Below are 60656 nucleotides of genomic sequence, written 5' to 3'. Positions count from 1 at the left end.
CATGTTAACCCCACACATGGCGAATACAACACATGTTAACCCTACACATGGCGATTACAACACATGTTAACCCCACACATGGCTAATACAACCCCACGTCTACGCCGATGTTAGCAAAACCTACGCCAGGTCAACCCTGAAATCTCGCGAGGCGAGCGTAGGTTTCACCATCGCGATCTCAGGCCGAGCTCAAGTTCGCCCTGAAGGCAAGCGAGGCTCGTGTAGGTGAAGCCCGCACTACCACTGGCAGCTTCTCTCTCTCTCTGCATAATTGGGAGTCGATTCACGTTTGCGGTGGAGAGTGTCGTGCGGTTTATGTTTGAGGGGGGCGGATGGGGTGGGGGGCTAGAAGTGATCGAGGTAAGTGGGTAGGCAGGGTGGGGGGGGGTTGAGAGTGGTGGGTGGAGGTGGTGGTGGGGGCTCTCATCACCATCAATGATTGATCGTCGTTCAAGAGAGTGCGGCACGCGGTCACCGTGCCCGACACGTCACAAAGATGAGTGAGGGGGCGGGGGGGGGCGTGGGGGGGGGGGCACGGCGCGTTCCGCTGCTACGGACAGACGCATGGGGTTGGTGCTTGCGGCTGAGCGGCGGTGGTGGTGGTTGGGAGGTGGTTGTAGTAGTGGTGGTGGTGGTGGCTGGGAGGTGGTTGTAGTAGTGGTGGTGGTGGCTGGGAGGTGGTTGTAGTAGTAGTGGTGGTGGTGGTGGTCGCTGGGAGGTGGTTGTAGTAGTAGTGGTGATGGTTAGTGTGATTGTGGTGATGGTTAGTATGGTGGTGGTGATGGTTAGTATGATGGAGGTGATGGCTAGTATGGTGGTGGTGATGGGTAGTATGGTGGTGATGGTTAGTATGATGGTGGTGATGGTTAGTATGATGGTGGTGGTGGTTAGTATAATGGTGGTGGTTAGTATGATGGTGGTGGTTAGTATTGTGGTGATGATGGTTAGTATTGTGGTGGTGATGGTTAGTATGATGGTGGTGATGGTTAGTATTGTGGTGGTGATGGTTAGTATTGTGGTGGTGATGGTTAGTATGATGGTGGTGATGGTTAGTGTGATGGTGGTGATGGTTAGTATGATGGTGGTGATGGTTAGTATGATGATGGTTGGTGATGGTTAGTATGATAGTGGTGGTGGTCGTGTGACCTCCTGCCAGCGAGCCTCTGACACTTCACGTGGCCTCGGAGTGCACTTCGCCTGGCACAAGCGCCGCGGTGATGTCAACCGCCAATTAGCGGCGAATGGCGTCTGTTGTTGTTGGGTCTTGTGTGCTGAGCGGGTGATGGCGGTTCTCCTATACCGCCTTCATTCTCTCTGTGGAACTCTCTACCCCCTGCTCCCCCCCCCCCCCCCTTGTAGTCCACACTCAATGCCTTACCCCGTTCCTCTGCCCCGCGTGATACGACCGGCTGCGATTTTTCCCGGTAGAAGACACTAAAACGTTGCGTCTTGAGACGTGGCCGCGTTTGGATGCTTACGCAAATCCGCGTTCTGTTCTACCCTTGCGTAATTATGTCACGAGCTGTCTGTCGTTGTTGTTGCTGTTGCTGTTTATTGTTCGCGAGCTGAATGCCAATGTCGAGGTCTGCTGCTCGCCACGACGGGAGGGCTTCAGCAGAGGAAGTTCGCGGCGTTGACGGAGCGCGTGATTACAGGAGTTTATCCATGTGCTCCATAGTTCGGGTTGCATGGCCACAGTCGAACAGTGGCTTGTATTTAATGCATCTCCATGAGTCTCTATGTATCTCTGTGAGTATCTATGCATCTCCATGAGTCTCTATGTATCTCTTTGTGCTTCTGTGGGTCTCGATGAGCTGTGTGCTGTGTGCCTGGCAGATGCACAAGCATACAGCCATGGGTAGATACTGTGTGATCTGCCAGTCACACAGCACACAGTCAGTCAACTCATGGCACCTGCAGGTTCTGTCCCGTGACCTCCTGCCTGCCAGAGGGCATTAGACGCGTTTCGTGGCCTTAAAGTGCACCTGGCCTGGCACGGGCGCCGTGGTGGAGTCACCGTCACTCGGTGGCGAATGGCGGGGATTGTCATCGGTCATCTCTATGGGTATCTATGCATCTCTGTGGGTCTCCACGTATCTCTTTGGGTATCTATGCATCTCTGTGGGTCTCCACGTGTCTCAGTGGGTATCTATGCATCTCTGTGGGTCTCCACGTGTCTCAGTGGGTATCTATGCATCTCTGTGGGTCTCCACGTGTCTCAGTGGGTATCTATGCATCTCTGTGGGTCTCCACGTGTCTCAGTGGGTATCTATGCATCTCTGTGGGTCTCCACGTGTCTCAGTGGGTATCTATGCATCTCTGTGGGTCTCCACGTATCTCAGTGGGTATCTATGCATCTCTGTGGGTCTCCACGTGTCTCAGTGGGTATCTATGCATCTCTGTGGGTCTCCACGTGTCTCAGTGGGTATCTATGCATCTCTGTGGGTCTCCACGTATCTCAGTGGGTATCTATGCATCTCTGTGGGTCTCCACGTATCTCAGTGGGTATCTATGCATCTCTGTGGGTCTCCACGTGTCTCAGTGGGTATCTATGCATCTCTGTGGGTCTCCACGTGTCTCTATGGGTATCTATGCATCTCTGTGGGTCTCCACGTATCTCTTTGGGTATCTATGCATCTCTGTGGGTCTCCACGTGTCTCAGTGGGTATCTATGCATCTCTGGGTCTCCACGTGTCTCAGTGGGTATCTATGCATCTCTGTGGGTCTCCACGTGTCTCAGTGGGTATCTATGCATCTCTGTGGGTCTCCACGTGTCTCAGTGGGTATATATGCATCTCTGTGGGTCTCCACGTGTCTCAGTGGGTATCTATGCATCTCTGTGGGTCTCCACGTATCTCAGTGGGTATCTATGCATCTCTGTGGGTCTCCACGTGTCTCAGTGGGTATCTATGCATCTCTGTGGGTCTCCACGTGTCTCAGTGGGTATCTATGCATCTCTGTGGGTCTCCACGTATCTCAGTGGGTATCTATGCATCTCTGTGGGTCTCCACGTATCTCAGTGGGTATCTATGCATCTCTGTGGGTCTCCACGTGTCTCAGTGGGTATCTATGCATCTCTGTGGGTCTCCACGTGTCTCAGTGGGTATCTATGCATCTCTGTGGGTCTCCACGTGTCTCAGTGGGTATCTATGCATCTCTGTGGGTCTCCACGTATCTCAGTGGGTATCTATGCATCTCTGTGGGTCTCCACGTGTCTCTATGGGTATCTATGCATCTCTGTGGGTCTCCACGTATCTCAGTGGGTATCTATGCATCTCTGTGGGTCTCCACGTGTCTCAGTGGGTATCTATGCATCTCTGTGGGTCTCCACGTGTCTCAGTGGGTATCTATGCATCTCTGTGGGTCTCAACGTATCTCAGTGGGTATCTATGCATCTCTGTGGGTCTCCACGTATCTCAGTGGGTATCTATGCATCTCTGTGGGTCTCCACGTGTCTCAGTGGGTATCTATGCATCTCTGTGGGTCTCCACGTGTCTCAGTGGGTATCTATGCATCTCTGTGGGTCTCCACGTGTCTCAGTGGGTATCTATGCATCTCTGTGGGTCTCCACGTGTCTCAGTGGGTATCTATGCATCTCTGTGGGTCTCCACGTATCTCAGTGGGTATCTATGCATCTCTGTGGGTCTCCACGTGTCTCAGTGGGTATCTATGCATCTCTGTGGGTCTCCACGTGTCTCAGTTGGTATCTATGCATCTCTGTGGGTCTCCACGTATCTCAGTGGGTATCTATGCATCTCTGTGGGTCTCCACGTATCTCAGTGGGTATCTATGCATCTCTGTGGGTCTCCACGTGTCTCAGTGGGTATCTATGCATCTCTGTGGGTCTCCACGTGTCTCTATGGGTATCTATGCATCTCTGTGGGTCTCCACGTATCTCTTTGGGTATCTATGCATCTCTGTGGGTCTCCACGTGTCTCAGTGGGTATCTATGCATCTCTGTGGGTCTCCACGTGTCTCAGTGGGTATCTATGCATCTCTGTGGGTCTCCACGTGTCTCAGTGGGTATCTATGCATCTCTGTGGGTCTCCACGTGTCTCAGTGGGTATCTATGCATCTCTGTGGGTCTCCACGTGTCTCAGTGGGTATCTATGCATCTCTGTGGGTCTCCACGTATCTCAGTGGGTATCTATGCATCTCTGTGGGTCTCCACGTGTCTCAGTGGGTATCTATGCATCTCTGTGGGTCTCCACGTGTCTCAGTGGGTATCTATGCATCTCTGTGGGTCTCCACGTATCTCAGTGGGTATCTATGCATCTCTGTGGGTCTCCACGTATCTCAGTGGGTATCTATGCATCTCTGTGGGTCTCCACGTGTCTCAGTGGGTATCTATGCATCTCTGTGGGTCTCCACGTGTCTCAGTGGGTATCTATGCATCTCTGTGGGTCTCCACGTGTCTCAGTGGGTATCTATGCATCTCTGTGGGTCTCCACGTGTCTCAGTGGGTATCTATGCATCTCTGTGGGTCTCCACGTGTCTCAGTGGGTATCTATGCATCTCTGTGGGTCTCAACGTATCTCAGTGGGTATCTATGCATCTCTGTGGGTCTCCACGTGTCTCAGTGGGTATCTATGCATCTCTGTGGGTCTCAACGTATCTCAGTGGGTATCTATGCATCTCTGTGGGTCTCCACGTGTCTCAGTGGGTATCTATGCATCTCCGTGGGTCTCCACGTATCTCAGTGGGTATCTATGCATCTCCGTGGGTCTCCACGTATCTCTATGGGTATCTATGCATCTCCGTGGGTCTCCACGTGTCTCAGTGGGTATCTATGCATCTCTGTAGGTCTCCACGTGTCTCTATGGGTATTTATGCATCTCTGTGGGTCTCCACGTGTCTCTATGGGTATCTATACATCTCTGTAGGTCTCCACGTGTCTCAGTGGGTATCTATGCATCTCCGTGGGTCTCCACGTGTCTCAGTGGGTATCTATGCATCTCCGTGGGTCTCCACGTATCTCTTTGGGTATCTATGCATCTCTGTGGGTTTCCACGTGTCTCAGTGGGTATCTATGCATCTCTGTGGGTCTCCACGTATCTCAGTGGGTATCTATGCATCTCTGTGGGTCTCCACGTATCTCAGTGGGTATCTATGCATCTCTGTGGGTCTCCACGTATCTCAGTGGGTATCTATGCATCTCTGTGGGTCTCCACGTATCTCAGTGGGTATCTATGCATCTCTGTGGGTCTCCACGTATCTCAGTGGGTATCTATGCATCTTTGTGGGTCTCCACGTGTCTCAGTGGGTATCTATGCATCTCTGTGGGTCTCCACGTATCTCTGTGGGTATCTATGCATCTCTGTGGGTCTCCACGTGTCTCAGTGGGTATCTATGCATTTCTGTGGGTCTCCACGTGTCTCAGTGGGTGTCTATGCATCTCTGTGGGTCTCCACGTATCTCAGTGGGTATCTATGCATCCCCGTGTGTCTCTATGGGTTTACGACGTGTTCTATGGGTGTGTTTGCATTGCCGCGGCCGCACTCACGTGGCTTGTTTGTCTATTTATAAAGGTCGATGCGGTACAACATCGGCCCGTTGTTGACGTTCTCATGCGGTTGATCGCACGTCTGTAATGGCACGCAGAGTCAGTCGTAGTTATGGTGGTGGTGGGGATGGTGACTGATGATTGGCTGTGCTGCTGATGATGATGACGACGGTGGTGATAACGACGCTTGTGATGCTGCGAATGACGATGATGACACCTTGCCACCACCAGCTGACGATAACGATGCGACTGCTGCCGATGCTACTGATGACGATGATGCCAATATTACGTCAGCCTGTCGGGGTAAGTTGCTGCTAGCGACGCAAAGACAAAGGTCCCCCGTATAGCTTGTCACAAACTGTTGGGGCAAGTGCTGTTGGTCTGCCCAGAAGCAGCCCCGACCGCCGTCGTGGCCACGTTTGCACGCCGCACGCCGCGCCAGGGTTCCGCAACCGTTTAAAGTCCGAGTCGACCTAGGGGGGGGAAGGTCGCGGACCGGTTGGGACATCGCAGCGCAGTGACTGCGCTGACCGCTGCGCCACCGCTCCCCCCCCTCCCCCCACTGCATTATTACGTGAACGCCACAGCGCGCACGCGCACCAAAGATAAAGATCCCCCGTGTAGCCTTAACAGACTGTAGGGGCAAGTGCTGTTAGCGAGCACCCTTGAAGGCCGGAACGGCACACGAGGGGGTGGGTGGCCCAACACCACGCCCGGCCGCCTTTGTCTCCCCAGTGGCAACGTTTACACATCGCACCGGGTACTCATTTGAGGCTGAGTCGACCTAGGGGAGGCCCCAAGACCGGTTCAGAAACATCGTCAACGGGGTATTGGCCGTGATTGGGAATCGAACTCGGGTGGCCGGGTTGGTAGCGCAGCGTAGCGCTAACCGCCACACCACCGCTCCCCACACACTCAGACGCGCGCACGCGCGGACGTGGTGACACGCCGCGTGTGTCTGCGGCGCGCGCTTGGCACACGCCTCGACACCAACCCCGTTGCGTAACTCGCCCTGGTTTCATTTGTTTTGTGCTCGCCCGCCTCTTGGCAGAGGTAACGGAACGGGGGAATTTTGCCAAGCGGCTTGGATGGGTAGCGGGGGACGGCGGCGGGGGGGGGTGATTGGGGGGGGGGGGGTAAGGGGGATGGGGAGGGGTCATTCCTACCGCTGGAAGCTGAGTACCCCAAGCGTGTGTTTTATGTCTGTGTGTGTGTCACTCTGTGTGTGTGTCACTCTGTAGTCCGGCAAAACAACCTCCTACCTCCTCGCGGTGCCGGACGGGCAACACTGTCGTGGGCAGTGCTGTGGGGGGAGGGCCAATGCCCATTGGCCTCTCCCCTCATGGCGTCTGTGACCACCACAGTGGCTAAACGGGGGCTCTGGACGGGTGCGAGGGGCTGGTAACCCCTCCACCTTCAATTAACCACCACTAAACTACGATTTAAACATAAACCTGTAATTAATAAGCTTGTGCCGGAGGCCCCGGGGGGTCAGGCTTTTATGACGTCTCCTGGCCAAACCCCATTTGGCGGAGCCAGGAGATTGAATTTTAACCCTCGGGGCTCCTCCAGTAACAACGAAAAACCATTGCGGATGGCCACGTGGAATGTTCGAACGCTCACTGCGGAGGAGAGGCTGCCACTCCTCTGTCGGGAGCTGGACCGGTACCGCCTGGATCTCTGTGGCATTCAGGAGGTCCGGTGGACCGGTTCTGGCTCCTGCCACCATGAGGGGTGGACAGTCCTCTACTCGGGGCAGGAGACTGCCAAACAACAGGGTGTGGCTCTTCTTCTGAACAAAAGAATGAAGGGGGCGTGGGAGCGTGGCGGTGAGGTGTGGGAAGCTGTAAGCCCCAGGATACTTTGGGCTCGCCTTCCCATCAACCAGAGGCGAGGAGTGGTGGTCGTGGTTACTTACGCCCCCACCGAAGACGAACATCCGTGGAGGGATGCAGGCAAAGCCGATGAGTCAGACGCTTTCTATGACCTACTGTCACAGGTGCTGGCTAAAGTGGCCACTCGGGACAGAGTCATCTTGTTGGGTGACTTCAATGCCCGAGTTGGTCATGATGCTGGCACCTGGTCTGGAGTGATTGGAAGGCATGGGCCAGATCAGCTCAATAACAACGGTAGGAGGCTGCTAGATTTCTGTGCAGCCCATGGGCTTGTAATTACCAACACGCTCTTCCGGCATCGGCGCATCCACACAACATCATGGATGCATGCCGGGTCCAAGCAAGAACATCTGCTGGACTACGTAGTGACGGACCAGCGGATGCGAGCCCATGTCCTTGACACCAGGACCTACCGTGGAGCTGATCTGCCCTCTGACCATCGACTAGTCATCTGTAAGATGCGCCTGCCATTCTTCCACTCCGGTGGTGGGTGTACACCCAGGATCCCATTCCAACCAAAAGTGGCCTGGTCTAAGTTAGCTGATGAAAGTTGCAAGCGAGAATTTCATCATCGCTTGCAGCTGGGGTTGGCATCGTCCCCCACTCCACCTGATGTCGAGGGTAAATGGGCGAGGTTTAAGACTGTGACTCATGCAGCTGCAATGGCTGCTTTGGGTACGCGGTCCAGACCTCCCCGGGAACCCTGGCTGACGGAGGAGGTGTTCAGGTTAATTGAGAAAAAGCGACAGGCCCACTCTCATCGCCTACAGCATCCCACGTCAGAGAATGAGGAGGTTTACCGCAGCCTTCGCTCGGAGGTTCGGAGAGCCGTAAGGCGCTGTAAGGATGGGTGGTGGTCGCGGGTTGCTGAGGAGATGGAGTCTGCCTCAGTGGCCCGCGATCACAAATCACTATTTAACTCCATCAAAAAAGTAACCTGCAGCGCCACACCTATTACCATCATTAGAGGAAAAAACGGTGATCCAATCTCCGACCCCCAGGAACAGGTTTGCAGATTTGCTGAGCATTTCTGTGAGGTCCTGGGGGAGGGAAAATCTCTCAGCCAGGAAAACATCATGGTACAAAGTGGGGATAACCCTGCTGAGGCTGCGGTGCCTCAAATATTGGAAGAGGTCACCCCCTGTGAGTGGCTGGCTGAGGTACCGGCTGTTGAGGAAGTACTGAGGGCGATCCGGAGTCTGAGACCAGGGAAGGCACCGGGCAGAGATGATCTCCCAGGCGAAATGCTGAGGGAGGGTGGCGTTTGTGCACAGACTGCCCTATATGACATCATAACAACAGTCTGGACCACTGGACGGGTTCCGCAGGACTGGAAGGATGCCCTGGTGGTCCCCCTCTTTAAGAAGGGGGACCGCACAGACTGTAACAACTACAGGGGCATCTCACTCCTCAGTGTGCCGGGTAAGGTCCTGGCAAGGATTATTCAACATCGCCTTGCTAGGCATGCTGAGGAGAGGCTTGCGGAGCCCCAATGTGGTTTCAGGAAAGGGCGGTCCTGCACAGATGCCATATTTTCTGTCCGTCTGCTACAGCAGAGGTGTAGGGAATTCCAAAAAGACCTACATCTCTGCTTTATTGACCTGGTCAAGGCCTATGATACCATCAGTAGGACTGGGCTCTGGGTTGTTCTTCGTGCTTTCGGAGTCCCTGACCCTCTGCTCACGATCATTAAGGACCTTCATGATGGTGAGCGGGCCCGGGTAAAACTACGTGGCCGGGAGTCGGAGCCTTTCCCTGTACACCTTGGGGTGCGACAGGGATGTCCTCTGGCTCCCACATTATTTAACATCTATTTCGACTGCGTAGTTCGTGAAGCCTTCAATAGCTGTACCGGGGGAATTACCATTTGGTACAGATATAATGGGAGGCTGATCGACGCCCGGGTGCGATCAAGGGATGGCTCCCTATTGGTCAACCACGTTATGTATGCCGATGATTTGGTAATAGCTGCTCATTCAGAAGAGGAGTTGGAGACGCTGCTGCTGAGGCTGGAGTGTGCCACTAAGAGGTGGGGCCTTACCATCAGCCCCACCAAAACTAAGCACCTGCCTGGGTATTTTGTACCATCGGGCACTCCGCCCCCACAACTCCCAATCGGTGATGGGGCAGTTGTGGAGAGAGTAGAGAGTTTCCCATACCTGGGCAGTGTGCTCATGACCAGCTCCAGTTTATCAGCAGAGGTCTCACTCCGAATCAGTCGAGCGGCAATATCTTTTCATCGGTTGCGTAACGCTGTGTGGAAGCTACCTGGTCTGTCGCTCCGCACGAAGCTTCAGGTCTTCTCGGCCACGGTCATTCCCTCCCTTCTCTACGCTTGCGAAACGTGGACCCCCCTAGTGGAGCATCTTCGCCGGTTGGAAACATTTAGGCTGGCCTGCCTACGATCCATCCTGGGTTTGACCAGGCTGGATTGTGTGAGGAGCTCACAAGTCCTTGAAAGATCTGGGCAAAGTCCCATCAGTGAGCTCCTCCGGCAGGCAAGGCTGCGTTGGCTGGGTCATGTAGCCCGCATGCCCAGCCACCGCATGCCTAAACAGCTTTTGTTCGGCCGGATCGAGGGGGCTAAACGGGCGCGGCACGGGCTAGAGAAGAGATGGAGTGATGTGGTACAGGAGGACGTGGAGCTGAGTGGACTTGCCGATGACTGGTACCAGCGGTGTCAAGATCGGCCTCAGTGGAGGAGGCTCGTGAAGGACGCTACTGGGCAGTTGGAGGCAGTCGCCCTCCAACAACAACGGAGGGCGGAGGAGCGACGCTCACAACAACGAGCGGAGCGCCGGGTGGCTAAAGCACAGCAAGTTGGCACAGTAGGGGGCACAGGTGGTGCATCAGCCAGTCATCTCGGTCATCTCGGTCAGTCGACCCGTGGCACCTGGGTCTGCCCCGTGACCTCCTGCCAGCGGGCGTTCGACACTTCACGTGGCCTCAAGGTGCACATGGCCTGGCACAAGCGTCGTGGTGACGTCACCGCCACTTAGTGGCGAATGGCGGTTGTTGTTGTTGTGTCACTCTGTGTGTGTGTCACTCTGTGTGTGTTATGGGGAGCGGTAGTGTGGCGGTTAGCGCGCTGCGCTATGAACCTGGCGACCTGGGTTTGATTCCCGCTCACGGCTAACACCAGTGACGATTATCTGAACCGGTCCTGGGCCTCCCCTAGGTCGACTCAGCCTTAAATGAGTACCTGGTGCGGTGTATAAACATCGCCACTGGGGAGACAAAGGCGGTTGGGCGTGGTGCTGGCCACCCACCCCCTCGTTCGTGTACCGTTCCGGCCTTCATAGGTGCTCGCTAACAGCACTTGCCCCTACAGTCTGTTAAGGCTAAATGTGGGGTCTTTGTCTTTGTTGGCACAGTAGGGGGCACAGGTGGTGCATCGGCCAGTCATCTCAGTCAGTCGATCCACCTGGGTCTACCCGGTGACCTCCTGCCAGCGAGCCTTCGACACTTCACGTGCCCTCAAAGAGCACAGAGCCTGGCACAACCGCCGCGGTGATGGCATCGCCATTTAAACTAAAACATTACAAAAAAATATAATGAGACCAGGTAAGGCCCACTGAGCTATGTAGATTTATCTCAGAAGCGACCTGCCCACAAAAGATCGCCCAATAAAGTGGCTTATCACATGGAAACGCATAGAGAGAGTGAACATGCAAACTCCACATATACAGCAGGCGTCAGGGTTGGGATTGAACCCACGACCTCCTGTAGACCAGGCGAGGTAGTCAACATCTCACCACCGTGGCGCACTTAGTGGCGGACGGCGGCTGTACTCACGTATTGGTAGATGCGGGGTTTCACTTCTCACTGAATATTTTCTGGGTCTCTGGTTGGCTGCAGTAGGTGGCACGTGTTCTGTAGCCTGAGCGAGAATGTGTACTGGATGTGGTGTGCCGGGTGAGGAGTGGGGAGGCATGAATATCGTCCAAATCGCCGACCCGGACAGACCCAGCTGAAATGAATCCCTGACGATGATGTTCTGATTTGTATACGTCAGTGTGCACGTAGATATGTGTGGGTCGTTGTATGTAAACAGTCTGTTGTTCTCCTACAACGCGGTAGTTGTGGAAGAATCTCGTATAATCAACAATATATAAAGCAGGGGCAAAGCACAGTCCGCGCTAACACGCGAGATGCGCACGCAGGCTGAACAAAGCCTCAGGCGCGTGGGTAGCGTCTAGAAGCATCCAGCAGCATCCCACTGCCTTGTGCGATGCTACGCAGAGGCAGCCGTACCGCCGCTTATTGCTACTCGCGCGGCGTAGTTCTGTTCACACTCAATCGCGTTTTATCCAATTCGCATATATATTAAAAAAAAGTGTTCCCTAATACATCTGTAGTAACGCTTATGACTCGTTCACACCGGAGTTGGAGGCACACTTGTTTATTTAACACCACACGTTGTGACATACACACTGAGGGGGTATCGGCCCCCTCACCCGTCTATCTGAGGACACACCTCTAGGCTAACCCTAGCCTGCCTCTGAGTCCTCCTCTAATGGGCTAGGGGAGGCTATCTTGGCCCGACACTGGTCAGTCGGGCCCGGTACCCAGAGTCCAGACCAGCACTGGCTCTGGCTCTGGTACCACGCCACTGGCTCGAGCCTGCGCGGTCCTGATAAGGACGGCGTGCCAGGGGGAGACCAGGGCTCTATCTAGGACGTCTTCCGTCTTCTCTTCTTAGCTAACACAACACTCCCGAGCCCTTCGATACATTCCCCTTTTATACCCAACCCCTCCCTGAGGGGTGGGGCCCCGGGGGATCATAATGACCGAATCGACCCCCCAGGGTGTCTGGCGCGGACGTCGCAGAGGGCACCTGCTCGTGCACACATGTAGCCCCGCCTACTGTGTTTGTTTACCATAGGCTGCCATGCATAACGGGCTCTCTCTCTAACACCCCTACATCACTCCCCCCCGCATAGCATGCAGCCGTCCCGGCTGCCAACATACAAAAATTTGACAATAAAGGTGCCTTCACCCCCTGACCGCGCGTGTGCCTCACTATTTTTGAACAATAACAGGAACCAGAACAAGAACGCAACAGCAAGATGAGAAAACAACCCGTCGCACCCCCCCCGAATAAATACGAATTCCGTAAAAAAAACAGCCTATATACAATCAGCAGGGAACCCACCACGCACACACAACACACGGTGAAGCCAACATATGTACATCCGAGGAGTGGGGAACACACCACCCACACAACATCCAATGAACACAACAGCTATGTACACATTTTCCGGCCTCACAACAGTTTGCGCATTTTAGCGCGCGTCCTTGCAGCGGGCCCCTCACACGGGGTAACCGCGTGTGGCGGACCATCAGGTGGCAATTGTCCGTCTTGGGGTGAGCATTCATCCGACTCCGCGTGACCCTCGGTATCCGCAGGAGGGGTGATTGGGCGTGAGCCCGTCACTCCTGATGCACCTGAAGGTGGCACAGCCGGCAAGGCATTAGGTGAGAGCGACGGAGACGGACCCAGCGAGTCGGCCGACCCCCCACATGCTTGGCCACGCGCGTGTGAAGTGTGATTGTGTACCGCAGAGAAGGGTTTTAACCTAGAGGGGTGCACGAACCATCGCCGCTTCCCCCATTTGATGCGCACGCACTGCGGTCGTAACACCTCCACCACTTCCACAGGGCCCCGCCACGGCCGCACCAGTTTAGAGGAGGTTGCCAGTGGCACCTGGGGGCAGTGCAGCCATGCCTTGTCCCCCGGCTTCCACTGCAGCATGTGCGCTCGACTCAATCTGAGGCGCTCATTCGCCTTCTGACGGAGGTCAGAGTTTTGCATTGCAGCATCCCGTGCCTCGGTCAATTTGTCCAGATTAAATTTAACGTGGTCAGCCAGATTAGTTTTTCCCTGCGGCACGGGGATCTGCAACTGGGCACGAACAGGCGGGTCTGGTTCTCGGCCGTACATGAGGTAAAAGGGAGAAAACCCCGTAGCTGCATGGGGTGCCATCCGGTACGCCGCCAAGACCCCCTGAATTTGTAGGTCCCAATCCGTTTGCGAGTCCGAAACTTGTTGTGATAACATGGACGTGATGGTGCGATGCAACCGTTCGACCATCCCGTCAGTTTGTGGGTGATATGGGGAGGTCCGAATTTTCTTTGTGCCCAGGAGATCACAGACTTGTCTGAGTAGTTTACCGGAAAAATTTCTGCCCTGGTCGGTCAGCAGCCTCTCCGGAGCACCTTTGTCCAGGACATAACCCTGAACAAAGGCCTCCACGATGGCTGCTGCCGACTGGTTGGCCAGAGGCCAGGCCATAGGCCAGCGTGTAAAATACTCGACACCAGTCAACAAATATCTATTCCCCCTGGGGGTGGCGGGGAATGGTCCCAAAATGTCCAGAGCGACCAGCTCGTTTATCCTGGACACTTTGATCGATTGCAAGGGCGGGTTAGACTCCCGTGCCGGCGGTTTGCGTTGTGCACATCGAGGGCATGATCCCAACAAATCCCCAACATCCCTCGTCATGCCAGGCCAATAAAAATCAAGTTGCAGCAAGGCGAGAGTCTTTTGGGTCCCCAGGTGTAGGAGGCGCTCATGAGCGGCCCATACCACCCTGCCCCGCAACCCAGTAGGGACCACCAGCCGATGTCGACGCGACTTCCCGTCCCAATGCATCAGCAGGCCTTGGCACATTTCCCATGCGTCGGAACCACCTCTTTTTCCCCCCGCCGCACCGCCAACGCGACGTCGCCACCCGAGGAGGGACACATCCTCCATCTGGAGGCGCCCCCAGTCAATGACGGGCAACCCCAACAGGGAATCTTTGCCCTGTTGTTCGATCGAATTAGTAACTACTGTATCGTCGTCGTTGGCGGCCGCCAAGACAGGAACCGATGTGTCCCCTGGAGGTCTGCAACGTCCAGACCCCAGGAGGCATGCACACTCGGAGGTGGTTGGCAAGCGCGACAGAGCGTCCGCGTTGGTGTGGCGAACGCCCTTACGGTATGTGGTTTGGAAATCGTAATCCTGGAGGACCTCCAACCATCGGGACAATTGTCCCGATGGCTGTTGAACCCTCAGGGCGTACTGCAGTGCCGCATGATCTGTGCGGACGGTGAAATGCCGACCGTACAGATATGGGCGATACTGTTGGATGAAATGGACAATTGCCAACAGTTCCCTACGGGTGACACAATATCGTTGCTCCGCTGGAGACAACACCCGACTGCCGTACGCAACCACACGTTCCACGCCGTCAACCACCTGGGAGAGCACGCCCCCAATACCCGTGTTGCTCGCATCGGTGTCGAGCAAGAATGGTTTTGAAAAATCAGGGTAAATCAGGGGAGGAGCGTTTACCAAAGCGTCCCGAAGGGAGCAAAAAGCAGCTTCCTCCTCCTGACCCCAGCAGAACCGAACCCCTTTTGATGTTAAAGCGTGTAGGGGTTTTGCTATAGTCGCAAAATTAGCGACGAAGCGTCTATAATACGACGCAAACCCAATAAAACTCCTAACCTCTCCCACTGAGGTGGGAGTCGGCCAAGAGCTTACACACTGCGTTTTGGCGGGATCGGTAGAAATACCTGAGCGTCCCACGATGTGCCCCAAATAACGCACCGACTCGCGTAACAAATGGCATTTTTGGGGCTTAAATTTCAAATTAGCAGCCCGCATCTTTAGGAAAACCGCCCGCAACCTCTGGAGATGTTCATCAAAAGTTTTGCCAAAGACAATAACGTCATCCAAATAAATCAGGCACGACTCCCATTGCAATCCAGCCAAAACCAATTCCATCAACCGCTGGAAAGTTGCCGGCGCTGAGTGTAAGCCCATCGGCAACCGGTTGAATTGAAACAGGCCGTGCGGAGTACGGAAAGCAGTTTTAGGCTTTGAATCATCGTCCAGAGGAAGCTGCCAGAATCCCGAAAGTAAGTCCAATGTGGAGAAGAATCGCGCTCCCGCCAAGGCGTCAAGCGATTCGTCCATCCGTGGGAGCGGGTATGCGTCGGCAACCGTAATTTTGTTAAGGCGCCGAAAGTCAACGCAAAACCGCAACGAACCGTCCTGCTTCTTAACCAGGACGATCGGCGCTCCCCAAGGGCTGTTGGAGGGAGAAATGATGTCGGCGGCTAGCATGTCATCAACAGCCGATTTGACATGGTCCTTTTCGGCGGGACTCAACCGAAAAGGATTCTGGCGTATTGGCGCGCTGTCACCCGTATCAATATGGTGACGCAGCAGATTAGTGCAGCCCAAATCGTATTTATCCCGACTGAAAACGTCGGAAAATTCCCTTAGTAGTGTCTTAAGACGTTGACGCTCTAAATTTGACAGGTCCGTCGATCCCGCACAAAGCGCCTCGAGCCACCCTTCATCGCTGTCCGAATGTGGTCGCGGTGCAGGGACAGCGCCGACATGACTCGCGACGGGTTCCTCACAGGGCACCGGCGTTGCGTGAGCAAGCACGGTCCCCTGTGGGACCACCACCGTCTGCGAGCCCACATTGAGGACCGCGATGAAGGGTTCTCCTTCTCCTCTCACTATGGTCTGGGCCGGGAGTAAATCAGGTCCACTGACCCCGGCCCTAGACGGTCCCAACAGAACCCCTTGAGCCCCAATGCCCTTAGCGAAGGGCCGCCGAAGTTTCAAAGGAATCAACATTTGCGCCCCCGGAGGAACGCGCACCGTTCTATCTACGAACGCCGGCACCGTCGCGAACGCCGTCCGGCTCGTAGCAGGGGATGGCAGAAACGCCATGCGTCGGCCCGATGGGAGCTCAATGCATCCCTGGTCGATTAATATCCTAATCGGCATTTTGGCCAGGAAGTCCGACCCCAGCAGGCACGGAACCGCCAGCGAGGAGGAAACAAAAATCGGCCCAGACAATTTAATATCCCCGACACAAATTTGGGCACGAATTTGTCCGATGATGCCAAGTGAACCCCCGTTAGCAGCAAAGAATGGCACGTTAACAGGCATCAAAGGACGGCTTTGGGCAGGGAGAATGTTATAAAACAACTCCGAAATAATGGTCGCCGATGCTCCTGTATCGACCAGGATGCGCACCTCGACCCCATCGATGTGGCCCACAACGGCCGACGACCCTGACGACGCGGCTACAACCCTATGGGCCAACACGGACCACTGGCTGGGTTCAATCTGAGTACCCAGAGCGGTGCGTGTTGGTGCCATGGTACGCGATATTGGCCCCCCCTTCGCTGCGGTGTTTGAGTGTGTGACGGGCGTGTGCGTGGGCCAAGCATGAGGGGTGCCGCGACTCGCCGGATTATGATGGTGGAGCTTGTGACGAGGGCCGGCGTCCCGTTGAGGTGTCGTCCTGCGCTGCCCAGGAGAGCGGCACCCCGAGGCGACGTGGCCCCGGATGCCGCAGTTGTAACAGCGTGGAAGCGCTGGTGACGACGATGGATGTTGTAGACGGCTTGAACCGGCCCGGTCCTCCCGTACTCCCGCTCCATGCTGCCGTTGATGGTCGATGGCGCAAACCTCTTCCGCCGGGAGGGTGGCTGCAGCGACGGCACGCCCGCTCGCCGCCTTGCTGGCCTTCCGTCGTTGAGAGGACAGGTTTGCGTGGAGAAGACGGGCCGCTTGGAGGGAGCACATCTCTGCATCGTCCTGTGCGACAATGACGATGTCTAAGTCGTCCGCCAGCAAAAGTATCTTCTCTGTCACCATGGCGTCGACACCCTCGTCATCCATTCGTGGAAAGGCCTCCTTCGCCAGTGCCAGGAGGCTTGTGCGGTACGCCAGGGGCGACTCCTTCGTCCCCCGCTGGCGATCGTAAAAGAGTTGGCGACAGTCCGATGGTGGACCATATACCGCCGACAGCACCTGCATCGCCTTCCGCAGCGTGGAGCGCCTCTCCTTCGAAGCCGATGTTAGAGTGGCGAGGGCGTCGCTGTCGAGAAGTGCTGGCAGCGCGCGGAGAGCCTCGGCGTCTGTCCACTGTGCCATCTCCTGGTGAGCGAGGAAGCGCCGCTGGAAGCCGCCCCAGTCGCCATCCTCGCCCACAAATTCCTTGAGTGGAGGTAGCCGCTGATGTAAGGCAGCGGCTGCAGAGGAAGAACGCACTCCCTCGTCCGCCTCACTCAAGTCAGCGTCGGCACGAACCAGCGATGGCATCGCCGGTCGCACCCGTGGTGACGTTCCGCCCGTTGGTGGTGACGCGGCAGGTACTGTACTCCCGCCGTTGGACGCGATGCTTAGAGCGGCCACGCCCTCAACAGCAGCTGCGGCGATGGCGGGAGTTTCAAAATGTTGCTCCGTGGAAATGGCGGGAAGGCGCTGTGATCGTCGGCTGCCGTTGCCCCGTGGCGGTCCCGCAGCCCCCAGCTGCGTGATGGTGTCGAGCATGGCGGCTGCGGCGTACAGCAGCTCGGTCAGCTTCGCGTGCGCCTCCCTCAGCCCCTCCATCGACGGCTCCCCTTCCTCCAGCTGCTGTGGCGTGGATGCGCCCAGCCCCGGCTGGTCGATGGCATCTTCAGCCGTCTCGGGCCCTCCGACTGCAGTGGTGTCTTCTGCCTCTGGTACCCCGACTCGAGTCGTCCGGCGTGTATCCATGTTCGTACTTTGTTTCACTTCTGACGCCAGATGTAGTAACGCTTATGACTCGTTCACACCGGAGTTGGAGGCACACTTGTTTATTTAACACCACACGTTGTGACATACACACTGAGGGGGTATCGGCCCCCTCACCCGTCTATCTGAGGACACACCTCTAGGCTAACCCTAGCCTGCCTCTGAGTCCTCCTCTAATGGGCTAGGGGAGGCTATCTTGGCCCGACACTGGTCAGTCGGGCCCGGTACCCAGAGTCCAGACCAGCACTGGCTCTGGCTCTGGTACCACGCCACTGGCTCGAGCCTGCGCGGTCCTGATAAGGACGGCGTGCCAGGGGGAGACCAGGGCTCTATCTAGGACGTCTTCCGTCTTCTCTTCTTAGCTAACACAACACTCCCGAGCCCTTCGATACATTCCCCTTTTATACCCAACCCCTCCCTGAGGGGTGGGGCCCCGGGGGATCATAATGACCGAATCGACCCCCCAGGGTGTCTGGCGCGGACGTCGCAGAGGGCACCTGCTCGTGCACACATGTAGCCCCGCCTACTGTGTTTGTTTACCATAGGCTGCCATGCATAACGGGCTCTCTCTCTAACACCCCTACACATCCATCGCGTTATATCCAATTCGCGTGTCAGTGCGTGTCGTCATCATCATCAGCAGCAGCCGTGCTGCGTGAAGGCCTCCTCCACACTCCGTCCGCCTCCTCTCACGGTCCCGCGACGCCTCCTCGATCCGTCTCGCTCCTGCACGCGAGCCGATCCCCTCTCTCCTTCATCCCTGCGGCGGCGGTGGTGGCCGTACACTCGGGCGCGTTCCGTCCACCCGGTGTCGACGATCAGGACGTCGTCCATGCCAGCCACGTGTCCCCAACCGAGCTCCCCGCTTACTTTTCCCCGTGACTCTTAAATTGGTAATCTGATCCGTGCATTTCTCTTTCCGTCTCTGTGTGTAGTTCCAAGCAAGCGCCCTACCTCACCGCGCTGGTCAGCGCGAATTGGCTAATTGCTGCTATTACTTGATTAAAAACTAAACAATTGTTTGAATTTTATTTCACCAGGTAAAGCCACACGGAGCTCTACAGCTCTTTCTCAGAAGCGACCAGGCTATCACGAATGATAGCCCAATGAAGTGGCTCATCACGTGGACATTTATAGCAGCGAAACGCTCTAAACGCACGTTGATTCCCCCCGATTCAAGCGCCGAATGGCTCAAAGGGCTATACCAAATAGATAGATAAATAAATGGAATTATTTTCAATGTGGAGGGGAAAACCGGAGCACCCGGAGAAAAATCCACGCGACCACGGACAGAGAAATAGACAGACACCCAAACTCCAAATATACAGCAGGCGTCAGGGTCGGGATCGAACCCACCACGACTTCCCGCATACCAGGGGAGGTAGTTAACATCTCGCCACCGCTGCCCCACACGTGTTAACCCGTCCGTGTTCGCCGTGGCGTGGAATCGAACTCGGGTGGTCGGGCTCGTCGTTCAGAGAGGGGCTAGCGTTGAAGCCCAGGCTGCAGATGTTCAGCGTAAAGGGGCCGTCCATAAATTACGTCACGCACCTAGGGGGGGGGGGGGGTCAAACATTTGTGACGATGTATGACGAGGAGGGGGGGGGTTTGAAAAATGTGACGTCACATCAAAATGCGCAACTTTAAATAAATATAGACAACACGTTCTACTTAATTAAATAAACATTTTAATAAATGTTTTCTCCTGCAACATCAGAGTGCAGCGCCACATTAAATACGCACTACAATGGCAATAGTTTAAAGCGATTTGAAGCATGTTATATATTTGGGGGGGGGCAGAGCTTTGTGACGTCATATTTGAGGGGGGTCTGACTTTTTGTAACGCCGTGTGACGAGGAGGGGGTCAAAAATCGTCCAAAATCGCGTGACGTCATTTATGGACGACTCCAAAGGCAAAGGTGCAGGAGCCCTGGCAGCGGTTGAGTCGGGGGGCCTCTTGCCACGTGGGGGCGCTGTGGGTTCTGGGAAGAGGGCGCGAGGCGGATTCACTGAACGTGCAAAGGTCCCGGGGGTTTGCGTCCCGGCTGTGGTGACGGTGCTCTTCGAAACCCGTCACACATTTGCAATGTGTACTCATCATCATCATCAGCAGCAGCAGCGATGTTCTATTCACCGCTGGATGGAATCCTTCCCAACATCGCAGCCATCTCTGGACATCTGTGAAAAAGAGCTTCACAGCTCATCGGATTCCTCCATTCGAAGTTAAGATTCTGATTCTGATCTCCCGTGGTCCTGCAATGTCACAATTCCATGTTGCTGCTGCGTGTGAGCTGCATTACTCGCTCCATCTCCACGGCGGGTGACCTCTCAGACGCGCGTTCTCTCACTTGGCTGCCACTCGGTCATCATCACGGTGGCTAGGAGATGTTAACTACCTCGCCTGGTATGCAAGAGGTCGTGGGTTCGATCCCTACCCTGACGCCTGCTATATATTTGGAGTTTGGATGTCTCTCTCTCTCATCATCATCACGGTGGCTAGGAGATGTTGACTACCTCGCCTGGTATGCAAGAGGTCGTGGGTTCGATCCCTACCCTGACGCCTGCTATATATTTGGAGTTTGGATGTCTCTCTCTCATCATCATCACGGTGGCTAGGAGATGTTGACTACCTCGCCTGGTATGCAAGAGGTCGTGGGTTCGATCCCTACCCTGACGCCTGCTATATATTGGGAGTTTGGATGTCTCTCTCTCATCATCATGACGGTGGCTAGGAGATGTTAACTACCTCGCCTGGTATGCAAGAGGTCCTGGGTTCAATCCCTACCCTGATGCCTGCTGCTGTATATTTGTAGTTTGCGTGTCTCTCTCTCATCATCATCACGGTGGCTAGGAGATGTTAATTACCTCGCCTGGTATGCAAGAGGTCGTGGGTTCAATCCTGACCCAGACGCCTGCTGTATATTTGGAGTTTGGATGTCTCTCTCTCTCATCATCATGACGGTGGCTAGGAGATGTTAACTACCTCGCCTGGTACGCAGGAGGTCGTGGGTTCGATCCTGACCCTGACGCCTGTCGTATATTTGGAGTTTGCGGTGTCTCTCTCCCCGTGATCGCGTGGATTTTTCTCCGGGTGCTCCGGTTTTCCCCTCCACATTTAGAATCAACATGCGCTTAGAGTATCCGGCTGCTAGACATTTACACGCGACAAGCCGCTTCATTGCGCGCTCGTTTGCGATAACCGAGTTCGTTTCTGGCAGAGAGTTGCATAACTCTGTGAGCCTTAAAAGTAGTTTAGTTGATAGTTTGAGACCATGGGCAATCATCGCCCCCTCCTCTCCATGACGGGCCCCCTGCCCGAACCCCACCATGCACTTCCCTCCAGTGTCGATGCCTCTGCGTTGCGTTTGTTTTCCGTTCCACGGGTTCCTACTTGTAATTCCGAGCATGTAAATGAGACTTTAAAACGCGGCGTGTGTGTCTGTGTGCATGGGTGGAGCTGTTGGCGCGCTGCGCTATGAACCCGGCGACCCGAGTTCGATTCCCGCTCACGGCCCAACGCCAGTGACCTCCCCTAGGTCGACTCAGCCTTAAATTAGTACCTGGTGGCGGTGTGTAAACATGTCACTGCGAAGACAAAGGCGGTCGGGCGTGGTGCTGGCCACCCACCGCCTCGTGTGCCGTGCCGATCTTCAGAGGTGCTGCTCGCTAACAGTACTTGCCCCTACAGTCTGTTAAGGCTACACGGGGGATCTTTGTCTTTGTTGTTCGTGTGTGTATCAGTTAGAGCGCTGCACTACGAACACGGCGACTCGAATTCGATTCCTGCTCACGGCCACCACCAGGAACGATTATCCGAACCGGTCCTGGGCCTCCCTGTAGGTCGACTCAGCCTCAAACAAGTACAGATTACATGGCGCGGTGCGCAAAAACATCAGAATTGGGAAGACAAAGGCGGCTGTGGGAATTGGTGTTGCTCGCCACATCACCCCATCGCTTGCTCTGTTGGCTTTCGCGGGATACTCGCTGGCAGCACTTGGCCCCAACAGTGTGCAGGTGAGCTCCGTGTGTGCGGGGTTGTGTTGTCGTTTCATTATTATGGTCATGCGGCTATTTCTATTCAGGAGAAGTCGCGTGTTTGCCTCGTGTCAGGCTTAGGAGCCAGGGGGTAAAGAGAGGGAGAGGCAGGAGAGAGAGGCAGGAGAGAGAGAGAGAGAGCGATGGAGAGAGAGGGGGGCCGAGAGGAGAGAGATTGGGAGAAAATCTAATTATATAGAAAACAGGGGGAACATAGACATAGAGTAGGGAGAGAGGGGGGTAGAGAGAGAGGGGGGTAGAGAGAGAGGGAAGGGGTAAGAAGGAGGAGAGCAGAGCGTGAAATCTTCGTGAAATATTTCATTTAAAAGGGGGGGGGGCACATAAAGCAAAACATTGAAAAAACGAAAAAAAAACCGAAATGATGAACGAAGCAAAGTTCCGACTACACCGAGCATCTTCTTGTTTCCTCTGATCGTACGAAAAAAGAAGAAAAAAAAGAGGGGCGAGAGAGAGGGAACGATGGCGATGGAGAGAGAGAGAGACGAGGGAGAGATAAAATGATAGAGTGAGAGATTGCGGAGAGAGAGAGATGGCGGGAAAGAGAGATGGCGGGAAAGAGAGATGTAAAGTGAAGGACAAATAGAGGAGAAACGGAGGGAGGGAGGGAAATCGATGATGGAGGAGGAAAGATGAGAGAGATGAGAGTGTGGACTTGTGGCGAGTGGTGATGGAGAGGGGGGGGGGTCGTTAGAGAGATGAGACACGCGGATACAAAGAGCGAGAGAGACAAAGACGGACGCTGTTTGGAGTCCACAGAGAAGCGGAGCTCAGCTGAACGCTCGGAGCGACAGCCCCTTGCCTGCGTGGGACGGTGGGGAGGTGGTGGGGGCGCGGGGGGGGTAGGGCTAGGAGGAAGCCGGCAGTGGGTGGCTCATCGAGTGCGCAGGCGGTGCAACTACGCCCGGTTCACGGGCACAGCGGAGGGGGCTACGAAAAGGGGCGCGGGGGGATGGGGGGAGGGGAAGGTGAATTAGATTGCCCCCCCCCCCACCAATGTAACATCTTACACTGGAGCCCCTGCACACCACCACCACCCACCCCACAGCCCCTACACATCACCACCACCACAGTCCCTACACACCACCACCACCACACCAGAGCCCCTACACCACCACCAGAGCCCCTACACCACCACCACCCACACCACCACCACAGCCCCTACACACCACCACCACCACACCAGACCCCCTACACCACCACTACCAGAGTCCCTACACACCATCACCACCACAGCCCCTACACACCACCACAGCCCCTACACCACCACCACCAGAGCCCCTACACCACCACCACCACCACCCTCAGACCTGCACAGAGCGAGTTGTGATGAAACTCTCCCTCCCGAACGTGCAAGCGGCGAGACTGGGCTGATGGCGATGGTGCTCACGATGTGTGCCCGAACACCGGAGCGGGACCCTGGGCGTGATGAGCGATGTCGTCGCCACTGAATCGTCGCGACCACAAAACTCATTCCTGACACGCGAGTCACTCCTCGGCAGGGGGGGGGGATCAGAGGGCGCTGGGTTCGGACCGCCCAGGGCTGTTCCATACACACACACGTGGTGTGTCGTGTGTTGTGGTGTGTCGTGTGTTGTCGTGTGTAATGTGTTGTGGTGTACCCTCACACGTGTTGTGGCTGGGCGTGTACCATCACACGTGGTGTGTTGTGGCTTGGCGTGTACCATCACACGTGGTGTGTCGTGGTGTGTTGTGGCTGGGCGTGTACCATCACACGTGGTGTGTCGTGGTGTGTTGTGGCTGGGCGTGTACCATCACACGTGGTGTGTCGTGGTGTGTTGTGGCTGGGCGTGTACCATCAAACGTGGTCTGTCGTGGTCTGTTGTGGCTGGGCGTGTACCATCACACGTGGTGTGTTGTGGCTTGGCGTGTACCATCACACGTGGTGTGTCGTGGTTGTGTTGTGGCGGGGCGTATACCATCACACGTGGTGTGCTTCGGGTGTAGCGGCGATCCGTGAGAGAGGGGGAGGGGTGGAGGAATGAATGAACAGCGAGAGAAAGGGGAACGGAGGCGGCGGGCAGGGAGAGCGCGGATGGAGGAGGAATGGAATGAGGGGAATCGCGAGGGATGCGGCAGAGAGGGGGGAGGGGCTGGGGAGAGGGGGGAGGGGCTGGGGAGAGGGGGGGGCTGGGTAGAGGGAGGAGGAGATGAGGAGGAGGAAGTGAGGGAAACGAGCACGCTCGGCAGAGATGGAGGGAGGCGGTGCGGGCTGGGGTGATGGTGGCGGGGCGGCTACGGGGAGTGACGGCTGGAGGTGATGCGTGAGCCTGAGAGGGATGGAGGAAAGAGAGGAGGGCGAGAGGGAGGCAGTGGGGGAGGGCGAGGGGGAGGGATGAGGGGAGGGGCCGGGTATCTGCTCTGTTACGTCGGGCACGCCGCCTCGTGCGTCCGCACTTGTGCGGAAATCGTCCTCGCTCGCGGGGAGAGCGCGCGTGCCATCACAGCAGACACACAGCAGACACAGAGACACACAGAGACACAGCAGACACACAGCAGACACAGCCACACAGACACACAGCAGACACACAGCAGACACAGAGACACACAGACACACACAGCAGACACACAGAGACACAGACACACAAAGACACACAGACACACAGCAGACACACACAGACACAGAGACACACAGACACACACAGCAGACACACAGAGACACAGACACACAAAGACACACAGACACACAGCAGACACACACAGACACAGAGACACACATAGACACACACAGCAGACACACAGCAGACACACAGAGACACAGCCACACAGACACACAGCAGACACACAGCAGACACACACAGACACAGAGACACACAGACACACACAGCAGACACACAGCAGACACACAGAGACACAGACACACAGCAGACACACAGAGACACAGCCACACAGACACACAGCAGACACACAGCAAACACACACAGACACAGAGACACACAGACACACACAGCAGACACACAGCAGACACACAGAGACACAGACACACAAAGACACACAGACACACAGCAGACACACACAGACACACAGAGAGACACAGAGACACACATAGACACACAGACACACAGCAGACACAGAGACACACACAGACACAGACACACAGACACACAGCAGACACACAGCAGACACAGACACAGACACACAGCAGACACAGAGACACACAGACACACACAGCAGACACACAGCAGACACACAGAGACACAGACACACAAAGACACACAGACACACAGACACACAGCAGAAACACAGCAGACACACAGCAGACACACAGAGACACAGACACACAAAGACACACAGACACACAGCAGACACAGAGACACACAGACACACACAGCAGACACAGACACACAAAGACACAAAGACACAGACACACAGAAACACACAGACACAGAGATACACAGACACACACAGACACACAGACACACAGCAGACACAGACACACAGACACAGCAGACACAGAGACACACAGACACAGCAGACACGCGTAGAGACTTTGACACGTAGACAGACACAAGGAGACACAGACACACGGCACATACTACACGCATAATACCTCTTCTGTCATCTCTGCGTCCCAGTTTTACGGAAACGGCAGTCACGTAAACGCGTGCGTGCAGTGTGAGCTTCGATATAGACTGCTTACATCCGTGTAGCCTTCAGCGGACTGTTGAGGCGGAAGGGCAAGTGTTGCTAGCGAACACGCAGTGCACACACTCCGACACACACACACTCATAGACACGATCACAGACACACACTCAGACACACTCTCACAGACAGACACACACTCAGACACACTCACAGACACACACTGACAGACAGACACACACTCTCGCGCACGTGTGTGACACACGCGCTCGCCGGTACACGTGGAGGAAGTCCAGCGCTGCTGCATCTGCCCGGCTGACTTGGCGAGCATGTCTTGGGGTTACGGGAAGGATAATGGTGAGTGAGACTCTGTGTGTGTGTGTAAGATTGTGTGTGTGTATGAGACTATGTGTGTGTGTATGCGACTCTGTGTGTGTGTGTAAGATTGTGTGTGTGTGTATTCGACTCTGTGTGTGTGTGTGTGTAAGATTGTGTGTGTGTGTATGAGACTATGTGTGTGTGTATTCGACTATGTGTGTATGAGACTATGTGTGTGTGTATGCGACTTTGTGTGTGTATGAGACTCTATATGTGTGTGAGCGAGTACCTTAATAGGTGCCCGCTAACAGCATTTGCCCCAACAGTCGGTTAAGGTTATGCGGGGGGTCTTTGTCTTTGTGTGTATGGGACTGATTGTGTGTATAAGACTCTGTATGTGTGTGTATAACACTCTGTATGTGTATGACACTGTGTGTGTATGAGACTATGTGTGTGTGAGACTGTGTATGTATGAGACTGTGTGTGTTTAAGACTCTGTATGTGTATGAGACTGTGTGTATGAGACTGTGTGTATGAGACTCTGTGTGTGTGTGAGACTGTGTATGAGACTGTGTGTATGAGACTGTGTGTATGAGACTCTGTATGTGTGTGAGACTGTGTATGAGACTGTGTGTATGAGACTGTGTGTGTGAGACTCTGTGTGCATAAATGAGTACCCGGTGCGTTGCGTAAGCATCGGCACTGGGGAGACAAAGGCGGCCGGGCGTGGTGCTGGCCACCCAACCCCTCGTGTATCGTGCCGGCCTTCATAGGTACTCGCTAACAACAGCCCTTTTCCCAAACGTTTGCTAAGGCTATACGGGGGATCTTTGTCTTTGTGTGGTTAGCGCGCTACGCCATAAACCCGATGACCCGAGTTCGGTTTCACGGCCAACACCAGCGACGAACATCCGAACAACGGGTTCTGCGTCTCCCCTAGGTCGACTCAGCCTCAACTGAGTACCTGGTGCGGTGTGTAGTAAACATCGTCACTGGGGAGACACCGGCGCCCCGGGGTGGGGTGGTGATGGTCACACCACGTGCGCGTGTGTCAGTACGTGTTAGAAGAATGTGTGCGGATGCGTGTGTGTTTGTGCGCGCACGTGCGAATGTGTACAACATCGTCACTGGGGAGACAAAGGCGGCCGGGGGTGGGGTGGCCACCCACCTCCCCATGCGTACCGTGCCGGCCTTCATAGGTGCTCGGTAACAGCACTTGCTCCAACAGTCTATTACAGGCTATACGGGGGATCTTTGTCCTTGTGTTTTTTTTTGCGTGTGAAAAAGAAAGTGTCAATGTGGGTGTGAGTACAGCGATTACCTTGTGGTTGACACACCTTCAGCCCCACGAGTTCGATTCCCAGCCACGAGTGAAATCGGATCCTGTCCTTGCACTTCCCCTAGGTTGACTCAGCCTTGAATGAGTACCTGGTGCGGTGTATATGCATAAGCAATGGGGAGACAAAGGCGGCCGGTCGTGGTGCTGTTAACACCCCCCCCACACGTGCGCCTCCTCTGCCTTCATAGATGCTCGCTAACAGCACTTGGCCCAAACGTCTGTTGAGGCTATACGGGGTTCTGTGTCTTTGTACCTCTGTGTATGCACGTATGTATGTCTGTGTGTATGTTGGTGCATCTGCCAGTCATCTGTCAGTTAACCCATGGCACCAGGGTCTGTCCCTCCTGCCAGCCAGCCAGCCTTAATTCACGTCACCGCAAAGTGCACCTAGCCTGGCACAAGCGCCGTGGTCACGCCTTGATGTGTGTGATGGGGAGCGGTAGTGTAGCGGTTAGCGCGCTGCGCTACGAACCCGGCAAACCCGAGTTCGATTCCCGCTCACGGCCAACACCAAGTGACGATTATCCGAACCGGTTCCTGGGCCTCCCCTCCTAGGATCGCCTCAAATGAGTAGCTACTCGGGAGACAAAGGCGGTCGGGCGTGGTGCTGGCCACCCACCCCCATGCGTGCCGTGCCGGCCTTCTTCATAGGTGCTGCTCGCTCGCAGCGCTCGCCCCAACAGTCTGTTGCAGGCTGCACGGGGGTTGTGTATTTGCTGAGCGCGGGGGGCAGTGGATCTGCCCGTCTGTGTTGAAGCCAAATGCGTAAAATCCTCCCTCCGTCGACTCCCGCCCCCCGTGACTGCTGCCCGCACCCCCCGCACCCCCACGGCTCCCGAGTCTCGGTGTGGCTCCTCGCAGGGAGCGCACGGGAGTGGGGGGGGCTGGATGTGTGTGGGGTGGGTGGGAAGGCGCTGTGGTGCTTTGGGAGTTTGGTGTTGACCCGGGCGCGCGTGAACACGTGCGCGTGCGCGTGAACACAAACAAAGAAACAAAAGACAAAGTCGTCCCCCCCCCCCACTTCTGGGGGCAAGTGCCGGAAAGCCGAGCGCCCATGAAGGCCGACACGGCAACGCGAGGACCACGCCCGGCCGCCTTTGTCTTCCCAGACAAACGTTACCGACACACACACATACCACGCATATTTGTACACGCACACACAACACACACAGACACGTGGAATCGTGTTCAGTACTGTACACTCACACGCGCTTAACCTCTGGACTCTCAACCGCCCGATCTCACACTCCCCACACTCCCCACACTCCCCTCACTCTCACTCACCACACTCACCACACTCCCCTCACTCACCACACTCCCCTCACTCACCACACTCTCACTCACCACACTTCCCACACTCACCACACTCTCACTCCCCACGCTCTCACTCACCACACTCACCACACTCCCCACACTCCCCACTCTCCACACTCACCACACTCCCCACACTCACCACACTCCCCACACTCCCCACACTCACCACACTCCCCACACTCACCACACTCCCCACACTCACCACACTCCCCACACTCACCACACTCACCACACTCACCACACTCACCACACTCACCACACTCTCACTCCCCACACTCTCACTCCCCACACTCACCACACTCCCACACTCACCACACTCACCACACTCTCACTCCCCACACTCACCACACTCTCACTCCCCACACTCCCCACAAACTCACGCCGCATGCCGACGCGCCGAGACTGCCAAAGGCTTTGGGCTCCATGGAGCGCAAGGGAAGCGTGGCAGGAGGGCGGAGAGACAAAGCCAAAGGTCCCCCGCGTAGCCATCCACAGACTGTTGGGGCAAGTGCCGTTGGCAGAGCGCCTATGAAGTCCGGCACGGCACACGAGTTTGGTGGGTGGCCAGAACCACGCCCGGCCGCCTTTGTCTCCCCAACGCTGCCGTTTACACACCACGACAAGTACGCGTTTAAGGCTGAGTCAACCTAGAGGAGCTCCAGGACCGGTTGAGGTAATCGTCACTGGTGTTAGCCGTGAGCGGAAATCGAACTCGGGTCGCCGGGTTTCGTAGCGCAGCGCACTAACCACTACACTACCGCTCCCCAGACACACAGACAAAGACAAATATCCCCCGTATAGCCTTAACAGATTGAAGGGCCAAGTGCTGTTAGGCCGGCACGGCACACGAGGGGGTGGGTGGCCAACACCACGCCCGGCTGCCCCGAGCATACATTGCTGCTCATCTCGTGCCGACAGCCCTGGGTCTCATGGTGACAATTCCACATTAATACGGCGTGGGCAAGTCACTCCATTGCGCAACCACTGACTGTTAAATTGACCGCAAAGTGGTGGAGCTTCTCGTGCTATCGACCGCGGAAGAAGGGGGTGATAATGATGATGCTGATGGGGCTGAGTCAACTTCCATCCCAAGCAGTGGGAATTGAACTCCTTTTGATGGCGAGGCACTCGCTCCACCGCTGAGCCCCCCCCCCCCCGCTGAGCCCCCCCCCCCCCGCTGAGCCCCGCCCCCCCCCGCTGAGCCCCCCCCCCTGCTGAGCCCCCCCCCCCGCTGAGCCCCCCCCCCGCTGAGCCCCCCCCCCCCCGCTGAGCCCCCCCCCCCGCTGAGTCCCCCCCCCGCTGAGCCCCGCCCCCCCCCGCTGAGCCCCCCCCCTGCTGAGCCCCCCCCCCCGCTGAGCCCCCCCCCCCCCCCGCTGAGCCCCCCCCCCCCCCCCGCTGAGCCCCCCCCCCCGCTGAGCCCCGCCCCCCCCCCGCTGAGCCCCCCCCCTGCTGAGCCACCCCCCGCTGAGCCCCCCCCCCCCGCTGAGCCCCCCCCCCCCCCGCTGAGCCCCCCCCCCGCTGAGCCCCCCCCCGCTGAGCCACCTCCGAGCGGCGACGCGAACGAGGCGGCCACCTTTTGGGCCTCTCCCGCAGAGCTTCGCGCGCACCGCGAGGCGGCCCTGCGGTGATTGACGGCCCCGCGCGATCGCTCTCGCCATGAGCAGAGTCCTCCGGGGAGGCGGGCGGAGGGGGTGGGGAAGCAGAGGGAGAGGGGCAAGAAGAACAAGAAGCGGAGAAGTCGGGAGCTGGGGAGGGAGGGTGGATGGGTTTGAAAGGGAGGGGGAGTCAAGAACACAGAGGCGCACAGAGAACATCGGGAAGATGTATTTATTTTTTTGCGAGGAGAGGTTGGGCTGGGGGGAGGGGTGGTGGTGGGGGGAGGGGTAGGTGTGGTTTTCTAAAATAAGAGGCGCGCGGTAATCGATACGCATGTGTGAAATCCAGGTATGCGCGACTTTGAGGATTCAACATAGCGGTGGCAACTTTGAGGGTGGGTGGTGGTGGTGGAGGTTGTGGTGGTTGTGGTGGTGGTGGTGGTTGTGGTGGTTGTGGTGGTGGTTGTGGTGGTGGTGGTTGTGGTGGTTGTGGTGGTGGTGGTGGTTGCGGTGGTGGTTGCGGTGGTGGTTGCGGTGGTGGTGGCGGTGGTGGTTGCGGTGGTGGTTGTGGTGGTTGTGGTGGTAATCTGGTGGGGAGCTGTAGTGGAGCGGTGAGCGCGTCACGCTGCAAAGCTGGCGACCCGAGTTCCACTCCCGCTCACGGTCAACACGAGGTGACGATTATCTGCACCGGTCCTGGGCTTGCCTTAGGGTCGACTCAGCCTCAAATGAGTACCCGTTGCGGTGCGTAAACATCGACACCGGGGAGACAAAGGCGGTAGGGGGGAGGGGGGGCGTGGTGCTGGCCACCCACCACCCCCTCGTGTGCCACAGTCCCGGCCTTCATAGGCGCTCGTTCGCTCGCTAACAGCACTTGCCCCGACATTCTGTGCAGGCTATACGGGGCGACACTTCGTCTTTGTCGTAATTTCACCCCTAAAATGTGCTCAGTGAGGCAGGAAAGTCACGTGCTGTACCCCCCCCCCCCCCGAATGTATCTCGTTTCGGACCCCCCCCTTTCCCCTCCGTTCGCTGCATGGCATTAAATCTCCACCTCCCACGATCCACAGCTACTTGTCTTCATGCCACACCCCCCCCCTCCCCGCGGGGCCCCCACCATCTCATCTTCAATTAGAAACCCTCGACAAACGAGAGGGGCCGATTGATTGATCTGTGGTCGCCTTATTTAGATGCGATGGCATTGTCGGGTCCGTGATGTTCCGGAAAACAACGCGGGCACCACCCCCCCGCCCCCGGCCCCAACCTTGACCCCTCTAGGCCACTGACCCCCCCCCCTCCTCACCCCCTCCACCCCCAATGGCGCTACAGTGAGTTGTGAGGCTCAAACCAGAGCGGGGAGGATCGTGACCTTCGTGGGCCACAAACGGCCGCACCAGGCAAACCGCAATGACTGGTACCTTGGCTGAGCTCATCAAGGGGTATAAACCACAATCACGCCATCTCCGCTCGTCATCCTCGCAACAGCAACAGCAGCAACAGCAGCAGCAGCAACAACGGCGACGGCTTTTTGGCTGCTGGCCGTCGAACAAAGACGGTGGCCACCGCATCGTCGCGCGGCGCTTTCTAATGCGCTTCCGCGGCCGTCTGGAACGCCTCTGCCTTCCGATGTCAGGAAGCCGCAGGAGCTATGCACTTTCATGAAATCATCATCTAGATTGAAAAACTCATTTCTTGATGAGTGTGTGTTAGTTTGTAGTCCTTCCCCAGCACCTCCGATTAGCACGGTAGGCTACGTACGGTGCGAAAGAAGTTCAACACGCGTACATTATCACTTCGAAATTACCCCAAAAGAAACATTTTAACGTTTCGGGCAATGGCCCTTTTCCAAAGCACATGATGGCCTTTCCAACACGATGACCCTTCACGTTCGATGATGACGAAGGGGCATTGCCCGAAACGTCGCCCATGATATATTTGTTCCCCATTTTAAGGCCACACTGCTACTGACGAGTGCGTTGAGTTGTTGTTGTTGATTGTTGTTGTTATTTGTGGTGCACCACTGCCAACGCAGCAGCTGCAGCAACAGCATCATCATCACGCGATAGTTTAAATGTCTACATGACGGTGGTTGATCGGTGGCGCCGTGGTTAGCGCAAACGGGTCCCCCGAACCCAGCGACCGGAGTTCCACCCCCGGGGGCCACGGCCATCATCGGTGGCGAGCGATACAACTCGGCCGGCCCTGGCTGGCCCCCCTTGACCCGCGCGCACACTCCGCGCCAGGGGAGCAAGGGGAGGGGGGGGCTTCAGTCCAGCGGTGGCATTGGCAGGGCTCTGAGATATTTGTCCGTTGAATCTGCTGCGTTGGGGTCTCGATGAAGAGCTCCGGAGGTGGAGCCCATTGCACCGATGCTTGTGCCAACACGAACACCGCTGCGCCTCCCAGTGAGCGGAGCCAGTCTCCCACGATGCAGCTTTACGCTCTCAAATTAACACCGTATTCATTTACATCCTTGGTGAGATGTGTTATATATATAAGTGTTGGTGGTGCGCGTGTGTGTCTGTATGAGCGGTGGCGTAGGGGTTAGCGCACTTCGCTACGAACCTGTCGACCCGAGTTCGATTCCCGCTCACGGCCAACACCAGTGACGATTATCTGAACCGGTCACTGGGGAGACAAAGGCGGCCGGGCGTGGTGCTGGCCACCCACCGGCTAGTGTGACGTGCCGGTCTTCATAGGTGCTACTCGCTAACAGCACTTGCCCCAACAGTCTGTTAAGGCTACACGGGGGATCTTTGTCGTTGTGGTGAGGAGCGGTGGTGCAATGGTTAGCGGACTGCACGAGCCAACGACCCGCGTTCGATTGCCGCTCACAGTCATACATCGGTGACGAATATCTGAATTGATCCTAGGCATCCCCTAGGTCGACTCAGCCTTAAATTGGCACCTGATGGGGTGTGTAAACACCAGCATTGGAGAGATAAAGGCGGTTCGGTGCGGTGCTGGCACACCCCCAACTCCTCGTGTGTCGTGTCGTCCCTAATAGGTGCTCGCAAACATCTATTGCCCCAACAGTCTGTTATGTATCTTTGTATACAGAAGGATAATGCCGCTCAGGGTCTTTTCGACCACAGTTATGCCCCTCCCTTCTCTACGCTTGCGAAACGTGGGCCCCCTTTTGCAGGAACTCCCTACGCCCGGCTTGAAACGTTCCGCCTGACCTGCCTACGATCCATCCTGGGTTTAACCGGACTGGATGTTGCGTGAGCTCACACAGATCCTTGCGAAATCTGCCCCAACAGCGAGCTCCTCCGGCAGGTGCAAACACGGTGGCTGGGTCATGCCGCCCACATGCCCTGCGACCGCGTGCCCGGGCATGCGGTCGCTGGGCATGTTTGGTCACATGGACGAGACTTAATTGACACGCCACGGACGAGAGAGGAGATGGGCTGATGCGGCCCGGGAGAATGTGGAGCTGAGTGGTACCATGGGTGTCAATATGGGCCCCTGTGGAGGAGGCTCGTGAAGGACGCTGCTGGGCAGTCGGAGGCGGTCGTCCGCCAGCAACGAGCGAAGCTCCGGGCAGCCAACGCCGTTGTTGACTCAACGATAAACGAGTGCTTGTCGCGTTCTGTAAATATCAACACGAGGGAGACAAAGGCGGCCGAGAGTGGTGCTGGCCACCCCACCTCCTCGTGTACCGTGCCAGTTTCCATAGGTGCTCGCGAGCAGCACTTGCCCCGTCAGTCTGTTGAAGGCTATACGGGCGATCTTTGTATTTATTTGTTGGCGTGTCAATTATGTGCGTCAGTGTACGTGTGTCGTGCAGGTAGACGAGTGTGTGTCTGTCACGTGTGTGTGTGTGTGTGTCGCGCGCGCGTGTGTGTGCAAGATGCAATGTTACACTTCTAGCACCCGTTCACACGAGGCGTGATGTGCAAATGAATATCCATCCATTCAGCTCCTATCTCGCCTCTCCACCCTGCCACCCCCAACCGCCTCCTTCAAACATCACACCCTCACAGCCACCGACGGGCTCACAATTGTGTCTCTTCCCTCACAGCGCGAGGTCGCTACACCTCGTCCACGAGTTGTTGTTGTTGTTATTATGCTCGTGTGTTGTGGCTCGAATGTTGAGCACCCGCATCTTACCCCAACCGCACGCGCCATCGGCGGTGCAGTGGTTAGCGCGCCGCGCTCCGGACCCCGGCGACCCGAGTTCGACCACCGCCCCAGGGCTGACAGCCACCGACGCCAAGCGACGATTTATCTGAACCGGCCCTGGGCCTCCCCCTGGGTCGACTCGGCCTTAAATACGAGGACCCTACCTGGGGCAGCGATGGTGTCGCAGACATCGTTTGGCCACCCGCCCCCTCGTGCGCCGTGCCGGCATCTCTCGTGGGCGCTCGCTAACGGCGTTTTGCCCCGAAAACAAAAATCTGTTAAGGCTATGGGCGAGGGGAGGGTGGATCTTCATCCTGAAAACTAGCTTGACGACCCGGCTTTGCCCGGGACTTGGATTCTTGTCTTGGATTAACACACGGCCTACGCGGAGGGTGGGGGGGGATGCGTGACGTCAGCAGGCACACTGCGTGACGCTGCCGCATGCGGGTGACATCACAGATGTGACGTCACCGCTCACTTGCCGTGCAAAAAATATATTCATTATTGCGCCTCCCCCAAGATACAAAAGTCTATTTTCATACGTTCTGCATTGTGTCCAGTCTGGAAGCTACCCACATGCCAAATTTCAAGTTTGTTGCGTGTCGGGAAGTATGCTAAACATTTCGAACAGACACACATTCACACATTTCCTTTTTGTATATCTCGATAAATAGATAATAACCACACAGTGGCTTAAAATAGCCACGTGCTTGCTTTGTGCCTGTGCGCGCCTGCCCCGACAACCTGTTAAGACGACACGGGGATGTTAGTCCGTGCGGTGTCGTGTTGTTGTTTATTATTAGTATAATCATCACCGTTGGGCGTTTGCGCTCGGATCAAGTTGACAGACGTAGAGCGCACGCGGATTAGGGAGAGAGAGAGAGAGAGAGCACGTGTCGTCGTCACGTTGACGACTTCATCCGCGCCGCTGTCGCTGCGGTCATGAAGGAGGGCTGCCCGGGGCAGCCCACGTGGCCTTCCGGCAGGTTGCGGTCAAATGATAATTTATCGCCAAAGTTAACGTCGCCGCTCTCCGCGCTGGTGAGGGAAGTTTGCCGCGCTCATAAGAGGGTATCTCGGGTGTCTTGGCCTACTCTTCCACGCTGGGCAGGCGTCTTAGAAGCGGGCGGGAGTGCCCACGTTTTTCCCCACCACGCTGCGACCTGCCGATCGACTGCCCGTGGCAATCCCGTTCATACTGCTGCCGGGTGGATGGAGGCGACGTGGGGGGCGGGGTTAGTGGGGGGGATTCAAGAAAATGCCGCGCCGGGAGATAGACTCGAACGGGCGCCCTCTGGATTCCAAGTCCAGTGTGTACGAACGTTGAACTCGTTTCGCACCACACGGAGCCAGCCGCGCTAATCGGAGGTGCGAGGGGAAGGACGACAAACTAACACATGATGACCCTGCAGAAATGAGTTGTCAATCCAGATGATTTAAAAGTGCACAGCTCCAGTGGCTTCCTAATATGGGAAGGGAAGCAAGAGCGTTCCAGACGGCCGCAGGAGCGCAATCTGGAAGCGCCTCTCGCGACGCCGTCGACCGCCGTCTTTGTTCGATGGCCGAGCCAAAAGCCGCCTTCTGCCGCTGCGAGGATATCGCAGGGCGCGCTGCACCGTGACGCCGCTGCGGCAGGGACCCCGATGGAAGCGGCGACGTACGGAGCTGACCAAACACTGCCGTGGCAGGACCGCAGAGCTCGGACAACTCGTCTGCTAGCGCGTGCTTCCGGCTGCCTTCCCGCTCGTCCGTGCGACGCTCTGCGCTCGCGACAGATCCTGCAGCGGCAACCCGATCCGCAACTTGCAGAATTGCGCCAAACACAGAACCGTCTATATATATACAAATAAATAAATATATTAATTGTTATGTGGTAATACCCCCCCCCCCCCGGTTTTCGTCGGGGATAGCGTTCCTGAAGGAAAGGCGCGACGAGGAACATCGGAGCGACGTCAATCGAAGCGATTTTTAGTTTTCTCCCCGCGACAGAAAAACCTGAACGGCGACGCGCTGCGTTAATGCGCGCATCTTCATCCTGGACGTACCCGTAACGTTACGTTAATTTACTAAGAGCACTGCACTCAACACTCGTGTACAGCAGTAAACTTGTACACAAATTATACAGGGTACAAGACAGTACACTATAGAATCACCAAAATACTGTACATGAACACTGTATTGTACTCTAGAGTACGCAGGAGGCCGTGGGTTCGATCCCAACACCTGCTGTATATTTGGAGTTCGTGGTCTCTCTCTCTCTCCCCGTGGTCGCGTGGATTTTTCCTCCGGATCCTCCAGTCTTTCCATCGACATCACACGTGTAACGGTGCATGGCCGCTGCTGCTGTTTCCGCGAGATAAACCCACTTCGTCGAGCCGTCATTTGTGGTAGCCGGGCCGCTTGTCTGCAGAAGAGCAACACAGCGGCTAGGCGTGCCTTGACAGGCTAGAGTTCAGTTCACGCGCCACGCCGAGGGCTTCGTGTCCGGGGTAGGGCGGTGGTGGGGGGACAAGTGCCAGAGGTCGCAACCGGGTACCCGATACCCGTACCCTACCCGATACCCGGCCACCCGTACCCGGCCGGGTACGGGTACCGGTACCCGTTTGCGACCCTGGTGCGGCCGGGTACGGGTACGGTTAAGGAATCAAAACCCGTTTGCGACCTCTGCCAAGTGCCGAGAGGCGACGGATGACGAGAAAGGTGCGGCCGATTGCCGTAAGCGACGCGAGAACGTGGGGGGGGGGGACGCAAATCCCGTGACGGTGTCAACCACGAAGCGGCGACGTTTTTGCGGAACGACGTTAAAGGGAGAGACCTGCATCGGGGGGGGGTGGTGTTGCCGTGCCTGACGTTGCACAATGCGAGCCTCACACGTTGCCTGGCCCCTCCGCGCTGTCCCCAGGACCCTCGTGCTGGGCCCGCGAGTACCCCGTGGCGAAGGGGCCCCGGCAGTCGCCCATCGACATCGACCCGGACTCGGTGGAGCGCGACCCCTCCGTCGAGCCCCTGCGCCTGCGCTACAGCTCGAGGGCGTCCCGCCAGCTGTCCAACACCGGCTCCTCCTTCATGCTCTCCTTCCACGACTCCAGCGTCAAGGGCGCCTGCGGTACGGTGGCAGCCGCAACATCCGTCTCATCACCGTCATCGTCGTCGACAGCAGCATCATCATCAGCATCATCATCATCTCTCATCACGGTCATCATCGTCATCATAAACATCAGTCTCATCATCATAAGCAGCATCAGCATTATCAGCAGTGTCATCATCAGCAGCGTGATCACCATCAGCAGTAGCAGCAGAAGGGTCACGAGGCGTGGCTGTACTGCTGCGGCGGTTTCGGTGGTAGCATTAAGCGTGGTCATCAGCAGCAGCGTCAGAGTCACAAGAAAGCTTCGTAGCAGCAGCAGCATACACAGAAGCACTATCGTTATCAGCGGCAGTGTCGTTATCAGCGGCAGTGTCGTTGTCAGCGGCAGTGTCGTTGTCAGCGGCAGTGTCGGAGCTGATGATCATCACGATCTTCAGCAGCAGCGTCGCTTAAGAGCGGTTCCCGAACCTCTGCCGGCAATTCCACGTTCCTATGACTTTACTGACCTAATTACCGACGGCCAATTAATGCCTTAATTGTCGACTGTGCACCAACCCGTGATGCAGGGACCTACGGCAAAGACGCCCCCAACTGACATCTGACAGCCCCCCCCACACCCCCAAGGGGTTAGCGAAGGGGGAGCTATCAAGGTGACACAGGGCGGGATACCAGGGGTCTCCACGGAGGTGCAGGAGGGGGCACACGAGGTCGCTAACGACCCCCTTGGGGAACATTGACGTCACGAGCGGGAAATCATCCCCAAAGAGGGGGGTTGTCACATAAACACATGCAGACATACAAAGATTAATACCCCCCCCCCCATCCCCTATTAAGGTTTGCACCTATTAAGGTTTGCACCTATTAAGGCTTGCACGGCACGCGAGAGGCTGGGTGGTTGCCACCACGCCCGGCCGCCTTTGTGTGGTGGTTGGGGGTGGTGGTGGTGGGGTGTGGTGGTGGTGGGGTGTGGTGGTGGGGTGTGGTGGGGTGGTATGGTGGTGGTGGTGGGGTGTGGTGGTGGTGGTGTGGTGGCGTGGTATGGTGGTGGTGGTGGTGGTGGTGGGGTGTGGTGGTGGTGGTGGGGTGTGGTGGTGGTGGTGGTGGGGTGTGGTGGTGGTGGGGTGTGGTGGTGGTGGGGTGTGGTGGTGGTGGGGTGTGGTGGTGGTGGGGTGTGGTGGTGGTGGGGTGTGGTGGTGGTGGGGTGTGGTGGTGGTGGGGTGTGGTGGTGGTGGGGTGTGGTGGGGTATGGTGGTCGCGAGTTCGATTCCCACTCACGGCCAATTTGAGTGGCGAATATTTGAACCGGTCCTGTGCCTCCCTTAGGTCGACTCAGCCTTAAAACGAGTGCCTAGTGCAACGTGTGAACATCGCCACTGGGGAGACACAGACGGTCTGGCGTGCTTCTGGCCACCCACCCCTTCAAGTGCGGTGGCGGCCTTCGTAGATGCTACTCGCCAACAGCACTTGCCACAGCAGTCTGTTAAGGCTATACGGGGGATCTTTGTCTTTAGTGGTGGTGGCTTTTACAAAACAAATATGGTCAGTAACTCTGGAGAGCACGGAGCAGGGCGTGAAATGTAAACTCCTCGGATGTTGGAAGTGAAATGCAATCTCTCTCTCTATCCTGCCTCTCCTCTCTCACCTCTCTCATCCGGCTCGGAGCAAATCCACTGTGGTTCAGATATTTCCGACGGGAGGGCCACGCAACGATTCCACTTAACCGACGTCTACAAACACACGTCGCGTTTCCGGAGAAACTCCAACCGCGAACGCAAAATCCACCGCTCCAAAGTGCATCGCTCCTGGCCACATCGCAGCAGCCAGAATGGCCTTAGCCGCTCACGGATATTTGTTGTTGTTGTTGTTTACCATACTTCACCACGCCGGTGGGTGCGGGTCGAAGCGGCTGAATGCGTCTCGCACAGATCGGTAGCCGCATGGCGTTTGTCCACCCAGACAACGTCTGTGCATCCCTGCCGCGTTGTTCGTGTCGTCTGTTTGCTTGTTTGTTGTTGTGACTTCCCGTCCCCAGTGGCCCCACTGGAGATCTGTGCAGAGACAAACAAACAGAGTTTCCTAGCTCATCGCATTTCTCCAGGCAGGATAAATAAATAACCATTCCGTGTCATACGCCAGCCACGAGTGGCCGCTACAGAGCCGAAGGGTCGATTTTTATTCATCACTTGGTTGGGAGCGGCGGGGGGGGCTCACTTGAGTGGCGGGGGGAGTGGGGGCAGCGTGGAGGGGGGCGGGGGGGGGCGACGCAGGCGAGTGAGCTGCGTTGTCGCGGTGTCCCAGGGACACTGCAGCCGAGTAGGGGACGGGAGGACCACGCCAACTCCCCCCCCCCCGCTTCTCGGCCAAGTCGGATCTCGGGGAATATTATTGGTGGTGAAAAAACAAAAAAAGAGACGAGGGAGGATTGCCGCTTCCCCCGTGGATGAAGGAGTCTCTTCCGCTCTGTCGCGGCCACTGGCGGCGCATGACGCGGAATCAGAATATTTTTTGGGTTTTTCAGGATGGTTGATACTGCGGGAGGAGGAATCCGATGAGCTATGAAGCTCTTTTTTTAACAGATGTCCAGCAGGGACACGGGGTCAAAACGATTCAACAAACAATACAGAAACACGATAGGAGTGCAAAGTGCAGAAAAGGTAAACAAATAACTTGAAATATACAAATACAACTGAGCGAATTTTTTTTATCTTAGCAGGTAAAGCCCACTGAGGTATAAACAGATTTTTCAGAAGCGACCTGGCCACAAATAATGGCCCAATTAAGTGGTGGCTCATCACGTGTAGATTTATTGCAGCAAAATAATCTCAATAATCGCAATGCACGGTTCTAAATGTGGAGGGAAAAACCGGAGGATCCGGAGAAATAAATCCACGTGACCACGGGAAGAAAGAGAGACACGCAAACTCCAAATATACAGCAGGCGTCAGAGTCGGGATCGAACCCACGACCTCCTGCATACCAGGCGAGGGAGTTAACATCTCACCATGGGGAGAGAGAGAGAGACACGCACACTCCAAATATACAGCAGGCGTCAGGGTCGGGATCGAACTTACGACCTCCTGCCTTACCAGGTGAGGGAGTTAAATCTCCGAGCCACCGCAGCGGTAAGCGGAAAAGAAGGTGCAGCCCTGCAGTTGCTCGCTCGCGCCGCCGGTAGTGTAGCGATCAGTGCGTTGTGCTACGAACCTGGCGACCCGAGTTCGATTCCCACTCAATGGTCCCAACATCAGTGACGATTATCTGAACGGGTCCTCGGTCACCCCTAGGTCGACTTAGCCTCGAATTATTACCTGGTACGGTGTGTAAAAACATCGTCACTGGGGAGACAAAGGCGGTCGGGCGTGGTGTTGGCACACCCACCTTCTCGTGTGCCGTGCCGGCCTTCATAGGTGCTACTCGCTAACAGCACTTGCCCCAACACTCTGTTAATGATATACGTGGGATCTTTGTCGCTGTCTTTGTGTGTGTGTGTCCCCTCTCACTATTCAACAGTCATAGAAGGGGGGGCCCTCCATGGACCTTACCGACTCCGCCAGCTGCACATGCACTGGGGCTCGCACGACCATGTCGGCTCGGAGCACACGGTGAAGGGGAAGACGTATCCCGCAGAGGTACCAGACTCCACCCCCCCCACCCCCCCGGCACTTTCTCAAAGTGCACCCCAAGTAGCGATGTGCAAAAGTTTTAGATGCACATTTACACGGTGTACCCAAAAATCAATAGGTCCTAGAGTACTTTGTCCTAGAGTGCACCCAAGTGATTATCTGCAAAAGCTCGAGATGCACATTTACACAGTGCACCCCATTGTCAAAGCACGCCAAATAGACATGCACATCCACACGCTGCACCCAAGTGTTCGAACGCACATGTCCTTGGCGGTGGCTATGTATGTGGCCTGTAACCCAGCACTGTGGAGACAGCGAGGGTTGCTGGATCAACACACACACGGTGAAGAAACTCCCTTCCCGTGGGCGTCGAGGAGGTTCCGTACCCTGGCTCGCCAGGAGATGGCAGCAAAGCAAAAGGTGGACTCCACCTGGTCCATCTGCATGGCAGGAGTGTTGCCCACCTTGCTCCAGGTGCTCTGGTTTTCCTCCCACATAAAAAAACGCTCATTAATTGGCCGATAACACCTTCATATATAGAGGACCGCAGAACTTGGGCAATCATTGGTGTTGGCTTACCGCCTCGCTGCTGCCTTCCCACTATAAACTATGAAACAAAAATGTACGTTTTATTTGACCAGGTAATGCCCACGGAGCTACATAGCTCTTTTTCAGGAGTGACCCGGGCACAAATGTTTGCTCAACGAAGCGGCTTATCATCACGTGGAATTGTATAGAAGCCACATTCTCGAAATGCATGACGTTGATCCTAAATGCAGAGGGAAAAACCGGAGGACCCGGAAAAAAGTCCACGCGACCACGGGGGGAGAGAGAGAGAGACACGCGGACTTCAAATATACAGCAGCAGGCGTCAGAGTCTCGATCGAACCCGCGACCTCCTGTATACCAGGCGAGGTAGTTAACATCTCGCCACCGTGGCGAAATGTGGTTCCTCCTCCTGGTACCTCCGAATCGTCGTCCCCTCCCCTCTCTCTCTCCCCCTCCGTACGAGAGCGAGCAAACGCTGTGCAGCGGCGGTGGCGGTGAGGGCGCAGCCTTACAAGCTGACATTGTTAATATCACCACGATCATCATTACCTACCGATGACACTTAATAATTGCAGCTCATTTGCCTCCTAAATGTTTCATTCACCCGAGCGCATTCGCGCCCCCAGTGCACTCAGACACTCGCCGCGCTCGTGCCGGTCTCAGGCTCGGCGCCACGGTGGCTGGGAGATGTTAACAACCTTTCCTGGTATACAGCAGGTCGTGGGTTCGATCCCAACGCTGACGCCTGCTGTATATTTTTATTTTTTGTGTTTGTGTCTCTGTGGATCCCCTACGCATTTAAAATCGACCTCACGCGTTTGGAGTATTTGGCTGCTATAAATTGTCACGCGATAAGCCGCCTTTTCGTTGACCTATTATTTGTGATAACCAGGTCGCTTCTGATAAGAGCTGTGCTGTCTAGCTCAGTGGGGCCTTCTTAGCTGGTAAAATAGAAAATGAGTTTTGTTTTAGTTTAGTTCACACGGCACGCCCGCACTGACGTGGCCAGCGGAGTGTGGCTCAGACGTCAGCACCACCTGAGCCCCTGCGGTTCGAATCCGCGTTACAGCCACTGCCTGTGCGGTGCGTTGCTGGCCGCTTAGCGTTTTGTTTTTAATCTCTCTGGGCCCTGGCGCTCAGCAACCGTGGGTTTGGATTAAGTGTCAGTGCTCGAGTGGCTTCAAGCGCACCAACAACAACACCACCACCACTACTACCACCACCACCGCCGCAGCCGCCGCTGCCGCGGTCTAATCTTAGTTCTCTGCTTGATCTGGCCAAACAAAAAACACCGTTCCAGCTCTGACAACAAAGACAGACATCGCTTTGACTCGCCGTGCAATGATCACCGTGGCTCCCGGTGGCAGAGCGAGCTGGAATGCGCTGTCATTCTGTCCCTGTGTGGGAGCCACCAGAGGTCACATTGAAGGGCACTCAAGGGGCGGCTCTGTGGAATCCGCTTCCGCGGACCGTTCCCCGAACAGAAGTCGCATTGATGCGCCGAGATTTCCGGACACTGACAGCAGCACAATCGCGAATAGAAGCCGGATATATTTCCCCCCCTACCCACATTTTTCATTACGATGAATGCACGTGGTCGTGACGGTTTGTGGGTAACACAAACACCGTAGCACCCTGGATACACCTTGATACACCTTGTATTTGGGTACACCTTGTATTTGGGTACACCTTGGTATTTGGGTACACCTTGTATTTGGGTACACCTTGGTATTTGGGTACACCTTGGTATTTGGGTACACCTTGTATTTGGGTATACCTTGGTATTTGGGTACACCTTGGTATTTGGGTACACCTTGGTATTTGGGTACACCTTGGAAAAGTGCTACCCACCCTCCCTGGACCTCTCCCCCCCCCCCTTTACCAACACACAACCCGTGGGCCTCATTAAGTCTCTTTTCCATCAGCCTCGTCCTAACGAGTTCACGCGAATCACTCGGGGATTTAGACCATTGTCTTCATCAGAGATGCTGATCGTTTTATTTTTTTAAATCGTCTTCATCTTTTTTTTTTCCGAGGATCAATGAGATGATTAAAATTTCCATCGCAACTCTTGCTGGCCCCCACAAACAAACAAAGGCAAAGATCCCCCGTGTAGCCTTCTGTTAGGGGCAAGTGCTGTTAGCGAGTAGCGCATATGAAGGGCCCGGACAGCACACGAGGGGATGGGCGGCCAGCATCATGCCCGGCCGCCTTTGTCTCCCCAGTGTTGATGTGTAAACATCGCACCATGTCAGGCTGAGTCGACCACACACATAGATACACACAACTCGGCCTGAACAGAGTCCCTGATTCGCGGTGTATACATTTGTACGGGAAGACAAAGGTGGTCGGGAGTGGTGCTTGGCTGAGCTGCTCCCTCCTGTGCCCTTCTGTTGTTGCCTGTGTCGTCTCTAACACCCAAGAGATCAATAATTGTTCTCTCTTTGTGTCGCACACACACGCAACCATACCTACACACACACACACCTGCAAACACCCATAACACACACCCTTCCCCACTCACCCTGCCCCACCCACCCTGCCCCACACACCCCGCCCCCCTCACCCTGCCCACTCACCCTGCCCCACCCACCCTGCCCCACCCACCCTGCCCCACTCACCTGCAGCTGCACCTGGTCCACTGGAGTGCCGACCGCTACGCGAGCTTCGAGGAGGCTGCTGTGGCCCCCGATGGCCTGGCGGTGGTCGGCGTCTTCTTGGAGGTGCGGCCCCCACCGCGTGCCCCCCCCCCCCCCCCCCCCAGTGATGCGAGACGCGCAGAGGCTACACGAGCTTCCCGTCAATCACGTGACCTCGGCGTGCGCCCCCCCCCTCCTCCTCCCCAACCCCCCCCAAAAGCCCCCCTCCCCCAACTCCGTATCCAGTAGCACAGGGGTCGGCAACCCAAACAACAAGTAGAGGCGTTGTCTTTGAATTCCAACAGCGAGACTCAACACTTCAAGATGCTCAACGCGCCGTGGTGGCGACTGCTACACGGCGGTGGCTCCTTAATCAGGGACGGCCACGAGGCGGCAGCCCTCCAACAGCCACCGCACGCGGCTCCAGGAGCGTAACGAGCGTGGGGGCAGGGGGTGCCTTGCCCCCCCCTCACCCCCCCCCCCCCCCCCCGTGACAATCACCATGAGATTTTTTTTCTCAACATTTTTACGAAGATGGAGCACCCTCCCCCCACCTCCCCAACAGCGCTAAATGTTCGAGACCGTGAGCGCAACGGCGATGTCGTCAGGCAGGAGGAGTCGCGCGTATCTCGAATAGCCTCTGGGTGCGACCGTGCGAGTCCAGATCAAATGTTGGGGGGTCCTCCCACGTGTGAGCGCTTGTAGCAGCCCCCCAGCTGATGACGAAGTTACTGTGAGATGAGAGGCTGCTGCCCTCCCCCCACTGCGCAGCTCACTTCTGCCGTGCTTCTCTCTTCTGGACAGGTCGCGGGGGGGGGGGGGGGGGGGAGAAGAGCTTCATAGCTCATCGGATTTCTCCGTAATAACTACAGATTCTCGTTCAAGTTTCTGATTCTGCGAGGCTGTGAGAGATGGATGGCGACAGCTGGGCGTATGCCTCAATCCAGCAGTGGAGAGAGCGTGGGCCGTCCGCGATGAGGATGTTGCCGCGTGAGTGGTTGTTCACACTTGTCGGTGTTGTGGTGTGACCAGGTGGGCGAGGAGAACAAGGAGTTGAAGAAGATCACCGATCTCCTGCCGAGAATCACCGCCAAGGTGAGACCTCGTCACGTGCACCTGCAGGACAAAGATCCCCCCCGCACGGCCTTCAACAGGGTCTTGGGGTCAAGTGCTGTTCACGAGTAACAGCGGCGTACGAAGGCCGGCTACGGCACGGCACACGGTGGAGAAGTGGGGTGGTCAGCGCCACGCCCGGCCGCCTTTGTCTCCCCAGCGCTCTTATTTTTACACACCGCCACCGAGTGCTCATTGAAGGCCGAGTCGGCCTTGAGAAGGCCGCCCAGGATCGGTTCTGATATTCGCCAGCCGATGGTCGCGAGCGGAAATGGAACTCGCCGGGTTCGTGGCACAGCCTTGCTAACCGCTACGCCACCACTCCCCACGGGACATAGCACGCGCACACGCACACACACACACGCGCACAAACACACACAAACACACACACGCGCACACGCACACACGCACACACGCACACACACGCGCACAAACACACACGCGCACACACACACACACGCGCACACACACGCGCACACACACACGCAAACACATAACGCACACACACGCAAACACATAACGCACACACACGCGCACAAACACACACGCGCACACACACGCGCACAAACACACACGCGCACACACACGCGCAAACACACACGCACACGCGCACACAAACACACACACGCACACACAAACACACACACGCGCACACACGCACACACGTACGCGCACACACACGCGCACACACATACGCACACACACGCGCACACACACGCAAACACACACGCACACACACGCAAGCACACACACGCACACACACACGCACACACGCACACACACGCGCACACACGCACACACACGCGCACACACACACGCACACACACGCGCACACGCACACACACGCATCATCGCGCGGAGCTTTCAGATGCGCTTCTGCGGCCGTCTGGAACGCCTCTGCCTTCGAATATTAGACAGCCTCTGGGGACGTGCGCTTTTCAATCATCATCATCATCTAGATATAGAACTCATCTCTGTATTAGTGCATATTGTGTTTAGGTTGTTGTCCTTCCCCTGCACGTCCGATTATCACGGCTGGCTACGTGCGGTGCGAAAGAAGTTCAACGCACATCCACCTGACTCACCTCTAGCCAGTGCTACACACATGCACCCTTAGCTGAATGTAGTTGACAATTGTCATCATCATCATCTTCTTTTTCACCATCATCACTGTAATCACCAATATCATCAACATTACCATCATCAACCTCGACATCATCGCTATGATCATTGTCAACATCAACGTCATAATCATCATCGACTTAACCATCATCATAATCATCGTAATGAATGTTATCATCCTCACCACCACCACCACCATCATCATAATCATCAATCTCATCACCACCATCACCATCACCACCATCACCACCATCAACCTCATCACCACCACCATCACCACCATCAATCTCATCACCACCACCATCACCACCATTACCACCATCACCACCACCATCACCACCACCATCACCATCACCACCACCACCACCACCATCACCACCATCACCATCACCACCATCAATCTCATCATCACCACCACCACCATCACGACCATCAACCTCCCCACCACCACTACCACCATCACCACCATCATCACCACCACCATCATCATCATCATCACCACCATCATCATCACCACCACCATCACCACCACCACCACCACCATCACCACCACCACCACCATCATCACCACCACCACCATCATCACCACCACCATCATCATCACCACGACCATCATCACCACCACCATCATCATCACCACCACCATCATCATCACCACCACCATCATCACCACCACCACCATCACCACCACCATCATCACCACCACCATCATCACCACCACCATCATCATCACCACCACCATCATCACCACCACCATCATCACCACCACCACCATCACCACCATCACCATCACCACCATCAATCTCATCATCACCACCACCACCATCACGACCATCAACCTCCCCACCACCACCACCACCATCACCACCATCATCACCACCACCATCATCATCATCACCACCATCATCATCACCACCACCACCACCACCATCATCACCACCACCATCATCACCACCACCATCATCATCACCACGACCATCATCACCACCACCATCATCATCACCACCACCACCATCATCACCACCACCATCATCATCACCACGACCATCATCACCACCACCATCACCACCACCACCACCATCATCACCACCATCATCACCACCACCACCATCACCACCACCATCATCACCACCACCATCATCACCACCACCACCATCATCATCACCACCACCATCATCACCACCACCATCATCATCATCACCACCACCACCACCATCATCACCACCACCATCATCACCACCACCATCATCATCACCACGACCATCATCACCACCACCATCACCACCACCACCACCATCACCACCACCACCATCATCACCACCACTACCATCACCACCACCATCATCACCACCACCATCATCACCACCACCACCATCATCATCACCACCACCATCATCACCACCACCATCATCACCACCGCAGGGCTCCGCCGTGGACGTGCGCGGCGTGAACCCGTCGCTGCTGCTGCCGCCGTCGCTGTCGCTGTGGAGCTACGCGGGCTCCCTCACGACGCCGCCGCTCTACGAGAGCGTCTCCTGGCTCATGCTGCAGCAGCCCATACACGTGAGCCGCGAGCAGGTGAGAGCCCCCCCACCCCCCCCACCCCCCCACCCCCCCATCCCCCAATAACAATATGTATGCACATTGTTATTGTACCTCCTGTAGTTTGACGTATAGGCATGCATTTCAACAATGTATTACTTGATGATTCGCTTCCAAGCAGCACTAAGTTTGTAGCTATCCGAACGGTTAAAATTATTTTAACTTCTTTCAATTTCGATGGATTCTCTAATTAGTCTTGGCCAGTAGTAGCTAGTTTTGCACAGAACTTCAACATTATCAAAATCAATTGAGTGTCCTTGTTGGCACGCGTGTTCTGCTACTGCTGACAGTTGTATTTGTGAGTATTTAATATTTATTTGGTGTTTTTTTAGTCTCGTGCTGATCATTCGTCCTGTCTGCCCAACACAACATTTGCCACACGTGCAATTAATCCGATGCACATCTTCTGTTGAAACAACAGGAGGTGTGTTGGTACCGATGTGCTGTACTAGTAACGAATTGGCACGTTCTGTTTATGTGACAAACCTTACTAGTTGGCTGTGTCGGGTGGTGGTGGGTTTAACGACACATTTATATTTACGCGATCTAACCCACAAAAACCTGTATTATGGATGAATTTGGTCGCGAAAGCCTACGCGTTAATCATCATCAGTAGTGGCAACATTATCAGCAGCATCATCAGTAACAGTAGCATCAGTAGCAGTAGCAGTACTCTCATTCATTATCATCATCAGCAGCAGCAGCAGCAGCATTATCATCAGTAGCAGAAGTACCCTAATTCATTATCATCAGTAGCAGCAGCAGTGTCATCAGTAGCAGCAGTACCCTAATTCATTATCATCAGTAGCTGCAGCAGTGTCATCAGTAGCAGCAGTACCCTAATTCATTATCATCAGTTAGCAGCAGCAGTGTCATCAGTAGCTGCAGCATTATCATCAGTTATCAGCAGCAGTGTCATCAGCAGTATACTGATCAGGAGCATGGTCATCATTATCATCATCAGCAGCAGCAGCAGCATCATCGTGATCCCCTGTCTCCCTGGCGCTCCCCCAGATGATTTTCTGGCAGGTGGATGATGCCCTGTAACCCCGAACCATGACTAAACCTCCCCAGAGGGACAGCGAGATGTGATGCTGGCAAGGAGGGGGGCGGGGGGGGTGCAGAAGGGGGTGGAGGGAGGGGCGGGGTGAATAGTGAGTGATTGATGGAGGGTGGTGGTGGTGCAGATGCAGCTGTGTGGATGGTGGCTGGTGGTGAGTGGCGAGGTGGTGAGGGATCCGTGGTGTGTGCTAGGTGGTGAGTAAGGCGTGTGGTGCTTAGAGAGTCGTGGTGAGTGATGAATCGCAGATTGGCACGTGGTGAGTGATGTCTGAGTGATGATGGTGGTGGTGGGTGATGATGGTAGTGAGTGATTGTTGATTGTGGTGGTGGGTGGTGATGGTGGTGAGTGATTGTGGTGAGCGATGATAGTGGTGGTGGTGTTGGTGGTGATAATGACTAGCGGGGCCAAGTATAACCCGAGCGCAACGAGTGTGCCTTGCCACAAACCGATACTCATTTTATCGACCCCTTGAAGATGATGGGTCGAGTTGACCCCTGGGACTAGCCATGCAGGAAATCCGCTCTTGGCCCGGCGTGGCCGCTGCCACCGCTGGCGGCTGTTGCTTGCCCGACGCTCGCCAGCGGTCTCCGCGCCTAATTGGGCGACCAATCAACGGCCCGTGCGGCACTGTGCGGCCTAATTGAGTCGCCCCTAAATTGATTTTCTTTCTTACAGAGACCGCGCTGCTCTTTTGGAATAATAATAATAACAACAATAATAATAATAAAACAACATTCTCGGTGGTTTGAGAGTCTCATGTGGCTCATGACCACCACGCCGCTGTGGTGGTGGCGGGGAGCAGTGGCGCAGTGGTTAGCGCACTGCGGTACGAACCCAGTCGACCCGAGTACAATTCCCGCTGACGACCAATAACAGCGGCGAATATTTGAACCGGTCCTGGGCCTCCCCCTGGTCGACTCAGCCTCAAATGAGTACCTGGTGGGGTGTATAGTAAGCATCGCCACTGGGGAGAGAAAGGCGGCCAGGCGTGGTGCTGGCCACCCACCCCCTCGAGTGCCATGCCGGCCTTGTCTCATAGGTGTTCCTTAATCCCACTTGACCCGACAATATACTGAGGCTATACGGGGGATCTTTGTCTGTGGTGGTGGCGAAGCTGCACATGGCCGTGGTCTGTAACCCGGCGCTGTGGAGGCATCGGCGAGGCTTGGCGGAGCACCGCAGAAATGTTCCGAACTCCCTTCCCGTGAGCGTCGAGGAGGAGCCGTTCCCTGGTGGCTCGCCCCGGGAGATTGGCGGCAGAGCGGCGAAACGGCAGCACGCTACGATGGCGTGGGTTGCATCTCCGCGGTGGTCATCCTCTGGGGCGCATTCTGTCCTTTGGCGGCCAATTGTTCCCCGGTCTCTCGCCCGTCGGCCATCGGTCCGCCTGAAAATGCACGACGTGACCTGCCAACGCTCGCCGTGAGGAGCGCTGGCCGCGATTTGTCGATCGACGGTGCCGAGGCCATCGCTGGGAGAGTTCCTTCGTGAAATGTAGCGCGGCGATTTTGAACCGTGCGGCACGGTGGGGGTATGGGGTAGGGGGGGTTGGAAGCCGGGTCATTGTCAGGTCCAGTTACGTCTGGGAGATTGGATCCTAGCGACAAGGAGAGGTCGTTCGGTGGAGCGAGTCGCGTCGATGCGTTCCGAATGCCCTGGAGAAACCCAATCCGAGCCCACACCGCCGTGGGTGACCCACGTCCACAGGACAGGGCATTGCCAGAGTGGCGACGTGACGGTGTTACAAAGGGGGCATTCAGGACGGCAGCACAATCTCCGTCGCAGAGGAATGGTGTCCATAACAGATATTTTTTTTTGGGTTGGATCGCGTATATATAAATGTGTCGTTAAACCCGCCACCACCCGACACAGCCAACTAGTAAGGGCTGTCACGTAAACAGAACGTAGCCAATTCGTCACTAGTACAGCACACCGGTGGTGTTTTTTGATTGTCCGTGAGTGGAACTCGCATATCGGTTACTACTTGTTCTAAGCGGGGTCAGAAACGACAGTGAATTGTCCAACACCAAGCCGAGACTCTTTAGTCGTGTTTACGAGTCGGGGTGCCATCCCAATGACAGCTAAAGGACGCTGCCGTGAGCCTCGGGTTCCTGGCCAACCAGAAAATGTTCAGATTTTTTTTTGGTCCGGACTGAGCTTCACCCAAGTTGTCAGACGTCCAACTGCTGCTGCTGCTGCGTTGGCAGTGGGTGCACGAGTGCCACTAACAATAACAACTCCTCAAAGCACTCGTCAACAGCACGGTGGGCCTTAAAAGGAAGAAATACTGAGTGCTTAAAAAAATGTTTAACGCTTATATGGAACTATCGTTTTTAATGCAAAAAGAACGGATAATACACCGTAACATGATAACAAATGTCATGTTAATAGCTTCAAAAAGTCAGTCTCCACTTGTTCGCCATCATCGTCAACATACGGCTGGAATCTTCTCTGGGCGGTCTCCAGAGCCCGGAGGCACATTTCTTGTGGCGTCGTTGCAAATTCTCCGAAGTGTTAACATGTTTTTGAAGCACCCTGTATTTAATAGGTGACGTGTTGGGCAGTGGCCCCCTTCTTAAAGTCCCATAGAGAGGGGGGCCAGAGAAGTAGAATTCACTCGACCTCTCTGGCCTCTTCCGCGCGTTGCGCTGAAGGGCTGTTGCCCGAAACGTCGCCTATTGTACACTTTTTTTACGTTTGAGACGGCGGTTGGGATTCCACCTCGTCGGAGGCAACCGGTGTCACCATCAGCCGCACGGGAACGTCAAACAGCAGGCCGATGCTGCGCCGCATCTCGTTCAGAACGTGGAGGATTTAACGACGCAAGCCACAGTCGTGCAATTGTGGCCATGCAACCGGAACTATGGGACCATAGAGCAAACTCGTAGAGATACACAGGGACTCGTAGAGATACACAGTGACCTGTATAGATACTTAGAGACTCATAGAGACACATAGCGATACGTAGCGACTCATAGACAACTATAGACGCACAAAGATACATTAAAGACAAGCCACATTAGTGCGACTGCGGCTATGCAAACCAAACAACCTATGGGCCGCACGGTAACTCAACTGCGGTCTGCGCTCCTTGAACAGAGGAGGAGGAACAGCGAAACGACACGAACAGTAACTGCTGAAATAAGAATAAGCTTTGCGCTTGATGTCAATAAAACAGCAGGTGTCAAGATGTTCAAACACCTTTTGCAAGGAATCAAGTCTGAATTAACCACACACTGTACTTCTGGCAAAACTTAAAGAAAAAACAAACATGCTCTGATGATGCATTCAATGTCTTTGAAACTGATTGGCCTAGACCAGACACAGACGTCTCTATGCCCTCGTCTCACCAGTGTCAGACCAGAGAATGCAAAAAAGTCAACAGGACAGAGGCAATGCAAGTGTCGAAGCATTCATAGCTCGGGTTGGGCAGTTATAGTCTATGGGACCTTTTTGCCAGTGTCAACAAATGTCCCGTAGACGTAACTGCTGAAGCCCTCTCGTCATGGCCAGCAACGCGGTGGCTCGGAGATGTTACCTCCCTCGCCTGGTGCGAAGCAGCTCGTGGGCCCGATCCCGACCCTGACGCCTGCTGCTGTATATTTGGACTTTGCGGTGTCTCTCTCTCTCCCCGTGGTCACGTGGATTTTTCTCCGGGTCCTCCGGTTTTTGCAATCGACGTCACGTGTTCAGAGTTTTTGGCTGCTATAAATGTCCACGTGATGATAAGCCACTAATTCGTCGAGCTATCATTTGTGACCAGGTGGCTTCTGAAAAAAAGAGGTCTTTGGCTCAGTGGGCCTTACTTGGTTAAAATAAAATAAAAATATATAGTGTAAATAATAAAGTATTTTATAGCAGACCTCGACATTGCATGTATGTTGAAATTCTTTCGCACCGTACGTAGCCAACCGTTCTCATCGGAACATTGACGCTTAGCCCCTGCCCCCGCCGCCGCCGCCACCACCACCGCCGTCACAACCACCACCACCGCCGCCACCAGCCACCACCGCCACCGCCACCACCGCCACCACCACCGCCACCACCGCCACCGCCACCACCGCCACCACCTTCACTGCCGCCACCACTATCGCCACCGCCACCCACCACCACCGCCGTCACCACCGTCGTAACTACCACCATCGTGCGCAAGAAAAGAAGGCGACGTTGTTGACGACATTTGTCGAGCTGCTGTTTTTGTCGTCACGTGCGTGCCACTCGCGCCTGTCCTCACGTCCGTGCTTTGCCCACGCGATGTCGTTCGGCGGTCACGACGAGGCCGGCTGCGAAAAAAAAACCCCCACAAAAGTCCATCGCGTGGGCTTGCCGGCGAGCGAGCGGATCTCCTCCACCTTGCCCCATGCCCTTGGGGGGACGTCGCGTCCGATTACCATCAATCCACCGCTAATGGGGACGTCTGCACTTTCTTCAGCGTTTGATTTAATCGCCGGTAATGATGTTCGTACCGCGAGGGGTGAGTTTAATGGACGATTTATTGCTTGAGTGCGGTCGGTATAATAATAATTAGTGATAATATTCGCGATGATTCCGGCCCGCGTTCCCACCACCGCCGCCGGGAAGCGTGCCAGTGGGGCCCGGCCTTCTTGCGGGGAGCCCCAGCGATGCAAGCACCAATGGCAAAGACAAAGATCCCCCGTATAGCCTCAACAGACTGTTGGGGCAACTGCTGTTAGCGAGCACCTAAGAAGGCCAGCACGGCGCACGGTGGTGGGGTGGGGGGGGGGGTCAGTGATGTGGCCAGCACCACGCCCGGCCGCCTTTGTCTCCCGAGTGGCAATGTTTGTTTGACATGTAGCACCAGGGGGGGAGGCCCGGGACCAGATTTGAGACAATCGCCGCTGGCCTTGGGCGCGAGCGGCAGCCGAGCTCGGCGACCGCCGGGTTCGTAGCGCCGCACCACCACAGCACCGCACCGCCGCCACGGCGATGGAAACGCCGCGGTCGTCGTGGGGGAGCCGCGTGGGTTCACCCTGCAAGCTGCTGGGGGTGTAGGGGGGGGGGGATTGAACCGGCAACGATCAATTCGGCGGTCGTGGACGTCCTTGGGCCGCCCAGCTCGCTTGCTCGGCACCAGGGGTCGTGTTCCAATCCGTGGCGTGGGCATCGCGTGGCTCTGCTACGGTCCCACTGGCTGGGGAGTGCCCCAAGCGCCGGCACATGAAGAGGAAGGGGTCGATGTGGGGGGGGGGGGCGAATTAACTCCTTGCACCAGGGTCCGTGCCGACCCCCGCGCGCTATGCGACAGTGGGAGACGCGGCACGGGAGCTCTCTGCTGACTTTCATCAGCTCTCTCGGTCTCTCTCTCTGTCTATGTTTCTCTGTCTAGGTCTCTCTGGCTAGGTCAATCTATATTGGCGACGTTTCAGGTGATAGCCCTTCTTCGTTGCAGGATCTGTGTATCTCCCTCTGTTTCTCTCCTCTCTCTGTCTCTCCCTCTCTATGTATGTTGAACTTCTTTCGCACCGTAAGTAGCCAACCTCTTTCTCTGTCTCTCTGCTGCCCCCCCCCATCTTACTTTCGCCCTCCTCCTCTCTCCCTCCCTCTCACTGTCCCTCTCTCTCTCTCTTTTTTACGATCAGAGGAAACGAGAAGATGCTCGGTGTAGTCGGCACTTTGCTTCGTTCATCATTTAGTTTTTTTCAATGCTTTGCTTTATGTGCCCCCCGCTGTTTAAATGAAAGATTTTACAAAATATTTCACGCTCTGCTCCTTCTTACCCCTTCCCTCTCTCTCTACCCCCTCTCTCTACCCCCCCTCTTTCGTGTTGTGCGCGGTGCAATTAGCGCCACAGCGCGTGGATTTATAGCGTTTATTTTCATTTGTTTGCTGGTGACTGTGTATTTCATATCGAAATCGCCTCCAGTGCTGTTGCTGTTGGCGGCAATAAAAGTTGTTTAAAAGTCAAAAAGTCTCTTCCCCTCCCCCCCCTCTCTCGGTCTCTCCCCCTCTTGTGAAACCCTGCGAGAGGCTCGCGTGGGTGGCCCTGGGTTTCGTAAGAGTCGGACTCGCGCGAGCGGCGCGCAATTAATTAAAGCGCTCGCTGGAGGCGACCTCTGATCCGCCGTGGGGGGGGGGGGGGCATCTGGGGTGGGGGGCGGAGTGGGGGCAGCACGCCCCGTGGGCTGTTTCAGTCACCACCAAAGACAAAGATCCCCCGTATAGCCTTACTGTTGGGGCAAGTGCTGTGTCACGGCCGCCTTTGTGTCCCCAGTGGCCATGTTTTACACATCTCACCGGGCACTCATTTGAGGCTGAGTCGACCTAGGAGAGGCCCAGGATAGGCGCAAATAATCGTTACCGGTTTTGGTGGCCGTGAGCGGGAATCGAACTCGGGTCACCAGCTTCGTAGTGGGGCGCGCTCACCGCTGCGCCACCGCTCCCTCCCACCGCCACCCACGACTCACGCCGCGCCAAATGGCACAACCACCGCCACGAGCCACAACACCATCACTTCCGCCGCCACCAGCACCACGGCCCACGCAGACCAATGACGCAACACACAACGCCAACCACCGTGGTTGGTGTTGTGTGTTGCGTGTGGTTAGAGGCAACGCCGTTTGATTGACCAGAGTCAAATCTTGATTTAAAGCTTTCGTGACTGCAGGAATTCATATTCTTTGGGTCTTTCGGTAAAATCACGTAGATAGGTTCAAATAAAAAAACAAAAAACTACGACGTTTCGATCGCAACACAAGCGGTCGTCATCAGGAAAAGGGGGTTAGCTTCTAAAGGCAAACTGCTTATAAAGGTTTGAAATGGGCGTAGCCCAAATGTCAGCAGCCAATGTTACATTTGGGCTCCGCCCATTTTAAACCTTTATCAACAGTTTGCCTTTAAGAGCTAACCCCCCTTTCCTGATGACGACCGCTTGTGTTGCGATCGAAACGTCGCAGTTTTTTGTTATTTTATTTGAACCTATCTACGTGACGTTACCGAAAGACCCAAATAATTTGACCAGCGTCGTTAGTGTCAGGGGTTTAGGATTCTGTTGAATAATGTGGTTACGGGGGTAGAGCTCAGTTCTGGTTGACGAGCGTGGTTGGGGTTGGGTGTGGGTTACTGGTGTGGCTGGATTAGAGCTACTTATACTGGATGAATCTGATGAGCTGTTAAGCTCTTTCTCAAAGATGTCCAGGCTTAGCACAGCGTCCGGTCGCCTCGCGCTGTTGTTATGTGAGCTGCTGAGCGTGATGGCGGTGTTGTTGTTGTTGCTGCTGTTGTTGTTTGTGTATTGTTGTTGCTGACCTGTCTCTGCATCTCTCTCCGCTCACCAGCTGTCGCGCTTCCGCGAGCTCAGCTTCTCCGGGGAGAATGAAAGGAGCCGACCCATGGTGGACAACTTCCGACCGCCGCAGCCACTGTGTGGCCGAGTCGTCACTGCCTACCCGTGATGACCTCGACCCTTGACTCTTGACCGACACCTTTGACCTCTGACTGGACTTGCCAGACTCCGTTCCTCGTGACCCACCGCTACTGCCTTGTAGGTCAGTATCAAACTCCAGAAGCAGTCCCTCGGTTCACGTTTTTTAATCCATTCCACGAAATCTACTGTTAACCAAAATAACCGTTCATTTAAGAGAGAGCCGGTCTCCACTGCCAGAACAGAGAACATAATCATGTAAACAAAGCCAGTCGAGGTCCGAACGCCTATAAATGGGCGTCCCTGATTGGCTGAGGGCATGGCTCGGCCTTGCTTACGAGCGCTCGGATTGGCCGAAAGTGGCGCCCCGCGTGTATAACGTAAACGTGCCGTTCGCCAAAATGTTAACGTTCAGTCGAAACAGTGGGGGTCCTATGGGAGGCGAAACGCTAACCTAAAACCGTTAACCGATGTCACTGTTAACTAATGGACTACCGTACAACCCCTTATCTAATGGAGAGAGGGGGGGGGGTCCCTTTCCTACACACATTTCCATCAGCATTGGTGGAAGCGAGCCTGACTGCTGGTGCCACACGCTGAATGTCACAAACCAGCCCAGAGTTCTCCTTGCATGAAACCGATGCCGATGGAATAATAATAATAATATAAATGATATGCACTCCCAGAAGGCTGCCGTGCGGCCGATGTGATGCGTAAAAAAAAAATGACACTCTTTATTTGTTCATGCGGAAATGGGTAGGAGGCGAATTTGTCCACTTTATTATTTTTGTTGAGCAATCATCTGGCGCGTGTAAGTAGCGTGTAGGCGAGTAGTGGGGGGGACGGGGGACACTCGGTAAACACGGAGAGGGCCGACCGTGGTGGGCGGCGAGGACCGGAGTTCTGGACCAACGGCGACGCGACGCGACGCTGACCACGCAGCTTTTGCACTAAACGCAATGAAGGTGCCCCTGTGACGTGAGCGTCTCTTGAAGAGCAATATTCGTACGACTGATAAAAAATAGTTAATGAATCACTACTGGGCGAAGTCTACACGTGATCACGTTATCACCTTATTATTAAGTTCAAATGCAAAACGAATTGACGTCATAGGCGATATTCGTTATTATTGTGACGCGCTGCTGCGACGTGTTGTTGTGACCCGTTGTCATGACGCCTCGCGTGACGTGTCGTTGTTGACGCGTTGCCGTGACGCATCATCGTGACGCGTCACCGTGATGCTTCGTTGTGATGCGTTTGTATCGACTGCAATGAAATGCAAGGGGGGGATGATCGTGAATCGAAGGAACACGCAAGGACGCGGTTCCCTTCTGTTGTTCCCCCCCCCCCACCCTAAATCTCCACATTCAGTCCTAATGGAATCGCCCACTCGCTATGAGATTATAGGAAAACTTCGGACCATACTTTTAGATAACGGGGAGAGGGGTTTGAGTTAACGACGTCCGTCTCAACGACGCCGACGTCCGGAAAGAACACCCTCCCCCCCATTCGAGACACAAACATCACCACACCTCCCGGATTTGAGATTCCTCCTCCTCCACCTCCTCGAAGCAACTGCTGGAACCGGACACTAAAAAGGCGCAAGCCGCGGGAGTGTGATCGTGGCCGTGCAATCCTCACGTCTGAGCCCGCGGGGTTCAACAAACCAGTGGATGAGGAGGAGGATGAGGATGAGGAGGATGAGGAGGATGAGGATGAGGAGGATGAGGAGGAGGATGAGGAGGAGGATGATGAGGAGGAGGAGGAGGGAGGAGGAGGAGGAGGGAGGAGGAGGGAGGAGGAGGGAGGAGGAGGGAGGAGGAGGGAGGAGGAGGGAGGAGGAGGGAGGAGGAGGGAGGAGGAGGGAGGAGGAGGGAGGAGGAGGGAGGAGGAGGAGGAGGAGGGAGGAGGAGGAGGGAGGAGGAGGAGGAGGAGGGAGGAGGAGGAGGGAGGAGGAGGAGGGAGGAGGAGGGAGGAGGAGGAGGAAGGAGGAGGAGGAGGAGGAGGGAGGAGGAGGGAGGAGGAGGGAGGAGGAGGGAGGAGGAGGGAGGAGGAGGGAGGAGGAGGGAGGAGGAGGAGGGAGGAGGAGGAGGGAGGAGGAGGAGGGAGGAGGAGGAGGGAGGAGGAGGAGGGAGGAGGAGGAGGGAGGAGGAGGAGGGAGGAGGAGGAGGGAGGAGGAGGAGGGAGGAGGAGGAGGGAGGAGGAGGAGGGAGGAGGAGGAGGGAGGAGGAGGAGGGAGGAGGAGGAGGGAGGAGGAGGGAGGAGGAGGGAGGAGGAGGAACACCCAAACGACACGAACTCCATGCTGACGCCCTCTGGTCGTGGCCAGCAGCAAGACCTTGACATTTGCCATCTTGTAGCTCCTGAACATCTTGCTGCTGCTGCTGACATTGTGCGCAAGAGTCGACGATTCCAGGAGGGGTGAGGTGGAGGGGGGTTGGATGTGGGAGGTGAGCGATGTTTGGGTGTGATTTGTTTTTTTACAAAGGAGGTGTATCGCGACCAAAGGATCCCGGAGCGTGGGCCGATCTCGTCGGGTCAGGGAACGCAAACAGGGTTAGACCCCTCAGCAGGGCAACGCGTCACTTTGTCAGGGTGGCCCCCAACCCCGTGCCTGTCACGAACGGGGTGCCGCGGGAGGGCCGTGGGCTGTGCGGGCAGCACTAAGGGCAGTGCCCACGAGCCGCACCCACAGCTCGATGAATGAACCCCCCACGACCCGCACGGTTGTGCGGAGAGGACCCCTCATCCGGCAGGGGATTGGCGGCAAGGGCTGTGCGTGTACCCAAGTGCACGGGGGTATTACTGGAATGCGATAACTGAGTGCTTGCTGCTGCTGCTGTTGACACTGATGCTTGCGGTGCTGCTGTTCGTGTTGGTGGTAGTGGTGGTGATGGTGGGGAGCGGTGGCGCAGCGGTTAGCTCGCTGTGCTACGAGCCCGGCGACCCGAGTTCGATTCCCGCTCACGGTCCAACACCAGTGACGAATATCTGAACCGGTCCTGGGCCTCCCCTAGGTGGACTCGGCCTCAAATGAGTACCTGGTGCAGTGTGTTCGCATCACCACCGAGGAGACAAAGGTGGCCGGGCGTGGTGCTGCTCAGGCCTTCATAAGTGATCGCTGACAGCACTTCCCCCAACTTTCTCTTGTGGCTACACAGGGTATCTTTGTCTTTGCCAATGATGTTGCTGATGATCATTATGGCTGTCAATGTCGCTTCCGCTTGTATAACTGCCGATGCTAATATTAATGTTGCTGCTGATGCTGATGTTGGTGGTGCTACTGCTTCCGGTGACATTTGGAATTCTCCGATAGATTCATAGTTTACCAAAGCTAGAGGCGTCTCGTGTTGCTACGGTCATGGCCGAATTTGCCCGGTGTCACGGGGACGCGCGGCCGTGCCGAGGGTCGAATGAGTCTCCCCGCTCCGAGAAACTGAAATCAAGAGAGACGGAGGAGCGGTGGCGCAGTGGTTAGCGTACTTGCGCTATGAAACACGGCGACCCGTTCACCGACCTTAGATTGGATTCACGGTCACACGGCTACTGTCAGTGGCGAGTGGCATCTGAACTGGTCATCGAACAACCCCCACCCCACCTCCCTCCCGTCCAGAATCAGAATCTGTATTCATACTGGAGGAATCCGATGAGCTATAAAGCTCTTGTTCACAGATGTCCAGTAGGGGCACGTGAGAACGTTACAACAACGAACAAAACAACAAACACGGCGGGAGTGCAAAGTGTAGGGCAGGTAAGCACATCACTAAAAATGATCAACAAATAAAACTCAGCGATATCTTTTTAGCATACCAGGCAAAGCCCACTGAACTATTATCTTCTTTTTCAGAAGCGACCTGGCCACAAATGATAGCTCAACGAAGTGGCTTATCACGTGTGGAAATGTATAGCAGCCAAATAATCTGTACGAATGTTTCTAAATGTGGAGGGAAACCCCGGAGAACCTGGAGAAAAATCCACGCGATCACGGGGAGAGAGACACGCAGACTCCAAATATGCAGGCGTCAGGGTCGGGATCGAACCCACGAAACTCCTGCACAGCAGGCGAGGCAGAAGATGGATTTTCGGTGGTGGATTATAATCTTTGTGTACCCGTCATGGGTTTTGACTTCTCTAATCCGCGCTAACCCGCGTGG

At 55.8% G+C, this 60656-nt stretch overlaps 1 protein-coding gene across 1 annotated transcript; it reads left to right on the top strand.

Moving 5' to 3' along the window:
* Positions 1–25099: 25099 nt before the first annotated feature.
* On the top strand, positions 25100–58219 carry LOC144727741 (carbonic anhydrase 7-like). Its single transcript, XM_078606799.1, has 7 exons — positions 25100–25988; positions 37225–37428; positions 40921–41039; positions 44210–44305; positions 45254–45316; positions 47879–48034; positions 56417–58219. The coding sequence occupies exons 1-7, from the start codon at positions 25961–25963 to the stop codon at positions 56531–56533; spliced, it is 783 nt and encodes a 260-aa protein (XP_078462925.1). The 5' UTR covers positions 25100–25960; the 3' UTR covers positions 56534–58219.
* The last annotated feature ends 2437 nt before the right edge of the window (positions 58220–60656 follow it).

Source organism: Lampetra planeri, chromosome 26, assembly GCF_965212315.1.
Source record: "Lampetra planeri chromosome 26, kcLamPlan1.2.h2, whole genome shotgun sequence".
NCBI lineage: Eukaryota > Metazoa > Chordata > Hyperoartia > Petromyzontiformes > Petromyzontidae > Lampetra > Lampetra planeri.
The sequence above is the reverse complement of the archived record's forward strand: the minus strand, read 5'-3'. Positions and strand labels throughout refer to the sequence as shown.

Coding starts and splice junctions, on each gene's coding strand:
- LOC144727741 (XM_078606799.1), top strand. CDS start 25,961: ATGTCTTGGGGTTACGGGAAGGATAATG. Junction 25,989..37,224: donor GGGTTACGGGAAGGATAATG/GTGAGTGAGACT, acceptor CGCTGTCCCCAG/GACCCTCGTGCTGGGCCCGC. Junction 45,317..47,878: donor TGCCGAGAATCACCGCCAAG/GTGAGACCTCGT, acceptor TCACCACCGCAG/GGCTCCGCCGTGGACGTGCG.